General features: G+C 32.9%; 1 long non-coding RNA gene across 1 annotated transcript; it reads right to left on the reverse strand.

Moving 5' to 3' along the window:
* Positions 1-1,029: 1,029 nt before the first annotated feature.
* On the reverse strand, positions 1,030-59,665 carry LOC143195905 (uncharacterized). The gene is made up of 3 exons (XR_013005610.1): positions 59,359-59,665; positions 38,040-38,076; positions 1,030-3,590 (listed from the first exon to the last, which is right to left on the reverse strand). It is a non-coding gene; the product is annotated as an uncharacterized LOC143195905 (long non-coding RNA).
* Positions 59,666-72,089: the final 12,424 nt, after the last annotated feature.

Below are 72,089 nucleotides of genomic sequence, written 5' to 3' on the forward strand. Positions count from 1 at the left end.
AGCTTCTAATCGGAGGTCGCGAGTTCGATTCCCGCCTATGGAGAGTATTAATAAAGGTAATTAAAAATGTTTTAAATTCCCACTAAACATTTTTAAACATCCCGCCGTAACTAATTGTCATAGGGCACATGCGTAAGCGCCCTCACACGCGGATTCGAGCGTAACTTAGAACCATTTTAACATGGGACATAGGCTTCTAAGTCTCTCTATTCTATGGTTCATTTGAAGTTATATTATTTCAAATGACAATTATTCCTTCAAAATCTTTCTTCTCCGTAAACTACATATATTTCAACTAAAGTAAATATATAAAAATATCATGGTGTAGTTTTTCAAAATTAGTCATGCCAATTTGCGAAGGAGCCGATAACAACACCGCATCATCTCAAATACTGATCCGCCGAGAGGGTAAATTGTAGGAGTTGCTTTAATATCCCGAGTTATAGAATCCAATTTAACATTCCCAATTCTATTATCTCTAGAACAAAGAAACGATTTAATCTAAGTTTACAGCGCGTCAAACTACACGCTGAAGGGTAAAATTATAGGTTCCTAAAAATCCCTCCCTCGCATCAACGAGAACGAACGATCACAAAGAAAAGTTATCAATATATTGTTTTAAAGTATTCCGCGAGTTTTCGGTGACGAAATTCGTGGCTTTTACATTAATTATCAACGATGTTTTGATGGCGGCTTAACAGCTGCGTTTAAAGATAATCTCATTATATTCGGCGACGTCCCGACCTCCCCCATTCCACATAATACAATAATATCAGCGTCGCTCAGACTGGATGTTCCTTGTTCTTTGTCTTGCGCGTTATCGTCCATTCTTGTCAGCGCCGACGATGAAAAGGACAGCGGGATTAGTTGAATAAATAGGGGAAGTTCCGGGGAGTTTACAAATTTCTGTTTGTTTTCTTCGGTTCCTTTTTTCCAGGGTTTATTATTATTTGCACGCGGACGGTGGGAGAAAGTGATCTGGGAATTGGGGAATGAGGAGAAAGGTGAAGGTCACATTAAAATTATGTATATTTTTTCTTAATTTTTTTATTATATCTTCCGTTAATCTATCAAAGATTCTACGATAAGATACAGGTTTTTGAAATAATTATCCAAAAAGATATTATAATATATATATATATATATATATATATATATATATATATATATATATATATATATATATATATATATATATATATATATATATATATATATATATATATATACATCCGAGAAGACATCCGATCTTTCCCAGCCTGGTTACTGGCGTGATTGGGATCATTTTCCTTATCGGATTTTGCACTTTTGTCTAAGGATAATCACAAACGTAAATTTACGATCATGCCGCAACAGTCTCTAGAGTGTGATATCCATAATTGTTGTTGGAAAATAGTGGCAAGCAAGAAAAGAGCATGTAAAAAAATGGAGCATAATTTTTGTGACTTTTGATTAACACTCTACAATAAACTGTTTATTTTGAACTGTAAATTTTGAAGTCAGTGTATACGGTGTATAAATGGGGTTGCATAAAGGAATCTAATATTAACATGATGTACTACCTAATCTGTTTCTCTTATGGGTAGTAGTTACTAGTAGCAGTAGGTTATTACGAATCCTCTCAAGCCAACAGACAGCCTCTTTACAGTTGTAGTTGAAACCGAACTTTCTAGTATTACGTTTAAAGTAGCGGTAATTTGAGACACACTTAAACGTCGATTTCGTCTCGATTATATTGCAACAAACTTATCACCCCGTGTTATTGTATTTTTGGGACGCACAGTTCTCTTTCGGCTTTAATTTTCTTAAGTAGCTCGATTTCGTATAAGAGTACTTTTATATACCTTTATGTGAAACTCTCTGCCATTCCAAAGGAGTTCTTGGATTTTCTCAAGTTTGTCCGACTGTAACTCAGTAACAAATTGGAGAATAGTGGCTTTATGGTGATGCTCATCAACTCGATAATTAGTAATTAGAACTCGACACCAATTACAAAAAGAAACAATTATAACATGATTTAATGCTGATCATCACAGTTCATTATACACTTATCCCACTGCCACTACCACTTTTAAGATATTTGAAAAATTCCTATTAAAAAGAATAAAACTAATTATAGAGAGAAATATCAATACTGACACACCAGTTTGAGATCTTTGACCACTCGTTCATAAACTACAGAAAATGTTAGCGAAAGAATACGCTAAACTATTAATATTTTACATTAAAACCAGAATGTTTAGAGTAAAATAAGAGGAAGCCACTAGGAAGTTTATTGGAGCCAATTCTTTGCCTACTCTAAACATGTGATATACCATAAATGAAAAATATCACGATGGCTACATTTGCTGATGATACTACGATTTCTGCTATCGGAGACAATAGTGAAGAAGCCACACAAAAATACAACAGTCAAAGGAAAATATAAAGAATAAAACCCTAACCAGGAAAATAAATATTTACAAAAGTAAATCTGTACAGTTCACGTATAATTCCACCACAGAAGCACCAATAACAATAAATATCATTCCATGTAGCAAGAACGCTAAATATCTCGGAATGAAACTTCGCTGGGAGGAATATGAAGAAAAGGAAAGAACTGGAACTGGAAGAAGGGAAATGTTTTGGTTAGTTGGATGAAAACCACAATAATCAGGACATTATAAATTGCTATTATACAAGTAAGTATTAAAATCTATACGGACATATTGAATTCAATTATGGGGATATTCCCCGAAAAGTAATATAAATACATGTTTTGAAGAACAGTGTGGAATAAGGACCTGGGAAGTATTGTTAGGTGCACTACAGGACTAATTACATACACCGAGACCTTCAGATATCAACTGTAACTCAGGAAATCAAGATAACCTCAATAAGACATGAGGAGAGACAATTGTCATATCAACATGGAAGTATTACAACTCTTGGATAACACCAGCAGAAGACATTCTTAAATGGATTAGGCCATTTGACCTTGTATAGTGTATAAACATTATTACCCTAGAGACTAACATAAAATACTAGTGGGTCCTCAGATATATATATATATATATATATATATATATATATATATATATATATATATATATATATATATATATATATATATATATATATATTTGGATTAGTTAGAAATAAATGGCTTTATTATAGACTATATTACTAAGACTTTTCCTTTTTCCTTATACATTACAATAACATACTGAAAAATCCTGAAAATGTATTTAATATGGCGCCAAGATTCTCTATGTCTTCATATTATTCCAGAATTAGAATTTGAAATAAGACCGTGCCGACGTCTTATACCATTAGGAAAGTCGACTCTAAGGAGAACGGAACAGATCCCCGGTAATCTTTCATAAAGTAGACCATTATATCATCGTCCTTTTATGTTTTGTTTTCCTTATATTGTACGTGATATTATGGGTAAAGAAAACCTCGTAAATAATAGATAAATTATATCCATAAACAAACACATGTCTTTCTATATTATTATTTCAATAACTAAATTAGTTTATACATAAATGTATTTAAAATAATATCACTTACCGTAATATTGAACCACGATTAGATACGAGACAATGGACCTGAAACCAGATTACACTTATTAGATAAATTTGAGAGAATCATTAAATAAGATAAATGTTGATATAAAGAAAAACATATTTATTTATATGTATGTTATATATAATAGCACTTGAATATTATTAGTATAGTTTCATTGAATCAGTATACTTCAATTAAATACAAAATGTAGAATTAAGTGTCGTAAAACCTTGCTGCGCATATGGTGAAATCGGCAAGCTATGGTATATTATCAGCTACTAAAACCGAATTAAACTGTTACTTCAGATATCCATCGACGTCTATTGAATGAACTAAAGGACAAACTTTTGGAGGAACAACGTCGAGTAATCTTCTTACACATATTGCAAGAGCGACGGACACTGTTGCAACACAGATGACTTCTGACACACTCAGCGTATTCACCAAACATAGCACCAAAGCTTGACTGGTATATAGTTTCGAAATCCTGAAGAAGTGCAACACTGGACCGATGATTAGATTATGATTTACCCGCCAAAGCTTGGCTGGTATATAGTTTCAAAATCCTGAAGAAGTGCAAAACTGGACCGATGATTAGATTATGATTAAATATTATTAAGAATTATAATTATAATTTCTCAATAGCATCTACTATTATATGTTGAAATGTTTGTTATTTTATTATCCACTATTTTCTTACTGCAAAATTTAAATAATCTATAATTGTAGTTCATTAGGTTTAGAAGGAACAATTTTCTAGAATAAAATATTTTTAACAAAAAAATTGAACCGACTTCAAAAAATAAATAAGAAATTCATTGTAATAACTAAATAAAAATACTAAAAAACCAAAAAGATCATTGTTAACAACCCTGTTGGGAACCGAATCCGCGAACTTCGCGTATGAGCTTAACGTTGTGTTACACCGTACAAACAGTTGCCAGTAGTACTTCTACGACGTCTCATGGTATGGTTTTTGCTTGCAAGCAAAGCAAATTGAATGGCTTTTATACTGAACTACTTTCGATTTTTAGTCACATTAGTTCAGCAATAACATTATACACAAATATCTGATTATTTTAAATAAGTCCCAGGCATTTAGAAGATGGCGGAAATAATAACGATCCCAAAACCTGGAATGTCACGAAATGAAATAAAAGCCGATAGACCTATAGCACTGCTGCCAGTAGTATCTAAGGTTTTTGAAAAATTCTTGTTGAAAATAATAAAACCGATCATAGAGAGAAAAAAACTTAATGGCAACACAACAGTTTACATTTATTAACAAGCATTCAACAATTGATCAGGTCCACAGAATAACAGATGTTATTGAGAAAGCACACGAAAGTACAACAGTATACTCAGATATATTCTTAGATCTAGCACAGGCCTTCGATAAGATTTGGCATGACGGCCTTGTTCATAAACTATATAAATCGTACATTACAGCCAGAATATATAGAGTTAAACGAGAAGAAGCTTACTCTACAATAAAAGAAGCTAAAGCAGGTGTACCACCAAGAAGTGCACTGGGACGAATGCTTTATCTACTCTACACATATGATATATCACAAATGGAGAATATTATGATGGCAACATTTGCTGATGATACTGCGATTATAGCAGTCGGAGACAATAGCGAAGAAGCCACGCGAAAATTACAACAGGCAAGTAACGAAATAAATGATTGGACAAAAGGAAAATAAAAATTAACGAAAGTAAATCTGAGCATGTGCAGGCCATCTATAATCAGACTGTACAAGCACCAATAACAAGCAACAACGCTAAATATCTCGGAATGAATCTTGATGCAAAACTTCGCTGGAAGGAACATATAAAGAAGAAAATAAAAGAACTGAAATTGAAATATAAGAAAATATATTGGCTAATTGGAAGAAAATCACAATTGTCAGTACATAATAAATTGCTATTATATAAGCAAATACTGAAACCTATATGGACATACGGAGTTCAATTATGAGGATGTTCTGCAAAGAAGAACATAAACAAAATACAAATTTTTCAGAACAAAGACCTGAGAACTATTACGGGCGCACCCAAATACTACAGGATTGACTACCTACATCGAGACTTTCAGACACCCACAGTATGTCAAGAGAATTGCAAGGGCATGAGGAAAGACTTCATTCACATGAGAACATTGAAGTATTTCAACTTTTGGATACCATGAGAATAGGACACCGACTCAAAAGAATTAAACCATCTGATATTGAGGTGCATGTAATAAAAAATACATTAATGACATGTATAAACATTATTTCATCAGAGACTGAGATAGGCCGATGGGTCCTCCTAGTTATATAACTAGATTTAAATTGTCATAAAGACAAATTGTAGGTTGGTCGGAAACAACTAGTAACTATGTAACAATTAAATAATAAAAAAATAGATAAAAAAATATGTGAAAATTTCGATTTCCCGCTCTTCCACAATCGGATCCTGATTTGATTCCAATGGACCACCTCGGAAGTGCACTGTTTCGAATAAAAAAAGTATTTTGAAAATCTGTCCATAATCGACGGAGAAATTGGTGAACGTACATTAAAAATATATATACAGCCGAACATGGAACCTCCTCCTTTCTCCAAATCGGTTGAAAATCGATCCAGTCTCGGCACAAAACATCGCAGAGCAACCGTACAACGTTAAACAGCATTACCGATTGTAAGATACATTAACCAGTACACCAGTTTCATTCAGAGGTGTACAGTGTTGCATCTAGTTTACTATAAAACCACCCCGGGCATCTCCGGCTCCCCCTCGAGCTGTACGAACGGTCCCATAACTTCCTCACCGGTGTTGGTTGAAACATTCCCGCATCGGTTTCGCCATAATTTATAATTAAATGTTTTTACGGAAAGAAGCAGATCGAGGTGGTGGAGAAACGGTTTCGGCTGGCTACGAGATTAGTTAATTAGCGATGATTAACGTTACAACGTTAAGGAACGTTTCCACTACGTCGGACGTTAATAACGAAATTGCTGATTATAATACCGAGGAAAACGTTGTTCATTTGTTCAGGTTACGAGGCCCGGGAAACAGAGGGAGGATGGAGGGGTGGCATGTTTGTGTGGCGAGATGCAGAAGGGACGACGGGGTCGGTTGGCGGTCGGGGCGGATGGTCCCAGGGCGGAGGGTGATGTTTTTGATACGGGCCAGCTATTTATTAAGAAGAAAATCCGACAGCATAAATCACGGCGGAGAGCAGGCCCAGAAAACCTGTGTGCGCGCCCGCTAATTTAATACACCAAAAAGTCCTGTCACGGTCCGTGAAAAATACCAGGTATATTTTTCGTTTTAGGCATATCAGGAAAAAAGTCGTTCTCGTTGAATATTAACAACCCGGGAAATGAAAAAGTGATTCGGATAGAATACGTAATATTTGTAGGTAACTTTTTTTCGGAACTTTTAGGAAACTAACTAGTTATTAATAGATATGATATATATAAATAAAAGGAGTGTATTATACTGTGTACATTATTATTTAAGCTTTTTCCTCTTTCGAAAGAACTGAAAGTAATATAAATAAAAAATATTAACTGAGGTAATGAAAATATTAAAGAAAAATAAAAAACAAAACAAAATTAGATTATTCATCAAATATGGTATATTTTAGTATTAAAGTATGCATTTGAATATCCATATATTATTGATATATTTCTTTAGCATTTGATTTTTTCTACACCACTTATGAGCTGTAAATGTACCCTGCATTCTATTATATCTTAATGTCCTATATCTAATAGCATCTACGTACCTTGCACACTCCAAACATGTACATATGTCAGTTAAGAACTGAACTGAAAAATCCCCGGCCTATCATAGTAAAACACGTTTTTTTTTTTTGGTAAATTAGTTTTCTTTTTTCAACATAATTCCCTTCAAGGGTGATATACTGATTATAGCGACCCTCCAATTTTTCGATACCGTTTTTGTGGTACGATTTGCCCTTTGCTTCATGAGGAAGCAATTCGAAGCCCATTTCATGGATTTTTGCCATAGTTTTCGCTGACTTGTGACACGGTGCTTTGACTTGGTGAAGCAGCACTTTCTTTTATAGCAGCAATAACGCTATGTAATAGTCGCTGTTGATGGTCCTTCCTTTTCCAAGGCAGTCAATGAAAACTATTCCATGCGCATTCAAAAATACAGACGACATAACCTTGCCAGCTGACTGTTGCGTTTTTTCACGCTTTAGATGACTGTCGATTGGACATCGGAGTAAAATGATGGAGCCATGTTTCATCCATTGTCATATATCGACGCAAAAACTTGCTTTTATTACGCTTGATCATCTTCAAACACTGCTCCGAATCATCAACTCGTCGTTGTTTTTGGTCAAAAGTGAGCTCACGCGGCCCCCACTTTGCACAAAGCTTTCTCATACCTAAATATTCGTGAATGATATGATGTACACGGTCAGTTGATATCTTTAGAGTGTCCTGCTATTTCACTCAATTTCAATTTACGGTCATTCAAAATCATTTTCTGGATTTTTTAAATGTTTTGTCGGCAACAACCTCTTTTGGGCATCCACTGCGTTCACCGTCTTCGGTGCTCATTTTACCACGTCTAAACTGAGCATACCAATCCTTGATGGTTGATTTTCCTGGGGCAGTGACCGGAAACTCGGCATCAAGCCAAGTTTTTGCTTCGACTGTAATTTTTCCCTTCAAAAAGCATCATTCGAAACAACAACATTCGAACATTCCTCTTTATCCGTTTTTTTCACAATAACAAAAGTTGCTTCACTCAAAATGCTATAATTCACAAACTAATGATCCGACAGCTGTTATGTCAAAAACATATGAATTTTATTCTAGTAACGCCATCTATGTGTCAGGCCGGGGACTTTTCTATTGACTACCCGCGTAATATTCTTGAAATTCTCACACCTAGAATAAATATATTATAATTTTAATTTTAGTTACGTTTTTATCGTTTTTAGCTGTTAGCTAAATAATGAAAATAGAATATAAATAAATATATCTTAGCTCTTTTCATTAAGCTAAATTTCATTTGAAAACAGTATTTATTTATTAATCTCTTAGAATTTCAGTAATCTCCCCGTGGGCAATAAGTATTATAATATATGTAGCGACCTTGAGGCATGTCGAATTTTACATCGTGGAATGACTATCTATAAAATAGACAGAAATATAATCATCGATGTTGCATACGGGCGGGGTGCCAGCAGCGCCAACTAGAACACGATAACGAATAACTGGCAACCACGAGACGTTTATCTGGGAGATTATTGGAGGGTACTTTCGAATATTCAGTACCTGACCACCTTTGAGTTCAGACGTGCCACCATCGACTGCCCAAGCCTCGTTAACAAGTACACCTAGCTCCGATCCTTGTTATCACTAGTATTTTCCATATTTTATTTTATATCGTCAGTAAATAAGGGTCACATAATGTAACAACCTCTGTCTCATTTCATTTTACCTCCATTCCCCGAGGCATATAATATAATTTCTGTTATACTATATAACTTAACTGACATGTATAAGATCGTTTCAGTACGTGATCTGCTGTACAAACTTATAATCTAAATCTTAATCTAAATACTACTCTAACCTATTCTAAACTCTATCCTAACTTATTCTAAAGACTATTCTAACTAATTCTAAAGATTATTATATCTCATTCTATGTGTCTGTTAATCAGTTCTTATGGTAGTTTACGTTTAAACCTACGTACATTACTGTCATCCCGCACATTTAACTGTTTGGTAAGAGCATTGGGATGCACTAACAGTTTCTCTGAGTAATTTGCACTAACATTTCGAACCACACTCGTTATAGGTTCTAAGAGGATATAGCGCTGAATTAGTTTGTTGAAGATGTAATATGGGATATTGATGATAACTTGGTGGATATCTATGTTAGATTTGCTAGAAATACCCCACAGTTCAATACCATAGGTCCAAATGGGCCTAAGTATTGACTTATACAGCAAAACATTGTTATCTAAGGATAATTTAGATTTACACCCTATCAGCCAATACATTTGATTTAGTTAAAGCCCAACAGTACTTAGGGACAAGTTGTTCTACAAGGGGTGAATGTTACATGGGCAGATTTTGTCACATTTGCTCTGATACGTCATGTTTTCAACCACAATTCGACTTTGTTAAGATGAAGTTAGGGGTTTCTTGTGGCTGATTGAATTGTGTGATGATAAAACCGCTGTATTATCAGCATATGTTGCAACAGTAGTGTTTCTGAGGTCGAAAGCTCAGCTGTATACAATAAATATAACAGTGGACCAAGAACACTGCCCTGCAGAACACCTGAATATATTGGATGGAGGTCAGTGTTTCACAACAAAAGTCTGTCTGTGAAGTATGAGATTTGAGTAGTTGAAATTGCGTATGGAGTAAAAGCTCTTTCAACTTAACATGTAGTCCAGTGCACCACATGTTGTGGAAGGCTCTAGAAATGTAATCTATGTTTTTGCTCTATTGTTCCGTGTTTGTTACGGCGGCCCACTTGATGGTCTGGAATAATATGGTCTCTTCTATGATTATTTTGAGTGTTTTAATGTATAATTTTTGAAAACAGTATAAGAAAAAAATTTATAGCAGTATTTTAAAAACCTTTTTAAACACAATTTTATCAATGTTATACATAAAAAAATATTTAAACATGTAGATAATAAAACAACAGATGTGAAAGCAGTATCTCAGTACAGTATTATAAATTTATAGAAGAAATTAGGTGAACTATCCAAACTCATATCATTTAAAAAAAATATCCTTTTTATATCGATTTATTTAAATATTTTAGTTTGTTACAAACGTTGACAAATTTCATATTTGCTTATAAAACTTTTCTATAAATTAGATTTGCTAGAAGCTTACTTCACTAGGTTTATTCCGACTGTAAAATTGACAAAAAGTCTTTAAATTGGCAATATTTAATATTCGTATATACCAGGTCGGTTGATAATTATTATTACGTATACAATGTTATGATTTGATATATATGTCATTTTATTCTATAAATTATGAACTCGTTCGAACCAAGACCGTTTAAATACTTCGATTATCTACCGTAGAGCTTTCCGCGACAGAAGATAAGAAAAAAGTTCAGTTCGATCGCGAGGCAATGGAACTCAATTAGGACCGTCCGGGAAAAGAGCACAAAGGGGCAGGGGTGTGAAGGCGGGCGTGACTGGAGCAGAAGTAAACAAGCGAGGAGCGTCCGAACACGTAAGATCCAGTCGGCCAATAAAACGGGAAGTTTCCGGCCTGCGGACTCGAGAATATGTCCATGAGATATTATTCCGGGCGAGATCGGTACGTGTTGGTGGAGATGAATGGACGGTGAATTATTTGCGGAATCTCTATGGTCGAGTTTTAATTTCGAGACGGAACGGGCAAATCTAGCATCGTTCTTTTCTTTCGTAGTGTTTGTTCGGTTTATTTTCGGTTATTTTAATGTAATTAAATCGCTTTTCGAATCATCAGCCTACTATTTAAAAGAGTGATAAGACAAATATATATACAATTCATATATACATTCTAAAATTCAACATGCAGGTTTTTGAGCATTACTCAGCTACATATCGAAACCTTCATTAAAACAATCATCTCATTACATTAGAGCATTCTTTTCAAAGTCACTTTAAAGTTAAAACTCGAGCTTTGGTATGTACTTTCCAACAAAATTAACTAATTTTCAAATATATTTTCTAAATTATTCTAAGAGAATCTCCAACAATCTCCCGTGGGCATTAAGTATTATTATATGATTTCCGTTATGCAATATAACCACCCATGTAGATCACTTCAATAAGTGATCTGCTGTACAACTTATAATCTAAATCTTATTCTACATACTATTCTAACTTATTTTAAAGTCTATTCTAATTATCTATTCTGAAAAATATTCTAATTTATTCTAGATATTATTAGATCTCACTCTATGTGCCTATTAATCAGTTTGTATGGTAGTTTGCGTTTGAGCCTATGCATTTCAGTGTCATCGAGCACATTTAACTGTTTGGCAAGTACATTGGGATGCACTAATAGTCTTTCAGAGTACTTCACACTAACACCTCGAATGACACTCCTTATGGGTTCTAAGGGGATATCGCGCTGAACCAGTTTGGTGGACACGTAATATGGGGCATCATGACTCGCAACACTTTATTCTGGAAACAGGATATATATATATATATATATATATATATATATATATATATATATATATATATTAGATTTGCTGGTAATAACAAATAAAATAAATCCTTTTTTTAAACTCTACACGTTTCATAACACTCACTGGATCAGCAATCATTGCGCATTTGTTGGAAGCATTCCTTCATTTTATTTACTAGAGATCAGTTAAAAGTATCGCAGTTCAAGGCGTAAAGGTACCAAAAGTATATTGATGTAAGTTTAAAATCTTCTAGCAATGAACTACTAGAATTAGGAAACATCCATTCTTTGAAAAATACCAATGAGTTCGTTGATTCCTAACACAAGCATCACAAGTTGGTTGTAAGGCCACCAAAACGAACTGAAGTTGTTGTCAACTAAACTTATTTACTTGAATTCTAGTAGAATCTTGCAGTTCATGATGTACAGGCACCAACGAAGCTCACTTGATCGGTCGTAAATACTATAACTAAGAAACATCCATTCTTTGAAAAATACAATTAGTTCGTTGATTCCTGGTGGGGGTCACAGGTGGGTTGTAAGGCCACCAAAAATAGACTGAAGTTGTAAACTAAACTCGTTTACTTGAATTCTAGTAGAATCTTGCAGTTTATGATGTACAGCCACCAAAGAAGCTCACTTGATCGGTCGTAAACTATAGGAATCTGAAGCAGGTGTCTTCAGAGGTAATTTTATACAATCTATACCATCGAAACAGTGGCAAAAACAGCGTTATTCAGAAAGAAGATCATCAAAGGCAAGCAGGTGAACAAATATAGAGGACAATGACCACGTATATATATTTCGTGATTCCTTCAGGAAGATGTTATATAAAGCAACTGATTATGGAAAATGGTTGATCATTAAAAATGGTTGAAATAAAATAAAATATTAGACTTGTTTTAATAGCAATGCAAAAAATGCTGAATTATGCGTAAAACATCTGGCTAAAGTATTACAACCCAATTATATACAATTTACAATGAAAACACTTGTTTATCAGCACTAACAGTCTGTGATACTGTTTAACAGCTTCATTTCTAAAAATACTATTAGAATTTACGACATTTTATCGGGATTAGTAAAGGAACTGCTTGGAAAAGCAATCATCAATGCTAACATACATATTTACTGCCTGTTTGAAACTGAAGCAAGTTCCAGAATGTTTCAAGTGCCGCAAATAATTACGCTTATTATTGCTATTATTTGAGAAAATGCTATCAAAACGTGTTAAACTATTAACAAAATATTCCAATTTGGATTTAGAAATCGCCAAACAATCGACCATGTTCATAAAGTAACAGCGTTTATTGAAAGGGTAAAGGTATGGAACTATATCACTTGAGGTGATACTCGATTCCTCAGAGTCAGCAGATAACATGTCAGACAAAAAGCGGAGCAGATCAGACTTAAAATCAAAGAACTGTAATGATTTACTTCTCAATTATGTCTTATTTAGACTTATTATTACAAAAATGAGGTTGCTGGTTGAGTCAGAACTAAGTAATTCGAATAATAACCAAAACTCGAAATTAAATGAGTTTGCGAAGTTATCCAAGATTAGGTCATAGAACATGAAAGAAGGTCATAGAAGGTTAATATATTACAGCAATGTAGAAGCGATACAGTTACTGGACAACAGTGATGTTTTTGTATTAATTAAAGTGTTACACAACAATAGTAATACATTAATTTGTAAATAAATATTGTACTAAAGATACCTATAAACAATGAGTAATACAAATAATTACAATAGAGTGCAATAGAATCTATAAAATACGAAAAAAATTCCTGAACACTGTTTACAAAAACAATGCAATTTGCCTAAAAAACACGTTACAAAATAATTAAACTAACCCAAACCAAAAAACGTACAAAAAAAACATTAATTCCAAACATTAATACTACATTTTATAACGCATCGGCCACCACTCATCGCGATAATTGTTCGAAAATGATGAAAATTTAATTTTCAATTAATATTTGATTAAGATCGGCGTAAATATTAAAATGTAATATTGCGGAATTTGCAACGGCCGTGTTTATACGCGGACCAAGGGTTGGTATTATTTATTTCCCTAGTTTATTTAAAAGACGAAATTGAGGGGTGGATGTAAATTGGGTTAAATGACATTGTATATTGTTTGGTTAAAAGGTACTTCATATGACCAATATTTTAGTACGTATACGAGTTTTATTGTGGCTTTCACATAACGCGTGTATTTAGTATAATTTGTATCATAATAATTAAGTGTTATGACTTAATACATGCATTTTATTCAGTATATTTATTTTATAGATTTCTGTGACCTTTCTCCGACAATAACAATAGTTGAACGACATCGACGGCTGTTTTGCTGGTCAAATGATTTTCACGTAATTTCAAATGTAACTGATTTATTGGAACCATTTCCAATAGATTTCCCGTATTATTATTGGGGAATCGCTCGATTTTATTGTTGTGCTCGCTGTTGTTGTTTTTGATGTCCATGAACATTCTAAGCTTATACACCTCATTTCCAGTCACTCTCGAACTCAATTTTGACATATCAAGACACTGTACATTAAAAATTATCGAAATGACAGTAAAAAACCTCGCCATCCATGCCTATACAAGTTTATATTGGCTAGGACTGCACATACGCACTTGTTCTAACATAACCTGACAGTTTTCACAACTCGCGTCCTTTTCTACCACGCCTTTCGTACCACAGTATAATTAATTCATAGGCAAAATTAGCTGCAGGTAATGCCAAAATAGGTGTATAAGGTATGAATTATTAATAAAATATTATCATTTTATAACACTAATTTTGTAGATTGTTATGGAACACAGGGTATCTTAAATAATATGGAAACAGAACTTATTTGAAGATTATAATAAAGGTAACAATGAAATATGGCCATTTCTGTATAGGTTTTCTGTCTATTTGTTATTATACTTATATCTTTCTGATTTTATAGATATTTCAAAAAGAAAAAAGTTATAACGAAGCTAAAAGCTAACGAAGTATCATGCATTTTCAGCATATTGTAAATATAAGCTCTATTTAATAGAAAGTGGTTGAAATAAATTCATAACATAGTATTTAAAACTTTGTGATTTATTATATATTTTGGTTTATATAACTCCTCGGAGCAGATAAATAATGACAAAATATTACAAAAGAACAAGAAAGAAAGATTCGGCTACTTTCGGAACTATTCGTAGACGCAATCTACTCGCCGCAAGCCGAAATTCTAAAGAGTTGATGTTGCCAAATTTACAGCTATGCTATTTGCTTTAAGGATGTATTTTATTTTAAAAAAATAATATATTTAACAAGACTTTTTGACATTAACTGTTATATTTTGTTTTAAGACAAAAAATAATAATAGAGTAGATACGTTTTTTTAGTATTTAGTACAATATATAGCTTTTGCCTTTAGATTTGGCAACTCTGCATGGCATTGCAAGCCAAGCGTCCCTCAAAAATGTTATGGGCAAAAAATTAATTTTAGTCTGTCTGTATAAGTATATATATATATATATATATATATATATATATATATATATATATATATATATATATATATATTGTTAAGAATGCTATAAGACTCAATGACTATGAAGAAAGTACAAACAGTTAACATGAATCTCAGAATCTCTTTCATCATTGTATTTTGACAAGGTAATAGAGAAGTATATATTTACGTTATATCAATTATTCGTCTAGTTTATATGCATTGTAGAAGTTCAGGAAAATATTCCATACCATTAATCCTGAAAAGGTAGTTATTTGGCGTTTATCACATAGTTTTTGGCAAGTATTGTTCATTCCTTTTGCACATTGCTTTTTGCAGAACCACAGAACATTCAAATATAAAAGTAAGACCGCTTCGTTTAAAATTACATTATAACTTGCATGCTATGTATTATTATTATTATAATATTCATATTCATTCAGTAGTTATTTTTTTCGTTTTCTTTTTTAAAGTTAGTTCGTAAAGGAATTTATACATCTCCGTCTCGCTTCTAACGTTGGAAAATATAACCACATATAAAATTAACTGACCCAAGCAATTATCTCCGTCCTTTCCTCTCTCACAATTTGTATATGAAAGGATTCGTACACCTTCGTCTAACATCACGAATTGAAAAACAGTCGAACCCTGCATTTGACTGAAAATATTAATTGCTATTTTCAGTCACTATTTTTCTAACTATCGACTGTTTCGACTGTTTTGCGACTAACGATTGTTTCGGCTGTTTTCAGTCGATAGTTCCAAACACTAATCTTAACCAAAGAAGAGTCGACCGATATCCTAAAGGAAACTTCAAGGGATGTAAGGAATATCAAATCAACTAAACCGAACAACAACTAGACCAAAACGGACTAATTCACCCGCGCCCCCGGCCTCAATTTACTCATTCGCGCCTCTAAATTATAAATCTCTCCCGTTCTATTGTAGCCGGCGAAAAACTAATTTTAATTCTAAAACAGGGCGGGCGTTACCCGAAATGACATATCCCCGTGCAAGAACAAAGTGTAGACGAACCTTTTTAGTCGAGCGGGGAAGCGTAAAATCTTAAGGGCACGTTCCAGAGAAAAAGGTCGCTAATAAACTAGCAAAATGTCAGGTTAAATTTCATTTAAATACCAGGGAGGGGACCGAGGCGACGCCACCGGGGACCCGACCACCCCCCGACGAATATTTCCCTCTGTACCCTTTCGTCGCAAAGGCCAGAATACACTCAACTTTGTTGGTGAAGTAAAACAGACGTTCGGGCGACGACGGAGGTGCGGGGGGAAAGGGGGCGACAGGTCGGTCTTTCGTGCTGAAATTTTTTCACCGTTTCCTTGTTTATATAGCGTGGGGAAGGGTAGAAGGAGGGGGGACATCTCGGGATTTTTATTAACATTTTGATACCGGCTTATCCGTTTTTTTACGGGTCGCTTTTCCCCTTTTAAAAATCTGTTTGAATGTTGGCGCGTTGGAAATAGATGTTGGCGGAAAAAATCGGGATGGAGGCTGCAGAGGGGGGAAAATAACGGGATGGTCGCCGTTAACTTTTCGCCGAGGGTGAATTAATTAAATGACTTTACGCTGGAAAAGAACGTGATGACTGTGTTATAACTACACGAGAATCGTGCGAGAATTTCGTGAAATAAAGATAAAGGGGAAATGTAAAAATGTTCGATGAAAAAGCTCAAAATATATTTTTCTATATTTTGATAGGCTTGGGCGAAATTTGCCTCCCTTTACGATAAACACAAGGGCATCAGAGGCGTGATATTTGGTATGGTTAAATTTAACGGGTCAATTGAAAAGTCCACGGCCTGACATATAGATGGCGCTATTAGAATTAAGTCCATGTTTTTCAGTTAGCTCTAACCCGCAAAAGATACGTGTATAAATTTGACAGCTGTCAAATCATTACTTTGTGAATTATAGCATTTTGAGTGAAGTAACTTTTGTTATTGTGAAAAAAATGGATAAAAAGGAATTTCGTGTGTTGATAAGATATTGCTTTTTGGAGAGAAAAAATGCAGTTGAAGCAAAAGCTCGACTTGATGCCGAGTATCCGGACACTGAGCCAGGAAAATCAATCATCAAGGATTGGTATGTTAAGTTTAGACGTGGTGAAATGAGCACTGAAGACTGAACCCAGTGGACGCCTAAAAGAGGTTGTTATCGACGAAAACATTTAAAAAACCCACAAAATGATTTTGAATGACTGTAAATTGAATGAAACTCTAAACGCTAAAGATATCGACTGAACGTCTACATCACCTCATTCACGAATATTTGGGTATGAAAAAGCTCTGTGCAAAGTGGGTGCCGCGTAAGCTCACTTTTGGCAAATTTTACTAGTATTAAACTCTTGTATTGCTGCCACGTTAGTATGATTTAGTAGTCTTCTTTCGTGTTTTAAGTCAAAATCTGGGATGACTTCGCAAATCAATTTGATTTCCAGGTTATCGTGCAGTTTTTCGTTGCTTACGTAGAGACAGGCATTGGTAATTAATGGAAGAATTTTGTTTTGACAGCGTTGGATGACTAGTTGATTTTAATTTTTAATGCAACCCCACAATTGCACCCCATAGGTCCAAATTGGTTTTATGATTGTCTGATAAATCAATCTCTTTGATGTTAGATCATGTTGGGAGTATCTTCCGACTAACTAGTATAGTTGTTTTAATTTTGTTCAAATGTGTATTGCTTTTTTCTAACATTATGTTTCCAATTGAATCTACCGTTAAGATCAATCCTGAGGTATTTAGCTGATTCTGCTTGAGGAATAGGGCAACCATTGTGTGATATAATTAAATTTTTATTATTTCGTCGCAATGCAAAATTGATATGAACATATTTGGAGGTACTAAGTTGAATTTTTGCAATTTTTGGTCCATTTGTAGATTTTGTTGACTGTTACTTGTACTTTTTCTACTGCCGTACGTGCTACTTATTATTTTATCAGCTTTCTACAGGGAGAACATTTTATATCAAGTTAATTGCCTTCAGTAATTTTTTATTATTATCTACGATATGTTTAATAACTTGCAGTTTTTCATTAGCAGTTTCTTTAAGTATTTAGTCGCTAAATGAGACATACTTATCCCTCAAATTGAAAAAAAAACACTTATAACATTTTTCAGTTTTCCGGATCTCCAAATGCGTTGTAGGTTTTTGTAGACCTTCAGCCGCCTTTTTATTGATATTAAAGTAAAAAAGGTACAAATTCCCGCAAATGCGGTTTACTCGGTTTAAATTTAAATATTTTCAACGCAGTGAAAAAATATTTTGTTCACACTTCGACGAAATGACCATAGAAAAAATAAAAATTTCAAGGTATAGGCGACCTTGGGGAAATGTTTTGTTTAGTTCAATCAACGATAGCGCTGCGATCGCAAATTGTGATTGGCTAGTTTAAATTCCTGGTGCCGCCACTAACATGGAACGTGATTGGTCGATCCAATTGTGCGAAGTCAGCATTTTTTATGGGTGTCCATTTTTAATTTTGTTATTTGAAGGTTGTGGTTTTTGTTTAGATCAAGAAATCTTCATTTTACGTGGTGCATATTTTTTGTTTTACATTAATTATTATGGAGTGATAATATAAAAATTGATAACAATGCGTCAGTGTAGTAAAAGATGTAGTATACCGGGGTAAAAATCTACGGAAATTAGACATCGTTTCCCAAAGAATGATCTCACTCCTTTCCAAAAATGGGTTAATCAAGTAAATAGTAGTAAGTTACCTGGATAAACCACAATGCAAATATATCAACGTCATGGTGTCTGTCCCGGATATTTTAGTGAAAAATTTAGAATTACCCTTCCTCCAGGAACAGATATTAGGGTAAATGCATATCCAACATTGTTTTTATCAGGTACATATAAAATTATCTATCTACTACATGTTTGTTTATAAATTGTTTGTTTACAGAAAATTAAAACCTACTTATGAAGATATTAATGGTTATAAAATTCAATTAACCTACCAAGTTGTTCGTATGCTGTCAGTGTGATGTCTCTACATAAAGAAGTCTTACAAGAAGGTAACAATAAAGATAACTGAATAATTAGTAGTAATAAATATTACTTTTAATTGTAAAATATCCCTAAAATATTTGTAATACTTTAACTTTTTAGAACAATCGGTGTTCAATAATTTTATAGTAGAGCTATTGTATATTTAAATTTGATTACCTTGTTAAGAAAATATATTTGTTACGGTGCCATCAATTAAAAATTGAATTGCTACTTTTAGGGGATTTATTACCTTAAAGAAATCTATTGTGTCTAAATTTACAAATAACTACATTTGTTTAACAAATCTCAACCAAGATTGATTAAAGAATTTTGTTGGATCTATTAGAGGTCATGAAGGTAGAAACAGCATCTTTCACCTAGTATGTTCAAGTAATCTTTAAAAGGGCTCATCATCACTTCAATTTTTTCACATCATTCTCCCGGAGAAAATTGTGAAGAAGATAAACATGTTAGATAACTTATATTCTTTTTTAACGGGAGATCTAGTACCGTTTGAGGTTGTTAAATCACCAGTTGAGTCTATATTTTCAGTTCCAGAGAACTTTGCTCTGACGAAAACAAGAGTCTAATATTGTGTTTTAGTCTTATTTCAGGCTATTTAACAAAACTTCTGAAAAAGAGACAACATGCAATATTTGTCTACATTCTACATTAAGTAGTTCCACAGATTAAATACTCTAAAATCTAAATATCTTTAAAAAACACATACATTTTTAGTGTTTTAACTGTCCAATCCATAGTGATTTCCAAGACCAAATTTTAAAAGTTATTATGAGATGTGCCTGTTGAAGTTAATGCAATATCAAGAGGGAATGATTTAAAGTTTACCTTGAATATATCAAGATAAGTTAGAACTCTAATAGATCCCATAAAATTGATGGCACTAAACAAATATGGGAAGGCATTATAGAAGAATTATAGATATTTTAATTTTGCCTAGAATAGAGTTCATAATTGTTTTTTTGTTGCTTTTTGTTTATATATATTTATATTATTTACACTTATGTATATTTGTGCGGGACTTTATTTTAATAAATTAATTTTAAAAATTAAATTTGGATTTTTATTCAAATACTATTATGGAATAAAATTGACGTCACAAAATAGTCAGGCGACATGGCAGACCAATCAAAGCAAAGTATTTTCCTTACAGGTTTCTACATAACTATTTTAAACTAACCAATCAAATTCACGTTGTCAGTGCCGTCAATGCTTGAACTAAGCAACATTTTGCCCCACTACTTACCATTGGAGTTGCACACCCCTGGAAATGACACATACTAGAAGTGAAACCTGTCAATGAGGCTTCAACATGAAGTTGGTTACAAATGTTCTCGATGCCATTTAATACGAAGAAACACCATCTGTAGTAAATACTTTAAAATTAAGTCCAAAAAAAAATCACTTTAGTGAGAAAAGTGAAACAGAAATATAGTTTATCGCCTTCAATATTATGTAGTTTTTTTTCACAAGCCTATAAGATACAACTGAGTTTATATCTTCATTAATTTAAATACCGTGATTATATGGTCGTTTAAAAATGTGTGGTAAATATAATTATCTTTTTTCTGAGGTTATGATGCTGATTTTTCATGTTGAGATATTGGAATCAGCAAATTAAAAAACAAAAAATAATATATTACAAAAGTTTTAGATCATTTCTTTTCCATGTGAGACTATATTCATTTTCAGTCTTTTTTTTTCTCACGGCGTTTCGTGGGAAGGCACGTATATTATTATTAAAGAAGTTAAAATTACGTTTTCATAATGTAAGTCCCTAACGGCCCCGTACCATAATATCTAGCGGGAGCGTTGCAACTTCGCCAACATTAAACAAATAAGTTAATTAACTCATTTCCGACACTTTTGCAGCGGAAACGGAGTGCGGAAGTTGATAATTAGGGAATTACGAGCGGTGGACCTTGATTAGTAGTTAAATTCCGACTGGAGCACCGTTTAAATTCAGGAAAACACTGGGATGTACTCGATATTTTTTCTGGTTCGATTTATCTGCGATCAAAATGCTACGATTCACTAGGATTTCGAGTAAAACGTAGCGATCGAATATTGAATATATTCTCATGTTTGTTATGAGAATTGGTAATTTAGTAATTTTAATCCATTGATAACACGACTGTACGAAAAAATTTTCGTTCTTTGTCCTAAAGATTATTTTATGATTTTCCCCTTAGTTATGAACAAAAACGAAAAGAAAATAACTTTTTTTTTTGGTAAAAAGTTTGCTTTTGTAATAGTCATAGTAATAATACTCAAATTTGATTTTTTTAAAAATAAATTTTAATTATTTTTAATACATTTAAAAATACCACGCGATCAGAGTGGGGTTTAAACGTTCACACAGCGCTAATAGATGGCACTAGAGTGATAAACAATGATCAGGTGTTATGAACAAATCTAGAGTACCTTAAAATGTCGTTGCGAAAGTATAAATATGATGCTGATGCATTTTGTTGTGGGCAATTTATTAAACTTCAAGACGTAAAATACAAATTAAATACATTTCACGTTATCTGTGAAGCCTACGAAACATATTTTAACTGTCCTGTTCGGAATCAAGACAAGACATGGGCTCCACATGTTGTTTGTAATAGTTGTAAAAGATGTTTGGAAGGTAATCAGCAAATTTTAATTAAATAGTGAATTAAATAATAGACATATTAAATTATATTTCTATATTTTAGGTTGTTGTTCTTTTAGTTGAGGTTGGTGTCAGAGTTTAATTTAGTGTTGACCCGTGTAATTTTTTTATTAATCACATCTTACATTAGATATCCTTAATACAATACAAGTTCGTGTAGTTTGGTTCGATTCAATCTTCTGATTTCCTGCGTATTGTCATTAGTTGTATTGCTACCACGGTGCGAAATCTTGGACATCTTCGTAAATCCATTTGACCTCCAGGTCATTGGGTAATTTTTCGTTGGTTACGTAGCGATAAGCATTAGTAATTAATCGAAGAACTTTGTTTTAGCTGCGTTGGATTACCGTTTTAGTACAACCTTGTATTTGCACCCGCTAAATCAATCTCTTTGATTATTGTTTCACCATCAAGATGGAAGCTGAGGTATTTAGCTGAATCTACTTAAGGTATTCAGCATCATCCAGTGATATAATTAGGTCGATATCATTTTAACTTTATTAAGCTACATTTTCCAGTCTTTAGTCTATTTTTAGATATTGTTGACAACCGCTTGTATTTTTTCTAAAACCTTAGATAGAGATATATATTTTTCCACAATAACTGTGTCATTGCGAATACTCCGAATACTGTTTCTCTTGTTGTTGGGATATCAGCAGTATAGAGCAAATACAGGACTGGTCACTGGAGAATTAAAGACGAAATAAGACCAAGTGTTGGGAATGTCTCTTCATGCGAGACTCTATAAATGTCTTCGCCATAGTAATTTGCTCATCTATGTAGGAATGTATGGCTGTCGATGCGATTGTTTGTCCGAACACTTACTACTACTTTGTGAAAGGAATTCGCACTGGAACTGTAAACACTGAGAGAAAACAACACAGATGTTTCTTTTTCTTATTCCAGGATGACCAGCTAGAACCAAATGGTCTTTTGCTGATGTCGCTTCGGGTTCCGGATAGTGAGTGTTTTGCGGGCGACAGAGACCCTGGGTTACGACTGGGATTGTCGTAGTTGGTTTGCTACTGAGGTTTGTGGATGGGTAGGGATTTAATCAAGGTGTTGTGGTATTCTAAGGCGCCTATGTAGAACCTCACACTGAGCATGAAATTCTTCATAAACGGGATACCTGATTCGAGTTGAGTGTTGACGTTCCTCATAAACCACGAGGCATTGAGTAACGCGCGAACTTTTAGGATTGAAAAACTTGGAGTATTTCAAGTTGTCTCTCAGAGACGTACCTGTACCACACTTGTGCTCCGTAGAGGCAGACTGGACAAACTAGCATTTTGTACAGAGTCGCTTTCTGGGGGATTGGAAGTTTACTTTTTCTGCAGAGGAGTGGAGATAATAGGCTGTATACGCCATTGCCCTTGCAAATAGCATGCTGTATTTGAACTGACGGTAGAATCTGCGGTCGAACTGGAGACCGAGGTATGCCGGATTTTTATAGCCGGGAACCGCATGGTACCAATCCACCAGCGTTGCCAACCTTTGACATTGATGCAGATGAATGTGTGGTGTCCTAAAGGTTTGTGGCGGTCGCTACATATTCTATATTAATTATTTTAACGAAAATGTATTTGTCACTACATAGTATAAAACAAAGTCGCCTTTTCTGTCCCTATATCCCTATGTGCGCTTAAATCTTTAAAACTACGCAACGGATTTTGATGCGGTTTTTTTCAATAGATAGAGTGATTCAAGAGGAAGGTTTATATGTATAATACATGCATAATATACTAAGGCAACATTGCTAATTTTAGAGGTTTCTAACGTGATGTCGTAAATTAACCTATTTTTTAGGCTTATTTAACAATTAGCAAAAACGCTGCCTAACCCTACGAGTTAGATCAAATTAATGTACTACAGTATTGTACACCATAAAAAGGTCTACAAAAAAGTCCGCGATGGTATATGTTTATCTTTTAGGGATAACCCACATTAACCATTTTTATTGTTTACTTTTTACGTGAGAAAATGGCTTATTTACGAAGCTATTTTAAGCAATACGGCATTAATCCTTATCGAATTAAGTACCTTAAATACAGTGTGCAATTAATATAGATCAATATGGTTCCTTACAGCATGTAAATTAAACAAATATTTTCGGAGATATTACAAATTTAAAATTTGCGTTTAAAAATGTGTAATGTAATAAAATTTGTATGAATTTAGATATTCCAAAGATAGCAGGAAATCTTCATAGTAAGTATAGGGGAAGAGGAATTGTTTTACTCCAAATTTAATGCGTGCAGGCCAAGGGCAGTAATGAATGAACCAAAAATACTGGATCGATTTTAATCATGTTTTCATTGAGTGACATAGGCATATATATTTTATGCCCGTGCAAAGTCGGAGCGGGCCGCTATGTTTTTATATACAACGTTCATATTTTTTCTGTAGTGTATTTAATTTAGTATCAGCATTGCACCCGTGCGAAGCCGGGGCGGGTCGCTAGTTATCAATAAAGAATAATATACAATACTTAATTAAACGAAATAATTTAAAAATTTTAAAACGAACAAATTTAATTAAAATGTTTTCCATTGGTAACGATGCATTATGAGTATACATTTTTGTAAAAATAATTTGAAGCGTCAATAATCCCGGAGTATGAAACTTAATCATAATCATTGTCATAATCAACAATAGACTTAGTTAGATCTAATTAATTAAAATGTAGTTTTAATATACGTATTTTATCAATGAAAGTTCCCAAAACAAATATATTTATAGAACACTTCAAAGGTTATTAATTAATTTTTTGGTCTGATCATCACGGTTATCTACTGATGAAAATTATCTATCAAAGGTGAAGTGCTAATACGATTTAATATTTCCTATTAATACGTTTTCTCTTACACCGTCATCATAGTTCCTTAAATAACGATGAATATATGAAGCACTACTGAAACATATATTTAGTTAAATTATGTATATGATAATGACTATTTACTATATGGATGAGTCGATGACAATATGCACCATATCAGGTGTACCGGAAAGTTATTACCGGTTTTTATAACAGATGTCGTTTAGGCTTAAGTATAGTACGTTTTGATTTCATTTATCAATCATTTTTCAAGTCATTTTATTCCACTGACAATAAAGCTTCAAAGCTATACATGTTATATTTCACGAAAGTAACACCGTCCTAGATTTATATTTCTTTGAAAACGTTAAGTTAACCCAAACACAAAACCAGTTGGCAGAAGCGTTAAATGTGGCCCAAGAAACGATTAGCGACCAATAACAAGCAATAGGGATATCCAAAAGATTGGAAGATGGGTACCACAGCAATCGACAAAAGGAAAATCGAAAAATCGTCTGTGAAATGATATGATCGGAAGACATTTCTGCAGCGAATATTGATGAGTGATGAAAAGTGGGTTCATTTTCATATTAGAAAAGTCATTATCAATTGGTGAAAGACCGCAAATCGATTGCAAGGCCAAATCGTTTTGAACGCAAGACAATGCTTTATGTCTGCTTGGACCAGAGTGGCGTGGTGTATTACGAACTGTTGAAACCTGGTGAAACATTTAATAGTGATCACCACCAACAACATAGGACCAATTTGAACCACGCATTATTCCAAAAAGTCTTTAATAAGTCTGAAGATACGGTAAAGATTTTTAAAGCACGACAACACGCCGTTTCATAAAGCAAAACTGGACATAGAAGCGTTGAACACATCTGAATGGGATATATTATCGCAGCCGCCGTACTTCAGGCCTCTCACCGTCCGGCTATCAGAACAGCACTTCGCCAATTTTGATGAAGTAAGAAAGTAGCTCGACCAATGGTTTTGCTCAAAGGACAAAGAGTTTTTTAAGATGGCATCGATAAATTACTTGAAAGGTGGACAAGGTATATAGAATCAAATGGCGAATACTTTGAATAAATAATTTCCATTTTCTTGAAAATTGTGTAGTTGTTTCGAAAACCCGGTTATTACTTTCCGGTAAGTTAAACCAACACTAGGAATATCTATTGTTAACAACTCCATGATCAAAAACTGGCTTTGAAAGGTCATCGAATACAACGGCATAAAATTCACATAATGGGAATATATTTTCTACTTAATTAAAATTTCAATACTTCTTTCAATAATAGCAAACTAATTTCGTTTCATCAGTTATTAGTGTAAACTATTACTAAGCTTCATAGCAGTAAAATTATGGTCCGTTAGGATAAACTCTCGCTACTAACAAAAACTAATATAAATAGAAAACTATCTTTGTTTGCCTTTTCAAGGTTTGTAAAAAAATAATATTTTATCTGGAACACCATTTCTCTTCTTATTGCGTCCATACACTCATGCCATATAAGATAAATTGACATCGAACAAAACATAAGTGGCTAATATCGACGTTAACGCGCAACATTTAGTGCAACTCATTCGTGAAATGAGTTGCTGGCGAAGAATTACGTCCCGTAACATTACTTCATGTCACCGTTCAGATCTCATGCAGCTATGTAGGTCAAAAAATATAATTACTTAATGGAAAAGTTTCGGAACATCCTAGTTACGATCCAGACATGCCTCATTCCAATCAAGTCGAACGATGTAAAATTGATTACGTGAAGTCTAGTAATAATTTATTTAATCCCTTTATTTTTTGCAATCACTTGTATTCTCTTGTTATCTTTGCTACTCGTTATATCTCTTCGATAAATATAATTACTCATTATTTCAATTATTATTTAGTGCACAAATTAATCAATAAAAATGCGCAGTTGCAAACATCAGTTGAATGATAAAAAATTAGCATATGCTAAAATTCCGTATATGTAATATAATCTTTAAACAATTTTGTCTTTATATCTTTTTTATACTTCTTTTGTTCAAGTTTTAAAAGTTTAAATAAAAATCCCTATCAAACCCGCTATAATTAATAGACATTGTATTTATTTATAAGATAAATACATACAATCGGATGCGGCAAAAAAAGAAAGATCGTGGCTAACGATAAAAAAACAATGATATCCCATATACAAATCAATTAGTAACTTTATTTTGTTAATGTTACCAAATCTAGAAAAAGGTTATTTCTTTGTTTTATTATAATGTCTTTTTTTTGCTTTTTTATTAATCTCTTACAACTTCAATAATCTGCCCATGGGCAATAAGTATTAATAAAAGATTTCCGTTATAAAATATAACTATCATGACATGTAGAAGATCGCTTCAGTAAGTGATCTGCTGTACAACTTATAATCTAAATCTTGTTCTAGATAATATTCTAAAGCCTAACCTAACTTATTCTAAAGACTATTCTAACTTATACTAAAGATTATTATGTCTCATTATATGTGTCCATTAATTAGTTTGTATGGTAGTTTGCGTTTGAGCCTACGCACTTCACTGTCATCGCGCACATTTAAGTGTTTGGCGAGTGCATTAAGATTAGTTAATAGTCTTTCAAATAAATTAATCTTTTCATTAAATTTCTTTTATATTGGTTTTTTTCTGTTTAAATATTGTCAGGCTGGCTCGGTTGGCGCAGTGGTAAAGGCGACAAAACGGTCCAACTACTGTTGCGATAGTCTCTGGTTCGAACCATATCGGGACATGGTTGTAAATTTATGTTTGTGATTGTCCCAGGTAAGAGTACAAAATCCAACAAGGAAAATAATCCCAGTCATGTCAGCAACCATGCTAAGTTGGTCACTGACCAGTCGGTAGGCTTAATGCCGAGGACCGTGATTCGTAGCCCACGTAAAACTAGTTGGTAAAAAGTACTTTAAAATATATAAAAAAATTGTTCCAGATAATATTCTATAGTCTAACCAAACTTATTCTAAAGACTATACTGACTTATACTAAAGATTATTATGTCTCACTATATCTGTCCATTAATTAGTTTGTATGGTAGTTTGCGTTTGAGCCTACGCACTTCACTGTCATCGCGCACATTTTAGTGTTTGGCGAATGCATTAAGATTAATTAATAATCTTTCAAATCAATTAATCTTTTCATTAAATTTCTTTTATATTGGTTTTTCTTTTCTGTTTAAATATTGTCAAGCTGGCTCGGTTAGCGCAGTGGTAAAGGCGACAAAACGGTCCAACTACTGTTGCGATAGTCTCTGGTTCGAACCATATCGGGACATGGTTGTAAATTTATGTTTGTGATTGTCCCAGGTAAGAGTAAAAAATCCAACAAGGAAAATAATCCCAGTCATGTCAGCAACCATGCTAAGTTGGTCACTGACCAGTCAGTAGGCTTAATGCCGAGGACTGTGATTCGTAGCCCACGTTAAAAATATATAAAAAAGGTATTTCAGAATAAAGTCCCGATAAACATTGTGGAAACATATTGTAGGAACAATAAAGACTACAACTACGTATACCGAGACTTTCAGATTCCAACTGTCATAACTATATGACATTAGAATAGAAGATTAAAGGTTTTAAAAAATTCAGAGATATCCAACAACATGGAGGAAGACTCCAATTCCATGTTACTACCAAAGTGCTGCAGCCCCTGCAATACTAAGCTAGCACGCAGGCTCAACAAAAACAAACGGATTGATATTGTTTAGTGAAAATGTGCCGAATATTAACACTGAAAAGTACTACTAGCTTATCAGAAACCAATTAAGGACCAATCGATCTTCCTAGATAAATAGTTTTAAGTCACTCTAGTGGTAGATTCAAAATCACCTCACAATTTTCTATTAGACAAATAAACCTAATACTGTTTCGACTATTCACAAATAACATGCCTGGCTAATAAAAATTTGAAATATGACCCTTATTTGCATTATAACTATTGTCATATAAATTTGTGACATCAAAACGTCGCAATGTTGTCGCATCAACCCTTACCTTTAGTTCATTTTGACTTTGATATATAACAAAATTCCAATCTAAATAAAATAAATAAACAAAAATGTTATCAAATATGATTTATTTAAACATTATAGTACATCTAAAAACTACAGTTAATTATACAGCCACAATAGTTTATAAGTTAGATTTATAACCTCTTATCACTATCACTATTTTGTATACGTCTGACAACTGCGCGATTTTGACAATAATCAGACAGCATTGTGTCTGTTTTTAACTATAATAAAATGAGAAGGAAAATATCGTGATTCTAAAACGAATTTACAATTGCGGCAATAATATATTAAACATCTTGATGACGCATGTACAAAAAAAACTTTGAATAGACTACATATATCAAATCATAACATTGCATACTTAATAATAATTATTATCAACAGACATTAATACTGAATTTATTGATATGATATCGATATTTGTATGGCAAACGTGATATCCGTTAGCCAAACAGAAAGTTTTCGCGCATAATATACTAATAAACATAACTTTCATTTTATTGACACTCCGACTGATAACCTAAACAAATCCGGTACTTCCCCGCAATCGGGCCGCCTTCGAGGTGACAAAGTCATCTGCACAATGGAGGCTGAATAGAGGGATTTATCGGGGTCAAGAGGGCGGCACAGCCTACTAGATCGGCCGAAGGCTACATAAAATTATCGGCTATCGATTTTTCAGCCGCCATAAAAATTCAAGTGTCGCTTTTCCCGCCATGAAAAGGGTCCGAAAGCCGTTCCCCTCGCCGCGCCGGCCCCGTCACTTCAGCCTCCCCATCATATTGTATCAGTCTCGAAAGTGTATGAATTTTTTTGCCACTCAGAAAGATTTCTTATTGGGTAGTTTCTCGGCAATATACGACGAACATTGGATAAAGTTTTCGAGAAAATACATTTAATATTATATATTTTCTTTATAAGGTTATCAACTAATTTTTATATATATATTTTAAAGTCTCTTTTTACAAACGAAGGCATATCTGGACTGGACTTACTATTTAACGTGCCACTCGTATTTTACACTCTTATCTAGGACAATCACAAACAAAAATGTACAACCATGCCCCAACATGATTCGAACCTGCGACAATCGCATCAGTAGGTGGACCGTCCTATCGCCTTTACTACTGCGCCAACCAGGCCGGCCTAAAATAATATTATAAATTTAAATAATTTTTATTGTTATTAATCTATCGAAATAGCGGGGTGTCAGCAGTGACGTCCAGTAAACGAAAACGAAGGTCTGACAACACTGAGACGTCGATCTGCGATATTATTGAAAAGTACTTTAGATTAGTGTTGGGAACAATCGACTGAAATCGACTATCGACTGTTCAGTAATTGACTACTTTTTACTATCGACTACTTCAGACGCTATTTTCGGGCGGACTGATTTTATTACTATTTGCTATCGACTGTTTCAGTCGTTTACTTTTAGTTACTATTTTCGGTTCTACTAGTTCATTCGACTGATTTTTAACGTACTGGCCTTCCGTCCTAATCGCGACCTTGAAAGTAATGAGCCGAATTTATGCTTATATAGATTTATATGTAATATATGTGCTTTTATGTTTTTTTTTGTAGTTTGCTAATGAATAACTATATATTGTAAATTAATATAGCAGCATTTTGGAACGCTAGTTTTCGAGGGCATAAACATTAAATTGTAAATGATAAATAGTAAGATACTTTTGATTGGCATAGTAGGTAATACTTTGGACTGGTATAATAGGTATTACTTTTTTGATAAACTTTCACGATTTTTGTCCAAGCCTTTTGTTTGTCGAAACTTTTTTCCTAAAATCTTGAAAACTAAAATTAGGTTACAAAGGTTTCGGAAATTGCATAGATCCAAAAGATTTGAAGATTTTTTTACAGTAGCAGTTGTTAAATTTCTTTTAAAAATATTAACCTTAAGGAGGTGAATAAAGTATATTAAATATTTGTAGTAAATACATTTTCTGATAGGAAAACTCTACTTTAATATTTAACAATTTATTTTGTTGGCTATTAAGAAGAACACCACAGTTTTTATTTGTTAGCGAATGGACTATCTTAACAGAATGTGTTCAACTTTTAAAGCCCATTGAAATAATGACCACCGAGTTACCTGGTGAAAGATATCTCAACGATGTCTTCAATTATACGGTTAATAAGAGGACTGCGACATTCCATCAAATCCAGGATTTTAACAAGTGAATTGGGAAAAATGACAAAATTGTCTATTAGATGTCATCAATAAAAGACAGGCAATTTTAGAAATGAATACGATATGCGGGAAATCCACATTTTTATATCCTAGATTTAAAAAACAGGATTTGGTATTGCAAATAATGCTGAGGCAATACAAAAAGTTATTACAAAAGGGGTATCTTCCATTCTAACTTCAAAAAATACAAATATATTTCCACAACTCGAAATTACAGCTTTAGATTTCATTCTGGGCAACAGCAATTATTACTATGGCAATATTACTATACGAATCAAATTAAATCAATTTCAGAATTGCAGTTCTAGATATTTTACTGTTATTATATCACAAGTAACAAAGGGCTTGAAAAGAGGATTTGATAAGTTATTTTAACTGTCGCCTGATATAAATAGAATTACTAGCCTACGCTAGTTACAAAATGTGTTAGTTGCCAGAAAGCATCAGCAATAGATGAGAGGCAAGGAATTCAAAATCTGACAATTCATGCCTTAGAGGTAAATTAGAAAATACATGAAATAACGTATGGCAGTAACAAGAGTACCAGTGCTTTTAAAGAACATGATGATTTAATCGCTTTTGTGAACAAGGACACAGTGTTCAACTACATACATCGAAAATAGAGTTAGTCAGCTCCCTAACTGATAAAATCAAAAAGCGTATCATACTTGAACGCTACCCTAATATAAAAAATGTGTTCGTACAGTATAATACAAGTTTATGCTCATCAGGATCTGCAGAAATATTATTTCCTTTAGCACGTTTTATTAGATGGATAACTAATACCAATTGACTACTTTGAAGTCGGTGCCGAACCCAAACAGTTATATTAGTTTTGTTTCGTTTTGTTGGTAATTTAATTAATTGTATATGTCACAAAATTATATTATTAACTTTTATATTGTTCGGACTCGGCACCAACTTCAAAGTGATTAACTGGTAATAATTAAAGTAATATTATATAGAGATAAATAGGTTTAGGTAGGTATTAAGCTAAATTGTGTGTATATAGTAGAATATAAAATACGTGTAGTAGATAGGTGAAATAAAGTTTTCGCTTACTTTTGTTTAATTATTACAACGATTATTAAGTACATATTTTATTTTAAAATGTTTTTTTTGTGTTAAAAACCCAAGTTTGATATTTTTTAAAATTTTTAGTGAGTTTGTTAAAAATATTTTATTTTTCCCTTTTTAGTATCAGATATTTACTCAATAACGCATTTATTTTATGTAATATTACAATGGGTAGGCCAAGTAAAGGTGCGGGCTATGAGGAAAAATAGGAATAAAGAAACAATGATAGAAAATAAGGAGCGCTTCAGGCCCTGGGGTCCGCTGCCTAACCAAGGTGAGCCGCAACCTCCGTTAGGGAGCTAAACGCTTTAATCATTACATAATAGAAACAGTTGCCTAGAATATTTCTACGAGGTATGCTTTGGTTAGTGCTTGAAAAGCAAACTGAATGGATTTTGCACTGAACGTCTTCCGATTTTCCGTCACAATAGATCAGCAATAACATTATACCCAAATATCTGATTATTTTCGATAAAAAATATGTGAAAAATTTATATTTGCCTTTGAAATTTGAACGTTTCCCTCGATTTCCTCCCTACCCACAACAGATCATGATTTGGTTCCACCTCGGAAGTGCACTCTTTCGAATAAAAAAGGAGTTTTAAATATCGGCCGATAATTGATGAACATACACGAATCGACGAGAAATACATACGAGAAATCGACGAACATACATACCGGGTAATTTTAGAGGTTATAAGCTCCATTATCCTCCTAAACGACAGCACTCAAAAATATTAGTAACTTAAACCGTAATTCGTTAGAAATCCAACGGCAAAAAAACACTCCGAAGCCCCCCTTTTCGAACGAGGGTAACAAGCAAATAACGATCAAACCCGATGTAGTGAGCATCGTTCTTGCAGAAAAACCCTACAGGATACGCGGCAAAAACTAGAAGCGGTCACTTTAGGGTCAAGGGCTTTATGTATAGACCTAATCAGGCCATATTGTTCCGGTTACAATGCCGAAAAGCCTTCGTCGGCCATTCGGTCGAGTGTTTAGCCGGCGAAAGAATGGCGGAAGTGAACCTATCAAACAAAAAAGACTTGTTCCTAGCCGGGAATCGGTGGCCCCGTTTTCGTCTAAACGACTCGGGGATTTCCCATCGAAAGGGCTTCGCGCGCCGCTTGGATTAGGCCTGACGTGTTTTCGAAGAATGACTGTCAAATAAAATGATAGCCGCGGTCAGGAGGGGACAGTTTGACCCTGTGCTTTATTCCCAAAGGATTTGGAGGATTTCGCTGATGAATAGAGAACTAATGAACGTACTACTGATCCCGGTGATGTTTTGGTTAACATGTCGTGTTCCCTACAGGATGGATTAGCTGTTTGTAAACAAATCTATCCGAGGCGATATGATCGTATTTTATTTCGCGCCTGTCTTGAAGAGATTATATTTAACCATTTAGGATAAATTTTAGCTAAAAATAAATAACTACGGGATGTCTTTGGATGTTCAATAAGGAAATCAAACGATAATATCAAAAATATTAAGTGACTGAAAATATTTTGATTATTTATTCATTCAAGAGGCATTTAACAGGTTAATTGAAAACTCCCCGGCGTACCATAGTAAAACACATTTGTTTGGCAAAATTAGTTTTTTTTTTATTCAACATAATTCCCTTCAAGAGTGATACACTGATTATAGCAACCCTCTTTTCGATACCATTTTTGTGGTACGATTTGTCCTTTGCTTCAAAATAGACCTCAGTTTCGGAGATCACCTCTTCATTCGACGAATATTACTTCCCAGCGAGCCTTCTTGTGAGATCTGAGAACAGGAAATAGTCGTTGGGGGCCAGATCTGAAGAATATGGTAGATGAGGAAACAATTCGAAGCCCAATTCATGGATTTTTCCATCGTTTTCACTGACTTGTGACAAGGTGCATTATCTTGCTGAAGCAGCACTTTCTTTTTCTTCAAATGCGGCTGTTTTTCGGAGATTTCGTCCTTCAGACGGTCCAATAACGCTATGTAATATTCGCTGTTGATGATAGGTAGTCAATGAAAATTATTCCATGAGCACCCCAAAATACAAACGCCATAACCTTGCCAGCCGACTGTTACGTTTTCCCACGCCTTGGAGCGGGTCCATCGTGTGCAGTCCACTCGGTAACAACCTCTTTTGGTCGTCCACTGCGTTCACCATCTTCAGTACTCATTTCACCACATCTAAACTTAGCATACCTATCATTCACGGTTGATTTTCCTGAGGCAGTGTCCGGAAATTCGGCATCAAGCCAAGTTTTTGCTTCAACTGTATTTTTTCTCTTCAAAATGCAATATTTTATTAAGACACGAAATCTCTTTTTATCTATTTTTTTTTTCAGAATAATAAAAGTTGCTTCACTCAAAATGCTATAATTCACAAACTAATGATCCGACAGCTGTCAAATGTGAGTCTATGTGTCAGGCTGGGAACTTTTCAATTGACCTGTTATTGAGAAAAATTGGTTCAATATGTATTAATCAAAATATTTTCCATTATTTTATAAGACTTTGTCCCACTTTTCAGCACCTCTTCAGAATTTCGAAATCGTGTGCCAGGAAAGTCGAAAAGGGCTATGGCTGGGTACTGCGTGAATACTAAATTCGCAATCGAGCAGCAATAGTGTATCCTTCACAACTTTTGCAAGATGTCGGCCCGAGTTGCCACGTGAGAGGATGACTTTACATTTATTAGCCGGTGTTGCTGATATTTTTGCAACAATAAACTCAAAATAAGAAAATTCAACTTATTCTTTTGGCAGCGGCAGTCTACTACAGTAAGAGCAGTTTTTAGTTTTATCAGCTCTTAATGCAGATGGAAAACAATCCGTGTAGTGGTCATTTTCGATAATTTTAGTTCTTTTTCATGTCTCGAAAATGCACGAAAAGAGTTTATTCATCAACTGCTAAGTTGTCTGACTAATTGAAAGTTGTAATTGATTAAAACTTTAAAAATAGCAAGCAGCATATAGCATGTTGAAACAATTCGTATCTTATGTTAATCCAGTAATTTTAGCGATGTTTTTTTTTAACCGTATAAACTGCTCATTATATTGAGGAAATATATTAGGAATTATTGACAAATTACATTTTATTAGAAATATAAAAAATTAATTAATACAAAAAAAATTAACGTTAACACTTTTTTGATCAATTTCAAATCACAAACTCATATTGGAGCCTACTTCACACGAGAGTGGTGTTCTTGATTCAATATCAAGGTATTAGAGCAAAAAAACATCCATAGTAATGAAATGATCGAAAAAATCATTTTTAAAGACCTACGAGTATATTTGTTTGTTCCATGGTCAAATTGTACTTCTAAATTTAATTATGAAATTCTGGTTGTGTTCTTATGAAATAATAAAATGGCGATCATGTTTTAGTTCAACTGTTGACGAATTAAGTTTCACAAAAGTTATTCACCATACTAGCAAGGCGTTAATGTTACATGTGCAAAAAGGCAATTCAAGTTTTAAAAATAATTTTAAATGAGCGTTTAATAATTATACGGAGAAATGTTTGGCCTTAACAATGAACACAGTAAAACCTCACATTCGATAATTTTAGTTCCATGGGAAATCTCTAAAAAGATATGAAAAAATGCTGTTTACCAAGGAGTACAGGCAAACATATTTTCAGTGTTCAAACACTGCAAGTTTTTAAATAAGTCAACGCTAGGATCTTATAAATTGATAATTTTATCACATAAAATCTTTCAAATTTATTCGTTTTCTTGTATTGTTCTTGGTATTAAGAATGAAATAAAAATTAGTATACTACACATCACTATAAGAAAGAAAATCGGTTAAAATAGTTCATAGAATGTATCCATAGAGTTGTAGCGACCTTGAGGCATGTCGAATTTTACATCGTGGAATAACGGTCTGCAAAATACCCAGAAATATAATCCCAGATGTTGAACACGGCCAGCAGCGCTAACTAGAACCCGATAACGAATAACCGGCAACCCCGAGACGTTTATCTGGATGTTATTGAAGGGTATTTCCTGTCATTCAGTGCTCAACCAACGTTCGGTTTAGACGTGTCACCATCGACTGCCCAAGCCTCGTCTCCAGGTAACACCGCTGCCTTCCGCTTTGCTGCTGCTAACCTGCTTTGTTTCATTTTGTTATACGATTACATTTACCCTAAAGAGTATAAAACAAAATTAAAAAATTTAGTGATAAAGAGGGAGAACATTCGATTATCAATTTAAAAAAAAAGAGTAACCTATGCATACCGTATTTTAAAAAAGCGCGTTCATGAGTTCAAATCCCATTTTGAGAACAAATAAGTCGTGGTGACCACATCGGGGTTAGTAGTCAGTCAACAGAATAGGGGTAGGAAATCGGGTGAAATATTTTTTTTCATATTTTAGTATCATTTATACCAACTAGGGTATACTTAAATTACGGTCCTTGGCAATAAATCTACCAACTGGTAAGTAACAAACTTATATATCGTCTCAGAAGACATCCGGTCTTACCCAGTCTGGTTAGTGGCGTAACAAAGGTACTCTTCTTTGTAAGATTGTCGCCTTACCCATTGTGCCATAATTAATCCAATTTTCGTTGCACAAAACAATGATATTAACCAATATGCAATTTGACAATAACCGAACAACTCAAACTGTAAGATACTGTTTTAATTTCTTTGGTTAATTGAAAAGCAAAGCTCATTTCCTCAATATTAAAAAAAAATTAAATAATTAAACCTTTTGTTAGAGCCAATAATTTAATTAAAACCAATTCTTTGTAGACATTGACATAGAATAGTAGAGAAGTTATATATACATGTATCAATTCCAAGGAATAACATGATTTGATAATTTTTGTACAACAAAATACATTTAAGAAATGTGGATGAATTCCCTAATTTATTCAACACAATATTGTCGACAAAGTAGCATACGTTGTATCCATATAAATACGACTAAATAAACAGATAAATGGAACCAAAGGAAGAAAACACCAGATAACTAACATAAAATTGTCTGACTTAACACGTCATTTCGCAAGATTGGACACCGGTCAGTGACATAATCTTCAAGTATTACCAATTTTCTATCGATATCACATATTTTTTTATTTTCCTCTGTTCGAGTTTTGATCCTAATTTTCAGGAGAAAAATACAGAAATGCTGTATTTGATGTCCATGACGAAAAAACGTTTGCGAATTACGTAGCATTATATAAATTAAAAGAATAATTTGGTAACATAGGGACGATTATAACGTTGCTCCTTCCATATACCATACAATGCGGTCGAAAAAGGTGTAGCGACACATGAAGACACATTCAGGCATGTCGAATACTACATTGTGGAATAACGGTCTACAAAATACCCAGAAATATAATCCCAGATGTTGAACACGGGCGGGGTGCTAGCAGCGCCAATTTGTACACGATAACGAATATCGGACAACCACGAGACAATTATCGGTGAGATTATTGAAGGATACTTTCATTCATTCAGTGACTAACACTCGTTCAGTTCAGAGGTGCCACCATCGGCTGCCCAAACCTTTGCTACAGGTAACACCGCCGCCAGCCTTTTTTTATGTATTTGTGTTTTCCACATTTTTATATAACTTCGATAAATATAACGGTCACACCATGAAAACAGCCACTGTTTCATTTCGTTTTACCTCTATTGACTGAGCCATATGTACATACCCTAAACACCTTTTCCCAGACAAAAGCTTATGTTAGCCGAGAAATGAAGAAAAGTAGATAACGCGATGTGCAATATACGTAAATTTCTATCATTATTAACAGGAATTGTTGAAAGTAACCAATAAAACGTTACAAAGCATTAAAAACATCATCAATCCATCATAGAAATCCTTAATTATTAAGTTCCATGCTTAATTACTTGATTAACAATAACAATATTTATTAATATATAGTATCAGCAGTATTAAAATTAGATAAAGCTAAGTAGAGAAAGTAAATAGTACTTACCAATTTTACTTCATACTGTGTGGAATCCAGTTTAGTCCTGTAAAGAAAAAAATCACTTTAACAAAATATGTTTGTATTAAAATTCCATAGTTTCAGAACCGTTACAAGAAAAAATCGTTTTGCAACAATTCGCACTCGATCTCAACTCACACTACCAAAGATTACCCCTTCTGTTCAACGCAATATTTATTATTTTTTGCGAAATATTTCAAAATAAATAAACGCTATAGACGAACAAAGTATCAAGACGTTCATTACGTGATGCCGTTGGGTTTATACAGATAAATTTCACGTGGACATAAATAGGTTTGATAAAATTTCTATAAAAAAATCTACGCAATAAAGACACATGTTGCTGTATCGGATAGCAGTATAACTTGAATTATTAATAAATGATAAACGTTCTCATTCATTAAAATATTCGTTTTATTTTGGCTATAGTATCGTGACTAATTGCTAATGAATTTACAAATTATTCCTAAGATAAAATAGTTTTGTTGCAATAAATATTATTGTAAAATTTTTAGCTATAAATAAAAAAGTCCTTTAGAACTAATTTATAAATCCAATACAAGAAACACATATGCTTTGAAGTTGGTTTTGCTTCTTGATGTCTATTGGAGTACGGTTAGAAGTTTGTAGTTTAAGTATAAGTTTCATAACTTACTAGAAATATATAGTATAGACAAATAGGAAGGATTGCAATCATCAATTCATGAAGATTTATGTCATGTAAAATCGGTTTACAAGACGGATATCTATTTCAAAGAACCATTTATATGAACATCACATAGAATATATGGTTTATGATTCGTTCTTGATATAATGCTGGCTGCATCAACATTAGCTGCTAACCAAACAAATAATTGCTACTTGTTTACCATTACTATTCAATGTATTTGTATTATTATGTATTTCAAGTTTCCTTTCCTTTGAATTCTGTCCGAATTATTTGATTTCCTTAAGAAAATGAGTTTTAATTTTAAGTCTAATTTGTACATAACTTCATTTTATGATGACTTCTCCCAATGATCAAAATACCTCTATGCTTCAGTCGAAACGTATTAACTATCGTTAATAATATTCAACAGTAATACTATTAGCAAAACGTATTTTGCTTTGATTGGATTATACTTTATCCAACCAATCTTCATCTTGTAACAAATTCTATTTGCAAAACGCATTTTAAATATTTTTGGTGATATTCTCCGCCCTTGGGCATGGTTATGAGAAAAACGTACTCATATTTGTAATATAGTATAATGTAGTAAATGTGAGTAAAATTAATTTGAAAATAATATAGTTCACATTTGAAATTTTACCATTTTTATCTAATAAACAACTAAAGCTGATAGGTAAAAATGTATTAAAAAGCTTAGTTTAAGAAGAAAAACATCAATTTCCATCAAAATAACGAACCTGTTAATACACCTGACCACAAACATCGCCATAATCAATGAACTAAAGTACGAATTGTTTCAACGTCCGGTTTATTCGCCAGATATCTCTAACTTCTGGCTCCACTCACACTAAAAAAAATATTTTGTTGAAAGCGATTTTTCCTATCTTCAAAACTTATTGAACCACCCAGTATTGTTATTTACCGCTCTGACATATTCATTGTCACGAGAATGCAGAAATATATCTCGAACTGAAGCGCCCGATGATATTACACCGACTTTTTATTCGACTACTCCAATTAAGAAGATCGATAAATTGCAATAAGGGCAACATATCCGTGATAGGGGCGTTGCTCAGCCCGAGATAGTGATTAAACCTGCAGATTGCCGCTTGTGGTCGTTTTTGCCGTTCGGGAAATTTATCGAGCGAAGTTTCTCCATTTCCCACAAGGAAACTATAATTTTCCGTTAGTCGGAATTGTTTCGCTTGATCATTTTCGATATCGACGACCAAAATACCAATTGAATTTTCGTATTATACCATATGTATTTTATATATCAACTCGTAATAAATTCACGTTTCCTTGAAAGAATCAGAAAGCATAATTAAAAATACTGGTCATAGTTTATCAACTCCTATAATAGGCAGCCATATAATCAGCATTTCTGACCGGCGATTGATATATTGGCATATCATAAGCTCGAAAATATATTTATCAATTATAAGATGTCTTCCTTTCTTGCCTACGTTGGAGACAATAAACAATGTTTGCAGAGTGTGTATGCTAATCACTGCCACACATCTATCAACCACTGCAATCAAACTCAAAATATATCAAACACTACATTTAACCACTGATGCCAACTATCAATTATTTTACAAAGAGGTGTTGTCAAGTATGAGTGGTTGTAAATTCTTTGTTTTCATTACCCTCAGTGCTTCTACAACCGACCCAGTGCTTGTTAAATTTCCTTCTCTCAAACATCACATGGCAGTGCAGAAAATAAAAAAAAACATTGCAATATAGATTAGAGGTTTAGGTTAGGATTAGGTTTAAAACCCTGAAATCTATATTAGCGATGTCTGACTAGCGTAGGTCTGGCTGTATACTTGATATCTAAAATACTTTAAATGTTTTACATTTTACTTCATTCAACCGCTAAAATTTCAATAGCATATAGTAATAGTCAACTGCTTATGACAAAAAATTAATCTTGTTTCTGAATATGCTTGGCTAAAATAACAATAATGAGGTTTTGAGCATTTATTGAGAAAAAATGGTAAAATAGAACTGTTTATCATATTTATATCGCGATACCGTGTCGAAATAATGATGAGAGTTTGACAATGATTTATCATCGATCCATCTCAGTATTTTGAAACGGGTGCCAGCGAAACCAGGCTGCATTGATCTAAATCCGATGGCGCTATATCGGCTATGTGCTCCAAACGTGGCGGAAATTCCCATTCGAGCTTAAACAGTGTATCACTCACAACTCTTACAACCAATCCTTGTGGCCGAGAATTGTCATGCAAGAGGATAACGTTACGTCTGCTACTTGCTATTGCAGGTATTTTTAACATACATCGCTCAATTTATCGTCAGTAGACATAACAGTTTTAACAGCTTGTAAAGCACTACACCTTGCTCATCTCACCACATGCCGTGCAAGACTTTATGGCCATGAATATTCCGCTTCGGTGTCAATGTGGATGGCCTAATTCTTCTCTGGACTAACTCTTGACATTCTGCGCCTGGGATCGGAGTAGCAAAACCGATTTTCATCATTTCAATAAGCCACAGAAAATTTTTCTTTTGTCTGGCAAGCAATGAAATCTCAACAGCAAAACTACTTATCGTGGTAAGTATTTTATTTCCTTTCGGATATTTCCACTTGTACATGTCTGCAAACCTTTGATTCAAGAAGTGCTAACCTGCCTGAAAGTTATTTGAGAGCTTGTGATGGGTTTTCGTCCAATAAGCCTTGCAATACATTGTCTGCGATTTTTCCCCACCATACCATTTAATGAAACCAAACCTGACAATTGAAGTGTGATGAAGCAACCTCAATATAAACTTTGGAAAATATTTATTGAGCTTCAGATTCAACAAACGTAATGAATGTTGAAAATGCAATTTTATGTGTTAATCATAATTAATGTGGGTATACATTTAATAACTTGTAAAAATTTTCATCCGGTCGGTAGGTCGGAATGTGTGGCTGTCGATGCGATTGTATGTCCGAACACTCACTACTATGTTTAAAAAGAATTTGTATGAGAACTAAAAACACTGGTTGAAGAAATACTTGTTTATTGCGACATTAAACGATACATGTGGTTGACGGGAGAATTGACAGGATATTAGGTTAGGTAAAGGAAGTACAGTAGCGCTGTGGAAGTGGTACTGTTACAAGGGGGTGGAGAAAATAAAAGAGAGCGAGATGTCGTCGTGGTGGTCTTCTATAGCCGGGGACCACATGGTACCAATCCACCGGCCTTGCCAACCTTTCAACTTGCTATAGGTGAATGCGTGGTAGCCTAAAGGATCGTAGCGGTCGCTACAAACTGAATAATACTAAATGGAATACTGTTATTTTATTATGTAGCGAAATGTATCATAGAATTCGCATTTTATATTACGACAGCACCTAATATTAAGAAAACATTTCTCCATATATGATCGGTACTATAAATAAAAAATTGTCGTTTATTAATACAAATTATTTCAATAACCACATACCATTTAACCATGAAACCAAACGTATTCATACCACTATAATATAATAAAACCGAAACGAAAAACCGTCCAATAACTCAATATATATAAACGCATACGAGACATTTCCATATTAACAATTCCTGTCCAGTTAATTGCCTAAAGAATGGTAAGCGAGCGGACGCTGATTAAAGTTTATCCTAAATTTCAATAAAAATCAGGACGAACCCTAACACAATAAACCGCATCCGCCTCAAAACACGAAACTCGCTCAATTTGTGGGAGAGGGGAGGGCGAGAAAGGTCCAGGGGACAGATAGAAGATAATTATGCGTACGAAAACCGACGCCTAATATATTTTCCAATCAAAATTTGGTTTAAATTTGGATAATGTTTCGTAGGATATGCAGTGCTGTACAAATATATACACTCTCATAACATTTTTCAATAATTTCAATATATATATATATATATATGTTCCTAGCTCTATTTTAATTTCTTTCAAAAATACAAATATGATAATATAATTTTGGGACATATATAAAAAATTACATTAACAACAAAAGAAATCTAAATTAATATAACACTTCAGTAGTGAGTTGGTAGTAATTAAAATAATTAGTGTTGGGAACTATCGACTGTAGTAATTGGCTGCTCTTTACTATCGACTGTTTCAGTTGCTACTTTTGGTTCGACTGATTTTACTACATTTACCAGTGCCTGTTTCAGTCGTTTTTTTCGGTCCGATTAATTTTGTTACTATTTACTATCGACTGTTTCAGTCGTATATTTTTAATTACTATTTTTGGTTCTACTAGTTTCATTCGACTGATTTTTAACATCCTAGCCGCGACCTTGACAAAAATGTACCCATTTTATGCTTACATAGATTGATTTGTAATATATATAGCTTTATGATTTTGTTGGTAGTTTGCTTCTAAATAATAATATATTGTATATTAATATTATAGTATCTTGTTACTATATTTTAAATTTAAGATTGCTAATGTAATAAGGTAAAGAGATTAAAATTGTGAATGATAAATTTTAAAATACTTTTGACTGCTTTTATGGCAATAATAGGTAATATTTGGATGACTCTCTCGACTTTTTAAAAAAAATTCCGTTCAATAATAAATAAAGCATTTATATTATTTCATTCAAATCATTTTTAATTATTTTATGGGTTATTTTTTTTTCTATGATTAGGTATATGTTTAATTTTTATATAGTACTAGCGACCCGCCCCGGCTTCGCACGGGTGCAATGCTGATACTAAGTTAAATACACTACAGAAAAAATATGAACGTTGTATATAAAAACATAGCGGCCCGCTCCGACTTTGCACGGGCATAAAATATATATGCCTATGTCACTCAATGGAAACATGATTAAAATCGATCCAGTATTTTTGGTTCATTCATTACTGCCCTTGGCCTGCACGCATTAAATTTGGAGTAAAACAATTCCTCTTCCCCTATACTTACTATGAAGATTTCCTGCTATCTTTGGAATATCTAAATTCATACAATTTTTATTACATTACACATTTTTAAACACAAATTTTAAATTTGTAATATCTCCGAAAATATTTGTTTAATTTACATGCTGTAAGGAACCATATTGATCTATATTAATTGCACACTGTATTTAAGGTACTTAATTCGATAAGGATTAATGCCGTATTGCTTAAAATAGCTTCGTAAAGAAGCCATTTTCTCACGTAAAAAGTAAACAATAAAAATGGTTAATGTGGGTTATCCCTAAAAGATAAACATATACCATCGGGGACTTTTTTGTAGACCTTTTTATGGTGTACAATACTGTACTACATTAATTTGATCTAACTCGTAGGGTTAGGCAGCGTTTTTGCTAATTGCTAAATAAGCCTAAAAAAATAGGTTAATTTACGACATCACGTTAGAAACCTCTAAAATTAGCAATGTTGCCTTAGTATATTATGCATGTATTATACATATAAACCTTCCTCTTGAATCACTCTATCTATTGAAAAAAACCGCATCAAAATCCGTTGCGTAGTTTTAAAGATTTAAGTGCACATAGGGATATAGGGACAGAAAAGGCGACTTTGTTTTATACTATGTAGTGATTTAAGGTTATTGTACATTTTTTGTTTTTAGGTTTTGCTTAGGTTCTATTCTGTATATTTAATATAGTATATTATTTAAAAATAGTAATTAACACCTTAAAGTGTGTCAAATTCATTCAATTTAGTTCGTGAAGGAATTTATACATCTCCGTCTTGCTTATACTATCGTTGGAAAATATAAGCATATATAAAATTAACTGCCTCAAGCAATTATCTTCGTCCCTTCCGCTCTCACAATTTATACAGGAAAGGATTCGTACATCTTCGTCTGGCATTACGAATTGAAAAAAAATAGTCGAACCGTGCATTTGACTTAAATAGTAATTACTATTTTCGGTCGCTAGTTTTTTTCACTAAAGACTGTTTCGACTGTTTTCAGTCGATAGTTCCCAGCGCTAAAAATAATATTGTAAATAGATAAATAGGTTTAGGTAGGTATTAAGCTAAATTGTGTGTATATAGTAGAACATAAAATAGGTGTAGTAAACAGGTAAAATCAGGTTTCCGTTTATTTTTATTTAGTTATTACAATGATTATTACGTACATATTTTATTTTAAAATGATTTTTTTGTGTCAAAAATCTAAGTTTGATTATTTTTTAACTTTTAGTGAGTTCGTTATTTATTTTTTGAAGTCAGTTAAATTTTTTGTTAAAAATAATTTTCTTCATGTACAGCATTTATTCCAATTTTAACTAATATATTTTAATTTAACAATCTTTCTTATTTTTTGGCAGAATATAAATTCATTTTAATATGAAATAAATATATCTCATTTGAAGTTACTTCAGATAATTTTTATTACATAGCATGTCTATTAGAAAGAAAATATATATGACATACTTTAATAATGATCCATACATTGGTTCACCCAAAGAAATAATATTAAATCTTTTAATAATATGACTAATAAAAATTTATTGTTGGAAATTCTGAGAAATACTGACTGTTTATTCGAAGTATAACGTAGCAGTACTTTAACAATTGCATTATTTAGAAAGTAAAGACAAAACAATCCCTTGAAACTTACATAAACACATTACACAACATTATACTTCATCTTTATTTACTTTTGGATACATTTATAAAGATAATATGTGATAAATATTGAGGTATAGTTAAAATATAAACCAAATTTGTATAAATATATATAAAACCAGCGTGATGGTTTCGGCGGTTGGCATTTATTTATATTTGCAATGCAATCCAATATTATAGTTAATTAGACGTTATCAACTCATCAATTTTTTAAAATTTTATTGGAAATACATCATCAAGAGCGTAAAAGGACAATACGTTCATTCCTCAACATTCGCATCCTTATCAATTAATTATGCCATAGAGTCTGATAATGAATCCGTCAACATATCCTAGATAAATATACTATTAGGGCCCTTACGCCGTTATCTCCTAAACTGCTGAGATAAAGCATAGTGTCATTGTCAAGAAATAAGGTTTCCTTCTCCTAGATCCCGATAATTTTCGTTTCTGCAATGATAGTATATTTTATTGCATCGGAATGAAAAATATTATCAGCACAATTAACAAAGAATATGAAGCCCTTGCTAGTTAATAAATCGAATTTGTTTTTCATTGTACATGATTACGTTAAAAGTTATGTATTAAGTTTAAAGATCTCAGTTAAGAATAAACATACAGATAAACAAGAAAACCAAAAAAAATCTATTATTTTATTGACTTTATTCAATTCGTATTGAAATCCAATAATAAATTAATAAATATATAAACCGTATATTTTTTTGAAATGTCTGTCTTATGTAATATCTGCTTGTATGATCACTTGCTTTTTCTTTCAATGATTAAATGTATTAATTCTTTTATATTTATACTAAAACTATTACTTCTATAACTATATATATATATATATATATATATATATATATATATATATATATATATATATATATATATATATATATATATTCTACTTTACACTTCCAGGATATTAAGATGGTGTCAGTTACTAACTAATGAGGAAACTCCTGAACAAACAATGTCTCTCTCCTAACTCAATGAACGAGGTGTCTGCTTATCAAGATTATGCAGTCGAACTTGGGACGAAGGCAAACAACACCAGCTATTTCGAGGGATTTTCGGTCGTTCAAGATGCGTGTTATAAAGCGAACTTTGAACACTCGCAGCTCGCCAGAACTGCCCTAAGAAGGCAACTTTGCTAAAGACGAAAACTTTTATTCTATATTGTAGCTTGCACAAGACAAATTTCATAGAGAAGAAACGTTTGCTCACACTTATGACCATAGAATATAGAAATAAGAAATATTTTAATAAAAATTATATTTATTCATTTCTCACTTACTTACAAGAAATCTCCGAAGATCACAAATAAACAACAAAAATCATCCAAAAAATATACCATACATAAAAATTTAACTGAAAAATCCATTTATTCTAATAAGCTTGTTCCATAACAAGTTACTAACAACTTGTTAACAGTTTCCATACGTTAATAATCACGAATTGCCGATGAAACCAAATAAAATCATTTTCAAAGTCATGTTTGAATCTGCTAAAAAATCCTAGAGAACTAAATCGTTGTAGTGCCTACATTAACCCCAATGAAAGTTTGGTGAGACTGAAAAGAAAATGCTTATTATTAGTTGGTCTAGGACTTTGGCGCGTCCGCGTTTGATGTTTTAGGTCATAGGTCATAAGCTAAAATAGGCTTTATTCTGACTGATAAACCAATCTCTTTGATTTTAAGTCAAGCTGAGAGTATCTTCCGACTAAATTGTAGGGTTGCTTGACTTTCAGTCCAATCTGCTCTGCTTCTTGTCTATAGGAGTGGTCCCAAGACACTATCCTGTGAAACTCCAGCCGAAATAGGCTTAAGTGTTGAGAATGCCCTTTCATGTGACACTCTACATTTTCTTATTTCTATTTCTCATTCGCTATTTTTGTGGATTAATCCCAAATGTCATACTCGATCAAAAGGTTGTTAGACATCCAGGAATATTGTATGGCACTATTTCTTTTCTTCGAATGTCTTTTCAACAACCACTTTTATTCTATGCACTTGTCGATTGTCGATTGGTGATTCCGAAATACAAACTGGAAAATCTCATATTTCTATAAATGGTTTAATACGTTTTAACAGCACCTTGTCCGGTTTTTAAGCATAATTATAAGAGCAACCTTATTCCTGGACCCTTTTTAGGAATGAGTCTATATTTAAATAAATTAAATTGAAACCATCACGTCAAGCAAAAAGCAAGCTAGAACTGTTGTGGTTACTCGAAAAATACTCACAACTTAAGACGAAAGAGATAGGTTTATCAGCTATTTGTAAAGCCTACTTAGATTTACGGTGTGTAAACATGAGAATGAACAAACCGACTAGTAATCCAACGCTGCTAAAACTAAGTTCCTCGATTAATTACCAACGCTTTGACCACACATAAAAAGTATCTTTGAAGTTATCCGAAGTTTCTCAAAGAAGGTTAATAAATCACAGCAATCTGGAAGCAATACATGTGCTTGACAATGCGCAGGAAATCAGAAGATTGAAGCGAACCAAATCACACGAACTTGTATAGTGCATAAGGGTTACCCTTGACTTTAGCTGAAGTAATATAATGTAATTTTCATTTGAAAAATATGATATGCTCGCATATCCATGCAATTATAACAAAACAATATTAATAAATGAATTTGTAAATTCAGATTGTATTAAGCGTATCTAAGACGTAAAAAAAACATGCGCATAACTATTTTCATCTTCCTTAAACATATGTTATACATTTAAATATTAAAGAAATCGCCAGAGTAAGAGAAAAAAATAAAAAATAAGCAAGATATCCAGCACCAGCAGCAGATTTGTACACCATCCTGCCTTTTTACTAAAACAAATAAGCAAATAATGTTCGAATTTACTAATGAGTTCTAACAGCCGCATTATAGATTGCTTCTCTAAAACTTCTGGCATCCTCTAGGCACCGTACAACATCTGTAAAAAACGTCGAACGAATATTAAGCAACACAATAGCGTCAAACACCAAAACGCCACTACCAATTCCAACAAGTGTTTACACAACACGTACAGTGGCAGATCTGGGATCTTCATTTGGTTTTTGTAACGGTTTAACGACTTAAATAAATTCCATCTCGGCCTGTGTGACAGTCTACATGTGGCGACTAGATTCAGATCGATGTCGTCCGTCTCGCTCGCACCTTCGCGCCGCCCTCTATCTCCGACACGCGGACGACGCAACCACGGCTCTTAATGATCCAGGAGAGGATTCTCGTAACGAGGGGACCCGGCCATTTTCGGGAAGAGCCATGCTTTTTCGCCGCTCCAATTCTCAGGGCGTTTTTAACTTTCTTCTCGTCGTCGTTGTTTATGATTATGGTGTCGTCTTTTTTATCAGGTTTATTTATGTTATTGTTGAAGTATTTAGGGCGTTTGAGTGTGTTTTAAGGTTTAACGTAATTTATTTCATTACAAGAGAAGGGAATTAGAAATTAGAAAAAGGTTTGGCAACGTAAAAGCGAAGAAGTTGTTTATTGGTTTCAGAAAATACGTGACAAAAAACTAGTCTATCCAAAGAAGTTTTATATATACATCATCTAAATTTGTGACGTCAGAACGTCGCAATGTTGCCGTATCAACTTTAGGTTTTAGTTCGGTTTGGCTTTGACGTATAACAAAATTCTAGTTGAAATAAAATAACTAAACAAAAATACTATTATCAAATATAATTTATTTTAACATTATAGTAAATCTAATGCATATAATAAGTAAATTGAAAAGTCCCCGGCCTACCATAGTAAAACACATTTTTCAAAATTAGTTTTTTTATACAACATAATTTCCTTCAAGGGTTATTATAGCGACCCTCCAACTTTTCGATATTATTTTTGCAGTGCGATTTGTCCTTTGCTTCAAAATAGTCTAACAAAGTCATATTTCGAAAACAGACTTAAGTAACTATAATTGTATTTATTTCTATATTTGAACAATACTGTGGGTGTTACTATATGTGTTATTTACATAAACAAAAACTGTAATATAAACAAGTGTTTTCTTAGAATTTCAATCGTCTGGTTCCAAAAAAATCTGAAAATATTTTATATTTATTGTTTAAAAAACATATTGCATAATTATTATTAAAATAATTGATGATTCATGTGGTATGATGGTTAATATTCCATAACCTAGTCTCGTAACTGTAAGTATATTATTAAATAATGTTTGTACATTTACTCTATCAATCTAAATTCTGGGCTTTCTAGTTATTTAATATTAATATACATTTAATAAATATGTTATATACAATTTTGTTCCATAAACAATTGCTTAAATAGTCAACAAAACCCAAAACAATTTTAGAATTCAATGTAGAATAGGATTTTAGTGCTGGTACATGTGATTTGTCTTGTTCGTTAATAAATATCTATATGTTGATCACATAATAAATATATTGAGTTGATTTTCTAGATCTAGTATAGATTTGGTCCTACGTGAAATATGCAGATTAATATTGGCACAGAAATCTACAAGTATACATTTTCACCAAGTGACTACTTGTACATCTTTGCTCTGCACGCGTTGCTTGCTCTGCAACAATTACGGTACCCATGGCTTGTCGGTGATTACTCCTACAACAGCAAAAAAGTACTTTATGTATGCATCTTTCAGTGAATTTATGACGCTTTTCCACGTTTACTGGTTGTATAACATCAACAAATGTAACAAAAACATCCTGAATCGATTTTGTGAAATTGTCTCTGCATTTTCACACGTTCCGAAGCACAATAATAGCACAAAAATAACGTCGTCAACTGACAACCGTTGTGAGAGCGAAGTACTATCATCATGTACGAATCCCAAAACTAAAACCAATTTTGACAGCCGGATTGATGATCAGAGTTCAAAGCATCAAATAACTGCAACAATCGTTCTCATTTGCTTTATTCATAAATGCTGTTGATTCAATGCTCTAAAGATAAAGCTAGAATATTAAAAAGTAGCTATTATAGTCTATCCTAAGTAGCAGTGAACGCACGTCATCAAGATGTATAATGTACTGCAGTTTATAAATTCGTTCTAATACCAGATAGCATTTTCGTTCTCATTTTATTCCAGTTAAAAAAGATACAATGCTGTCTGATATGATCAGAACGCAATTCTTTAACACGTTACTGATAAGAGGTTATAAACCAATAAACGTTGTTTTGGTTTAGGCCAGAAACAGAACAGAACATGCTTGAAAAAAGATACACAGCAGATCAGATGCCTGAATAATATGGTTACATAATGTAATGTCTTCTTCCTTATCACTACATATACAATTAAATGAGTTTTGACATGTGGCAAAGAATTAGTATAGTAAATATACAGGCAAGAACTGAACGAGAGAGTTCAGAATATATATAAGCATTTGGTTAAAATTTTCGGGGAGAATATGAATACTAACTGTTTTGAAGATATGGAAAATGCATTAGGGAGAATGCAGTGATTATATCTAATTTTATCAAGAAAAATGTACACAGGTGGTAACAGAAGAAACTAAGAAGAAATACAGAGATATGGGAATAATTTTCCAGAAATCCCAACAAGCAAGGAAACAAGAACTAAACATTAAAAGGTAAATACGTTCTCTAATGAAATCAAAATACATTACTTGGATATAAAATTATTAGGTGGTTAAGAAACATAGTTCAATGTAAATATAATAAAACAACTATAACCTATAAACTCTTGTGACTGTTTAATTAACTGTAGTTTAAGTCCTTCGATAATATATGCATTAGCTGTTGTGCTATAATATTAAAACAAAATATATGTTATAACATTTTTGGTTTATTGTTTTATTTACATTAGAATGTTGTTATATATCGCGGCTAAAATAAACTAAATCTGCAATAAAAGGTCAACGTTAAAAGCGGCAATATTGCACCGTTTTGACATTATTAACTGAGATGACGTAATTTCACTGCTACCTTGGACAGATTATAGTTCTCGATTGACCATGGAATGGTTGCCCAACTAAGAAATTCTCACCGATAGCATTTCTTAAAAAGAAGAACTGACTTGAATTAAATCATTAGTTCACTATCAATTCTCGTAAAGTTCGGGCCCGATGCAAAAGCCGAGCAACAAGCTAAACATTTTCCTCGGCGGTCCAATGAGTAGAGGAAGCATGTAATGATGATATATCCACCTACGTCATAAACCTACCGTATATCCGTCGCGAAGAATGAGAGCGAACGGCCAAAAAAAATACCCCGCACACAGAGCAAACATAAAGGGACCACCCCAAAATATCATCATTCTTTCGGAGACCCCCTTTTATACGAGCAACCCCAGAACGAAATTTGCGCCATTGTGTTCCATCCATATTGAATACAGACACGTAAACGAACTTTACTTATTCATTGGATAACGCTGACAATAAATCACACCGTATTTACCTATGAGTAGAAAACGAGAGCCTTACTTTCTTCCTCTCTCTTTTTTTGTTGTACTATCGTCGTCAGATAATATAGCTTTATACGGATATTATATATTTTGCATGTATGAAAAATACCTTTTTTTATTAACAATATGACTTTATTTCTATAAAAACATGAATAAATACCCAAATATGTTCTTCAGAAGTTATATAATCTTGTTTTTTATCAAGTAAATTATCTCAAATTTATAAAATAAAACAATCTCTTGGTCCCATCAGATACAAAGCTTTAAAAGGGTAAATATTTCTCCAATAATAACACAATACAAATATATATCTTCTACTTTTTATATATTTTTAAGTAATTTCAATAGCTTTCAAACTTTTAAAGATAGTGGATTTATCAGAATTTAATAATTCTCACAAAATCTTCTTTTATTTTGCATATTTCCTGTGTTTGCTAATTTCCATTTTGAACGTTTTGTGTCCTTCATCGTATGTCAAGCCCCGAAAGTAATCTCTACAACTATTTTCAGAGAAGACACTTCCCTATAAACTTCCGTATGAATAGTTTTTGGTTTTATAAATACTTTTCGGAGTAGACTTCAGACAAATACAATAATTCATTTTTAACCTATTTTATAATTTCTAAGTTCAAGTTAATTCAAGATTTTACCTTAAAACATGAAATATATACCAACTATAACAAAATAACTAGTGTTGGGAACAATCGACTGAAATCGACTATCGACTGTTAAGTAATTGACTACTTTACTATCGACTGTTTCATTTTTGGTTCGACTGATTTTACTACTTTTTACCAGTGACTGTTTTCAGTCCGACTGATTTTGTTACAACTTACTATCGACTGTTTCAGTCGTGTACTTTTAGTTACTATTTATGGTTTTACTAGTTTCATTCAACTAATTTCTAACATTCCGGCTCAGTCGTCCTAGCTGTGACCTTGAAAAAATGTACCCAATTTATGTTTACATAGATTTTAATGTACTATATATAGTTTTATGATTTTTTGGTAGTTTGCTTCTAAATAACAAAACATTGTATATTAATAAAGCAGCATTTTGGAACGATATTTTTCAAGATTGTTTCAAGTCTAAAAATTTGAATGATAATTAGTAAAATACTTTTTTAACTATTTTCATGGCAATAATAAGTAATATTTTGATTATTTTCTCGATTCTTGTTAATACATATTTCCGATCAATAATAAATAAAGCATTTACTTTATTTAGAAACGCTCTAGTAGTTATTGTGCGATCATTTTTAGTTATGTCATGAATGAGTATATTCTATGATAGGTATATGTTTAATTTTTATTTAATATTTATGGTTATTGTACATTTTTAGTTTTTAGGTTTTGTTTTAGCTCTACTGTATTGTCTATATTTATTATAGTATATTATTTGAAAACAGCAATTAACATATTTAAATACGATAAAATATTCGTGGGGTATTATTCCATTCCATAAAAATATTCAATTCCTTTTTACAGATCTACAAAATATTCAAATATAAAAGAATTCTACTTGGTTTGAAATGAAATTATTAATTTTATGATATTGGATTCAGTAATTATTTTTCCTATTCTTTTTAAAGTTAGTACGTGAAGAAATATATACATCTCCGTCTCGCTTATACTACCGTTAGATAAAATAAGCACATATAAAATTAACTGCTCCAAGCAGTTATCTCCGTCCTTTCCTCTCTCCCAATTTATACAGGAAAGGGTTCGTACACCCTCGACTGACATCAACCGGTCGAACTGCGCATTTATCTGAAAATAGTCATAACTATTTTCAGTCGCTAGTTTTTTGTTTCGACTGTCTTGCGACTATCGACTGTTTCGACTATTTTCAGTCGATAGTTAGAAAATCAGAAGATTGAAGCGAGCCAAACTATACAAATTTTTATAGTGTGTAAGTGTAACGATGTAACCCATTCTTGTTTTGCTTATGTGTTGAGGTAAGTGCAACAAAAGCAATGAAGTAATTCGTAAAATAAAATTATACTAAGAATATCTAATATAAGATGTAAAAATTAAAAAAAATGATTAGAAACTAAACATTGCATTCCAAAAGTTTCCATTAACATTTAATTATTGAAAACATGAAAGCAAAATATAAGCTTTTTAGGGCAATAAATTGTTTCAATATAAAGAAAATTAATGATATGAAAAAAATAATATGAATGATGAAACTTTCGAAATCCAATTCCATGCCGCCCGTTTCTGACGTAATCAATTTTATATCGAAACCGCACTAGTAAAATTGTCCTGGTTGGGAAATAAGCTTCATTTGTGTAAAGCAAAGACAACTGCAGCAGAAATTAATGAGATTGTTAAAAAGTTCCGAATGGAAGACGAAACAACTCCACCGAAGCTGGCCGGCCGGCTCTCCCATCGACTACGTTGTTTCAAAAAAGCGCATTAGTAGATACTCGAAATGCTTGAAGGTCATAAATAATGAACCGAAGGCTGAATTGTTTTCAATGGCTCCATAATTTAGAGATGCTTTCGTGTAATATTTGATTAGTAAATCATGTATGAAACAATTTAATTTTATACCGGTTTCGAATAGTTAAAACAAAACAATTCAACGTTACATTTCGGACTTTCTCCAGCTCTGTATTGTATAATTTGTCTTTTATGTCTCTATCTCTGTTGGCCTTTTGTGCCAATTCTGAAAGCTACCCAATTTTAGTCATAAAGCGGCGAATAAAACAAACTAATAATGAACTGTGAAAATAAAACTATATTTCAATATATAAATTCCAATAATGTTTCATTAGTATTCATAATATAAAGAACAAATTAAAGGCAAATATTTAGATTTGAGTCCTATATATGCAGGTGTACCACAAGGTCTTGGACCAACATTGTACTAATTCTGTGCCAGTGATAACAATAAATGTGAAATATCAACGATGACTATATTTGGTCATGATATTGCATTAGACGCTAGAAGTAACGATGTTGAGAACTGTAAATATAGTAACAAAGGCTATCAACGACAACCAGATAACACAAATAAATGTGTAGTATTCGTGTTAGGCACAATCGCTTAAAATCATTTATAAAATAAGATGGTGACGGTGGTAAAATCAGATTCAATTAGTATGTCAAGGAAGTACAGGAAGACAGATATCGGTAGAAATGTCTATTAGCCCAACGTTTACAACAGTTTGAGCTTAACGAATCACCAGCATAGTATAATAGAAATTAAATATTAAATACAAGATTAGTCTGGTGATTTAGTGCGAGCTAATTCAAACCGATTTTCAGGATTTTCTAAATAATTTTCTCGGTAATTTCAAACCTCAAAAATGTATTTATATTTTATATTTGGGTTTACTTACAAGTACATTTATCCGACGTTTTAACGAAAAAATTAGCCTATTTTGTGTTCTGAAAGATATCTCATTTCAGAATATGAATAACATCTTATCTTTCAGAAAGCCTTATGTATAGTTCGTTTCCTACATACCAATGAGAATGTAAAAACACATTCGAATGGTATCGTAAAACTTAAGCTAAGTTTAGAATATACTTATATATTAAACAGAATCGTGTAGTTTTGTTGAATTGACAATTAACGTTAGAATTTTGTTTTGGGCGCGTTAGGTTACCAGTTGGTTTAATATTTTAGTGCAACCCCATATTTGCACCCCATAGGTTCAAATTGGCTTTATGAATGACTGAAACCAATCTTTTTGTTTTTAGGCCAAGTTGAGAGTATCTTCCGTATATCCAGTACAGTTGCTTTACTTTTTAATGAGTCTAATCTGTTTTGTCTAAACTTTTTGCCTAAAATGATGTAAATTAACATAAAATCGAGGTGTATTTCGACGTATTTAGCTGATTTTACTTGATGAATCGGGCATCTGTAAGTGATACAATTAGGTTTATATCATTTCGCCGCAACGCAATATTAAACTAATAATGAACTGTGAAAATAAAAATATATTTCAATAAATAAATTCCAATAATTTTTCATTAGTATTCATAATATAAAGAACAAATTACAGGCAAATATTTAGATTTGAGTCCTATATATGCAGGTGTACCACAAGGTCTTGGACCAACATTGTACTAATTCTGTGCCAGTGATAACATTAAATGTGAAATATTAACGTTGACTATATTTGGTCATGATATTGCATTAGACGCTAGAAGTAACGATGTTGAGAACTGTAAATATAGTACAAACGCTATCAACGACAACCACATAACACAAATAAATGTGCAGTATTCGTGTTAGGCACAATCGCTTAAATCATTTATAAAATAAGATGGTGACGGTGGTAAAATCAGCTTCAATTAGTATGTCAAGGAAGTACAGGAAGACAGATATCGGTATAAATGTCTATTAGCCCAACGTTTACAACAGTTTGAGCTTAAAGAACCACCAGCATAGTGTAATAGAAATCAAATATTAAATACAATGTTAGTCTGGTGATTTTGTGATTTAACACCAATAGAGCACTAGAAGATAAAATGTGCTAGAGTTTTTTTTGCGAAGTTACATCAAATATTGTTAAATGAATGTTTGAACTCATTCGAATTGCAACAGTATCTCCTTCACAACTTTTGCAAAATATGACCAAGCGAACTCATGAAAGCGGATGACTTCACACCTGTTAATCGTTATTGAAGATATTTTTCTACAATAACAGTTTCAATGAGTAGCACCTAATATAATACGTCACACCTTGATAACCCTACTATATGTACAGAAATATATCATGACCTTGATTATTCCGTTTTCGTGTCAATCTGGATGGCTCTCTAGAGTTAATCCAAGACCTTGCGTTTGAAATTATCACCGTAGATCCAATTTTGATCGCGGAGCACAATATGCCACAAAAAACTCGACTTTTTCAGCTGTCTATGAGTTTTTTGAGAACTTGAACTGAATTTTCGTCCATTAACTCTTGCCAATTCATTGCCATCGAACTGTTTTGATCCTCCAGGCTGATCTATGTCATTAACATCACTGCTTTTGAACCATAGAAGCCAGGAATTAGGATTAGGACAAAGTATAATCACTCTAAGTTTCCAAAGTTTTAGAGAGATTTCCGCGGCAGATTGCTTATAAGCGAACAACCAAAATAACGAATGTCGAATATGAAATTGGAACGTTCTATAATTAGTGTCGGTAATCAATTACTCAATAACACTAAATATAAAACACTGATATATAAAATAACTTTACCAATGCCTATCTCTACGTAACCAACGAAGAACTGCACGATGACCTGGAAATCAAATGGATTTGCGAAGTTATCCAAGATTTCGCCTTGAAACACGAAAGAAGATTACTAAATCATACTATCGTGGAAGCAATATAACTGCTGGACGGCGCGCAGGATGCCAGGAGATTGAAGCGAACCAAATCATACGAACTTATATAAAGTGTATACCTTTAGTGAATTAATCCAAGTACAAATGAAAAGTAGTAATAAATTAATGTAAAATAAAGAATGTAATAAGCGTATCTGATAAAGATGTTATAAAAAATATATAAAATAAATAATTTTCTATAGAGAACTATCAAAACCATCGAATTTAACTGTTGACATTTATATTTCGCATATTCACCAATAGATATCGCTTATCAAAATAAATACAGAAAACTAACACTATACTATTTATATAAGATACATTTTTCAAACCAAATATGAAAAAAATCGTTGTTAAACATTATATAATTCTATATTTTACCGAATTTAGTAATATTATAACTTAAAAGATGGCATAGCACGATATTTTTAACTATAACAACTAACTTTTTACTCTTCATTTATAGCGGGTCAGGATTTTTAAAGGTCAGGATTATAAATTCATTTGCGATATCCGATAAATGACCAATATTTCATATATATATGTATATTTTTAATGGTATTAATCATTCTGCGAAATATAGAGACAATTTTTATAATTTAAGTTTTTATATTAAGGTTTGGGTAAAATTTTGTGGAATAATGCAACTATAGAAAAATGTTTTACAAATACAACTTTCTGACGGCCACTCTTATAATAAGTCTCACAGATACTGATGTGTTTATTCCTGCTTGTCTATTGGTACTAGTACAACAAAACAATCGGTTCTAATAAGTATATGTAGTAATATAAACTAATGTTTAGCGGGACCATATGGCACCAACCAGAACAAATGAATAGTGGATGTATTTGGGGAAATATTTGAGGGAACATCATCTCCCGGTTTTTGTGTTTTCTGCTTGAATAAGTATTGCTCTTATTACAATCGTGATTTCATATGCATTAAAGAAAAAAGGGGTTTCTCATCAACTGAATCAAAATCTTATACAACGAAGGTTTTCAACAACGCTCTACGACAAAAAGGTTCATAAATTTAACAGCAAGATGAAAACTCCGTTGAAATGATGCCTCATTAGATTACAAATATTCGTGTGAAGTATGCGAGAAAATAAACTATATATATTTTAAAGATTCCATTGAAATTATGCATGGTAAAATAATATAATAAATAAATTCTAATTATACAGAATCAGAAAAGTATTTAGTGCTATAAACTTGACGGGTGCACATTATTTTCAGTTTCATTAAGTTCCTCCAGTGTTTCTTGAAAGTTATGTCGACATTTATCAGAAAATGTTTTTAATTTTTCAAAAAATATTAAATATTGCCATATACAAGCACCCATAGAGAAAAGGGGTTTCTCAATGAGTCAAAATCTTACACAACCAAGGTTTTCAACAAAGCTCTACGACAAAAAGGTTCATAAATTTAACAGCAAGATGAAAACTCCGTTGAAATGGTGTCTTATTGGATTACAAATATTCATGTGTGAAGTATGTGAGAAAAAGCGCTATATACTAAAGGTTCCATTGAAATTATGCATGGTAAAAAATGAACGATAAAGACAGAACTTCAACTACAAATAAATTCCAATTATATAGAATTATAAAAGTATTTTAGTGTTATAAACTTGATGTGTGCCCATTATTTTTAGTTTCATTAAGTTCCTCCAGTGTTTTTTGAAAGTTAGTCGACAGTTATCAGAAAATGTTTTTAATCTTTGGAAAAATATTAAATGTTGCCATGTAAAAGCACCCATATGTATCTTAAATTGCTTCATAGTTCACTAAAATCACTTTAAATGATAAACGTCAAAAGTCAAAATATTATTGCCTCATAATATTAAATATTGATCTGTAATGATATATATTTCCTTTAAGATGTGTATAATTAGATAATAATTCTAGTCCATTATGTAATTTCGAATTGGTAAATTTATTATACCAAGTGATTTGAAGGCATTATTGATTAGTATATCATGATGCTTTAATATATTCAAAATATAATTCAAGCGCGTTATATCAAACTATATAGAGCTAAAGTGGAATTAATGAGACAACTAAAGTTTAAGCACCGCATATTGTCGATATTAAAAACCGTCCAAACAAAATGAGTCGTATCCGCTACATCGAAGCCCAGGCCACTTCGAAAGAAGCATTAACAGATGCTAGACATTCTCGGAGGTTATAAATCATGAGACGGAGCCAGAACAGGTCCTGATCCATCAATAATTCGCAGGTTCTGGATCGACAGCGTCGAACTATCGTACACGCGTGCTTGATTGAATTTAAAACTTACCGTCTCGAATTTCCCGTGTGTCCGTTTCTGTCTAGCACATCACATACGTTAAAACCGCACCTTGTCTGGCTTCCCGTCGAGAAAATCTGGTATCACTGGAAAACTACCAACACTTCGAACGTAAACGGTGGAAATTTCCAAGGAGAGGATCGAACCGATGTTTTCCCGGTCCCATTTATCCGGTCAATCGTGGACCGTCTTGATGGCGTGACGACAACTGGAGAGAGGACACACGATGGGGAAATGAGTCTCGACGCCAAATTGAAAAACAGACGCCACGCAAAACGACCGTTCGAACGCGAATGGCAACGAATCCGAATCGTCTGCGACTTCCTGTCGGAGAGAGACGACGCGAGAAACAGAGAAGGACGCCGAAGTCTGAGGCTGGGATATCTGGACCAGGGCCACAGGGACGGACCGACAATTTTTTTCGTTATTGTCTCGATATAACCTCAATAGACATTATTTTTTATTAATTATATCTTACATTAGATATACTTAGTACAATCTAATTTACAAATTAATTTATTACTACTGTTCTGTTGTACTTACGTTAATACACAAGCAAAGCGATTACGGGATCAATACATCAATATATATTTCCTAAATTAAAATAAAACTAAATTACTTTCTATGTTTTTCTATGTTTCTAAGTTTTTATTTAAAACATGTCCAACACGTTAGCAGCTATTTTAGTACGAGCTAATTCAAACTGATTTTCGGGATTTTCTAAATAATTTTCTCTGTAATTTCAAACCTCAAAAGTGTACTTATATTATATATTTGGGTTTACTTACAAGTTCATTTATCCGACGTTTTAACGAAAAAATTAGCCTATTTTGCGTTCTGAAAGATATCTCAATTCAGAATATGAATAACATCTTATCTTTCAGAAAGCTTTATATATAGTATCGTAAGCTTTCGAATAGTATCGTAAAACTTAAGCTAAGTTTAGAATATACTTATACATTAAACAAAATCGTGTAGTTTTGTTGAATTGACAATTAACGTTAGAATTTTGTTTTGGGCGCGTTAGGTTACCAATTGGTTTAATATTTTAGTGCAACCCCATATTTGCACCCCATAGGTTCAAATTGGCTTTATGATTGACTGAAACCAATCTTTTTGATTTTAGGCCAACTTGATAATATTTTCCGTCTATATAGTACAATTGTTTGACTTTTTAATGACTCTAATCTGTTCAGCTTGTTGTCTAATATGATGTTTATAATTTTTTGCTTGATGAATGGGGCATCCGTCAAGTGATATAATTAGGTTTATGTCATTTCGCCGCAACGCAATATTAACATTGACCGATTTGGAGCTGTTAAGCTGTATTGTCCAGTCTCTAATGCTTTTGTAGATCTTGTTGACCGCTACATGTACTTTTTCTAGAAGCTTAGACAGAGATACATCTTTTGCCATGATAACTGTGTCGTTGGCAAATGTTTCAAGTACTCTTTATTTTGCTGTTAGGCAGTATAGAGTAGATACAAAAGTCAACTGTTACTCTGTGCACTTGGTCGATTGTCGAGTGGTAATTTCGTAATCCAAACTGTAAATCTGGTATTTCTATAAATGTTTTAATTTGTTTTAACTGCAGATTCTCAAACAATTTTAATATCGCAGCAAATTTCTCAGATAGCAGCGAAATAGGCCAGTACGATCCAACTTATTCCACTTCAATAGACATTAAGAATAATTTTGAAAACTACTTTAATTCTACCTGTTTACTTCACTCGAAGTAAAGGAAATTTGTGTGCAAATTTGTACTTCAAAATTCTGTGGTAATTTCACTTTCCCTCGATTTTGCATCGACAACACTCGACTCATTTTAACAACAGGATTACAAAAGGGTTACTTTTCTAGAGCTGACATATATATTGATGACACGCGTATGGTTGATTTCCTTGAACTTTTAGCCGTAGAAAAATATAGACAGTGTCGTAACAAAATACTTTGTAATATTTATTAAATTTTAATTTTAGCTACAAAAATTTGAAAATATAATAGAGAAAATTAATAGTTAGTTATTTCTACAGATTAAATATTAGGTAATTCCTAACAAAATATATAATGGCCTCTTTTTACAGTTATTAGAACATATTTTCATGTCTCTCAAACAGAATATTTCATTTTAAACAGCTGTTAAGATAATTGACACGATACTTGACATATTTAGCTCAAGATAATGAAGATTAATTGAATAATGGGTTTATCTTTTTATGTATTAGATTGTGAGATGGCTCAAATCATTATGATTCTTAAACCTGGGAAAAAATCAGAAGACGTCTCCTCTTATCGTCCTATAAACCTGTTACCTGTCATCTCAAAACTTTTCGAAAAACTATACATTAAGAGATTAAAATTAGTCGCAGAGGAGAGAAATATTATTCCAGACCATAAGTTTCGCTTTCGTAATTAACACGGAACAACAGAACAAATACATAGAGTAGTCAACTATATTAACAAAAACCTAAACGATAAAAAATATTGCTCCGCTGCATTTCTTGATATTTCTTAGGCCTTCGATAAGGTGTGGCACACTGGACTGCACGTTAAATTGAAAAAACTTTTGCCCCCTACTCACTTTCAATTGCTGAAATCGTATCTTTCAGACAGACATTTTATTGTCAAACAGGGGGACGAATACACTGACCTACAGCCCATAGATTCGGATGTTCCACAGGGCCGTGCTTTTGGTCCATTGTTATATCTTATCTATCGTATACAGCTGACCTACCGACCTCAAGAAACACTATTGTTGCAACATATGCTGACGATACAGCGGTTTTATCATCACACGAGGATCAAATATCAGCCACCAACTTCCAAAAAACCTCCATCTTCATCTTAACAAAGTCGAATTGTGGTTGAAAACGTGGCGCAAATGAGGCAAAATCTACTCATGTGACATTCACCCTTTGCAGGAGAACATGTCTCTCAGTAAAATTGAATAATCATGAACATCCGCAAGCAGACGGTGTTAAATATCTGGGAATTGATTTTGATTGACATCTGACTTGGGAAAAAACATATAGTGATAAAACGCAAACAGCTTGGGCTTAAACTATACCAAATATATTTGATGTTGGGGCGTAAATCTAAATTATCATTAGATAACAAGATTTTGCAGTATAAGTCAATACTTAAGCCCATTTGGACCTATGGTATTGAACTGTGGAGTACTACTAGCAAATCTAACATAGCTGTCCTCCAGAGATTCCAGAATAAAGTGTTGCGAGTCATCGTTGATGTCCCATATTACCTGTCCATCAAACTGATTCAACGCGATATCCACATAGAACCCATAACGAGTGTGATTCGAATTGCTAGTGTGAAGTACTCTGAAAGACTATTAGTGCATCCTAATGCACTCACCAAACAGTTAAATATGCGCGATGACAGTGAAGTACGTAGGCTCAAACGCAAACTACCATACGAACTGATTAATAGACACAATTTTCTAGAATAAATTAGAATAATCATTAGAATAAGTTAGGATAGACTTTAAAATAAGTTAGAATAGTATCTAGAATAAGATTTATATTACAAGTTATACAGCAGATTACTTACTGAAGTGATCTTCTACATGCCAGGATGGTTATATTATATAACGGAAATCAGACAATAATACTTATTGCGCACGGGCAGATTCTTGACGTTCCAAGAGATTAATAAAAAAAAAGATTGTGAGAGAAGTTTAGAGCGCTGTTCTTCAAAGTTGTTCAAAATCTTTGGAATCTTTAAGAAGAAAATATTGATTTATGAAGTATTTCTATTTGTATTGATAATAATAATATTTTAGACCATTTGGGTTATGTAAATGTTTTTTAAAAAATTAAGATATCTTTAAATAGATTGTCGAGAAATATACGAAATAATTTGGATTTCTTTTATTCTTAAATATTTTGGTTAATCAGATTAAATAACCAACAATTATGCAGTTTGACCTAGCAAGATGTTATTAAGACAGCAACATCTCTAACATAACTATATATATTTTGTTTTTTCCTTCTTTTGGAGATATATTTTGAAACTTCTGAATGAAATTTTAATAAAAAATATAGATAAACAAATTACCTTAAAAAGATTTAATAGTACTATTAATTATGGTAATATATATGGAAAATCGTAATATTTATGCGAAATTATTGATAATATATTTTATATACTGGTTCTGACAGAAGAATAGCAACAGTTGTTTCAAAAGCAGTGGGTTCTTCTAGATGATCCCAACTGCCGTTCGGTAAACCTTGGGCAGTTTCCGCCTGAATTATCGACGTTTCCATTTACAGACGATCGTGAGGCAAAATCCAATGAACTATGGTAGCCATTGGATGGCTTGGTTAGCCATTAGTTTATCCTAGCACTAGTAGGAGGTTCTCCTCTAATAATGTTTATATATTGATAAATATTGCTTTATTTTCACATTTTTGGAAATTATTTTTAAATAAAATATGCCTATAAAAGGTTCCTCATATTAAATTTATCTCAAGGTCAAGTATCTGTACGGGCTAGTCGGAAGATACTCTCAACTTGGTCCTATGGTGTTGCACTAAAATACTAAACCAACTAATAATCCAACGAACCCAAAACAAAGTTCTCCGATTAATTGCCAATGCTCATCACTACGTAACCAAAAAGGAGCTGCACGATGACCTCGAAATCAAATGAATGTACAAAGTGATCCAATATTTCGGTTTGGAATGGAAGCAATACAGCTACGGGACAACACGCAGGAAACTAGAAGGTTGAATCGAACGAAACCACATGAACTTGTTTAGTCAATAAGTGTATTCTTAAGTTTAGTAGTACTTTAGTTTTATTTTAATTTGTGTAATACATACTGATATATTAATCCCGTACTCACCGTGCTTGTGTCTTAGTGTAAAATTATAATAAACATATCTAGGATGAATTTACAAGAACTGACAACATCGTGTGGCAGTCGTTTCAGGAATTCGACTAATGTGTTTCGACATCGAAAATGTTTAGCTGCAGTACTACGACCTACAAGTTTAAATTGCAATGATCAGATGGAATAAGGTAAAGTACCCAAATACTGACGATTGTAAAAATAAAAGCACAATGTGTCCAACCACTGAAAGTAATAGCCGGCTTGGTTGATGCGTTGGTAAAGGCGACAGGACGGTCCTTTGTGACGGACATTTGTGATTTTCCCTAGGCAAGAGTGCAAAATCCGATCATGATCAAGGAACAATGATCCTTGTCACGCCAGTAACCAGGCTGTGTAAGACCGGATGTCTTCTGAGATGATTTCAAAGTTGGCTATTCGCCAGATGGTAGGCTTAATGCTGATGATCGTAGTTCGAAGCCCACGTTAAACTGTAGGTCAAGTCCAGGTAAAATCTCGTTGGTAAAAAGGAGAGTTTAAAATATTTAAAAAAACTAAAGGTAATAAAAATAATTCTGGAATCTGGGTTCTCTAAAATATATAATATAAAATATATATAGCAATAAATAATAGTATTTTTAGACAAAATTGTAAATACATACTGAAAAAACCGGTATATTATTTGAAAGTTTCTCAATTTACAACCAGTAAGTCTATTATTATTTCATACTTTTTAAATTAAAATAGCTAAGAACCAATTGATGTAATGCTATTCGAAGTGAACAAGTAGTTTAGAAAAAGTATCGGAGGTAGTTGTACGAGAAAGATCCGAACTCGTTGTACGTGAAAATGGCAGGAATGACCCTCGCACGACCGATATAAACAAGACCGTTTCCTGCCGTCGATCGGGACCCTTGAAGACGACAATCGTCGAAACTTTCGATTCTAAACTTTCGGTTTTAGATGGGAGGCAACTTGGCAAATTAGATTACCGTCTTCCTATGCGATTCGATACAGTATGGATAAAAAAAGGGCGTCGGATCGGACTCGTGAATTCCATTTAAAATGTTTACTACGAACGACAGACGAAAAGTTATGTCCTTCTGTTTATTGATCTACTTCTTCGTCTCTATTTGTACGTATAAAAATTGATGGGATACGCCGAACAGCTTGTTTAGCTTATGTTATCTATATCTCAGGGGATATAGCATATAATAAAATGTATTTGAAAACAAAGCTCTTCTAATTACTTATTATATCTATATATTAATCGGCTTAACAAAAATTTTGCCTCCCTTTTTGAAGAAAAAATATTGGAAGAATTTTTAGACCTAATATTTCTGTGTAATCATATATATAATTCTGATGTCACAGTGTTCGTTCCCATACCCCTCCGAAACGGCTTGACCGATTCTTACGAATTTTTTTATGCAAATTCAGTAGGTCTGAGAATCAGCTAATATCTATTTTTCAAACCACTGAAAAAAAAGTGATAAGGGGTGTCCACCTCAATTTTTTATCTTTTTTTACCACATCCTTACACACTTCCAATAAGTTAGTTATTTTTTTTCTTCGCTAGAAATTATCTAGAAATTATTTGGATGGCAAAGCAACGTTTGCCGGGTCAGCTAGTATTATATAAATACATTATAACAATACCTCGCAATACCTTGATTTGGAACCTTTGTTGGAATGTCTATTTCTATTTCCTTTTACGCTTAGTTCTTGTGCCCTTCAGTACAATGTTTTCTTGTAAAAAAATTGGATGTCACTGTATTTCTCCTTAATTTGTTCTGTTACTACCTGTTGCCATCTTTCTTGATAAAACTAGATTTAATCACTGCATTCTCCTGACTCTTCTATTTCTATTACCTTAGAGTTGAACATCATGGGTTCACACTGGTTTCAACACTTGTTGGTAAAGGAAAAGCTTATTATATACCGACAGAACTGTACATTTTTTGTACTTTAGCTTCAGTTCTTCATATCGTTTCTTAACATGTGGCTTGCACCTGAGTTTAACTTCAAGGGTGACCAAGATATGCTGGTTATATATACTGCCTTGTTCTATCTATCTTATTTTTCAAACCACTGAAAAAAAAGTGATAAGGGGTGTCCACCCCAATTTTTTATATTTTTTTTTACCACATCCTTACACACTTCCAATAAGTTAGTTATTTTTTTTCTTCGTTAGAAATTATCTAGAAATTATTTGGAAGGCAAGACAACGTTTGTCTGGTCAGCTAGTATTATATAAATACATTATAACAATACCTCGCAATACCTTGATTTGGAACCTTTGTTGGAATGTCTATTTCTAATGCCTTTTACGCTTAGTTCTTGTGCCCTTCAGTACAATGTTTTCTTGTAAAAAAATTAGTTATCACTCTATTTCTTTTTAATTTGTTCTGTTACTACCTGTTACCATCTTTCTTGATAAAACTAGATTTAATCACTGCATTCTCCTGACTCTTCTATTTCTATTACCTTAGAGTTGAACACCGTAGGTCCACATTGGTTTCAAAACTTTTTGGTAAAGGAAAAGCTTATTATATACTGACAGAACAGTACATTTTTTGTACTTTAGCTTCAGTTTTTCATATTGTTTCTTAACATGTGGCTTCCACCTGAGTTTAACTTCAAGGGTCACGAAGATATGCTGTTCTTGATTCTTTTGTTGGAGTAATCAATATGCACTGATATATTTTGAGTCATTTTAAAGCGCCATTATTTTGTCTAGCATTGTATTTCGGCAGTAGCTGTTTGTAATACTGAGTAAACCGAAAAGTTACAAATAGTTATTGAGCTTAATCTAAAAATAAATATTATTAAATTCAAACAAGCGCTCCAAAGCTAATCTTCACGAGTTCAATGAAGAAATTCGCAACAACAGTTTGTATCGGTGTCCCAAATCATCACCCACTATTTTAGATAAACTAATTTTTTACATTATTGCGCTGCATGATACTTACAATATCCCACATATATAACAACTGGCAATTGTTTATACGTTATGTATTACGATACGAGCCGTGACTGTTTCATTTTTCGCGTTAATCGAAATGACATTTCAAACTTGACCTTCGTGGTAAAAACTGCGAAGGACCAGATAACTGTGATTGTTGCCGCAATGCACCACCGGATCGTAACAAAGAAAGAGCATCGGATAGTTGCAGGTCAAACCTGACGCTGCATGACGTAGTTTAATAATGAACATCACTCTTTGTGACCAGTAGTCCAACTGGTGAAGATTTTTAATTTAAACGTATTGATGAAACCTTTTCAAATCGTATCAGTAGGTTATCGAGAAATGTGTAACGCATCGATTCGATGGCTTAATTGTAAGAATCATCAAGTAGTTTGCATTCTCTTATCTCGAAGGCCCTATCTGATGCAGCTGCTCTATATATCGAATAATATACCGAAATACCCATTCATTGCACAATACTAACAGTGAACAAAGGGAGACAATGTAATCAAAATAGATTTTGTTTAAAAATTTATTAATATATATGTCAACATTTAAAGTCTGATTATTGCTTTCTTATTTAAAATGTATGTTCTAGATTGTTGAATTATTGAAAAAAAGGTGCTTCCAAGCTTCCAGGTGATTGGATATAAGCGCATACCACATATATTATAACCGGTAATTCAGTATCTGTTAAATTTTTGTTAATATTGTGCTTAAAATCTAAAACCAACATTTCAGACCCAAACTTAATTAGTTTTTTTATGTAAATAGTATGTAAATGTAATGTTTTTTTTGAGTCCTTAACCTCTGGTAAAGTAAGTCCACTGTTCAAGTAGTTATAGTACATATATAATCTCATTTGGTGTTCTTTCGCAAACCGTTTAATTTCTTCGCTGGTCGTTGGTACTATTGATATTTGTGGATGTCGATTTTTCACTGAATCGATACTTTAATAATTTTGAGTTAACGAACGGAAATATAACAAAAACATATTAAAATAGTTTAAATTAGTTTCTGATAATATTGAATGCTTACCGATGATAAAATAAAATCAAAATATATATCGATATAATATATTATTATTTTTCTAAACTGCTGAAAATACTATAAAGTGGTGGACAAACAAATTGGTGCCTTATAAGATCGCTGTGACTTGTTGTTGCTTGGCCCTTGTAAAAACTCTGACCTTTTGCTGGACTCTAGCGCCTAGAAGTTCTGCCTTATGTTATCAAGATCTCTGATTAAGATTTAGCTCAATCTACACCTTTTTCTTTGAAATAGGAATCATGGTATATTCCACTATTCACAGTCTCTTTCTGTCAATATTCCAATTAAAATCTGAATTTAATCTGAATAGTTGGTAATAAATCACATTCTTCTTGATTGCAGTCCATAAAAATTATAGGTATTTTTTAAGACCCTATATAATCACAATGTTTTTATAATCACACAGGTTTTATTAGAAGATTATATCGGGTATTATTTTTCAAAATTTTAACATTATTTACAATATATTTGACGTTTGAATTCGTTCAAAAGCCACTTCATTTTAAAATATATTTGTAAATATGAAAGTGTTGTTTATTCTGGCTATCAATAATCGGTAAATGAAAAAGGAAAAGTCTGGTGAAAACGATTGATGAGATTAATTGAGATCTACATTAATCGATTCCATGTTGTTCTCAAAAGACATTACATTATTACATTATGTTTCTTATCGTAAAACAAGTTTTTCTTTGGATAGTCAGTTACAATGTCTCATAATTTTTCCATACGGCTTAAACTCACAATTTCTTACCCTACCAATTAAAAGTTTTTAGGTTTCAATTTTAACTATTATAAGACCAATTCGCACTATTGATGAGAATATCTCAGTTAAAAAAGTATTTCAAAGCTTTTCATTTTGCGTAAAACCTATAGAGTCGGCAAATACTTTGCTTTGTAATATTTGACTCTACATAAATTAATTTAAAAATGCCAAACAATTTGTTGACTTACTGAATTCTTATTTAGATTGCTAATCCTATAATATACAACTAAATATGTTGCTAACGTTGAAATATTTAAAAAACTGATAAGTAAGAAGTTTAATAAGTTTTTTTTTGTTTATACCCTTTCTGAAAGTATATCATTCTTTCTGTTATACTGGTTAGATCGTTTAAGATCCTTCTTAGTCGTCGCACATCGCATGTCCCTCATTCCACATCCACTGTACTTTTCTAATATTTCCATTTACCTTGTTAAATTTATTTGGCCTTTTCTCTTTTTCTTTTTTCATTCCCATTTGCCATGTCGTTGTCTTTCATCGGCCTCGTCACCACACTCCACTCTTCTCATCATTACCTGTTTTTTTAATCTCTCTCCTATCCCTCTCTTGTTTCTTTCCAGCCCATCTGTTCGACATTCTATGTCCACGTATCTCCAAATACAATTAATTTTTACCTTTCTGTCTCTCTTCATTGGCCTTATTTCTTATTTTTTATAGAATTTATTTCTGTTCTTTAGATGTACCCTCTTTAATATATATACTTTATTTCAATTTAACTAGTTTGTTTTTATTACTGCTAATAATTTGTATCTTTTTGATATTTTCAATCTCAATTAGACAGATCCTAATATAATTAACAATTCTATTTCTGGCGTTTTTATCAGTACTTCTATACCCAATAAATACTTGTTTGGCACAAAACTAGACTTATTTGGTAAAGTATAAATTATTTTATTTACCCCTTGAACTAATAATGACTGTTTTTTTTGACAACTAATTGTTGAATTGAAGTGTTGAAAGTGTCCCAGAAGACCTAACCGCTCTCATCAAATCCTATCTATCGGACAGATCTTTCCAGGTCAAGATCAGGAAATCACTTTCCAGTCATAAACAAATCGATGCTGGCATACCTCAAGGTTTCCCGCTGGCCCCAGCCTTATTTAACCTTTTTATTTCAGATCTGTCGAGAAAAGAGCACATTGACGTCGCGTTTTACGCTGACGACACTGCTTTCTTCACGGCCGCCAGGTTCGAAGTTACAATTCATGAACGTTCACAGAAGCAGCTCGATTATGCGGTCAAGTGATTCAAATTCTGGAGACCCCCTAAAAACCGAAGGACAGTACGTATACATTTTTTTTCGAAGAGGCTATGAAGTTTTAACATCCAGGGTAACAAGAACGGTTTCTTTGTGTCTGTAAAACCCAAGCCCGTCATCTTTAACGTCATATCGATCGGTTGATTTTAAACGATATAGGGCAGGGGAGTTTAAAAACTATTTAAACCGGTAAACACCCCTCTGACAATCGATACATTAAACTTCCATTTGGAAAGCGTGTTACGTGTAGTTCCGAAAATCATAATTAATCATTTACGCGTAATCCTATTGATCCCAGCAAGACAGTTTTCGTTTTCGCCCGGCGAAGGAATCTAACGCCCTCTTTCCCCCCATCGGTGAAGACCCCACAATGGATCCTACGTTGACGAGACAACAATTCGTTGCGTAATTTATGGAAAGTTGTAAATTGTTGCGAACGAAAACCTCCAGGAAAATAGGAGTACGATAATGTATATTGATATATGTCGCTTATGTTGATCTGCCAGGCTTACGGGGTATTTTAAAAGGTTGAAAAATGGACCATTTATTTCAATATAAGTAGAGCGTTCTTTTGTTGCTCGTTTCGTGAAATCAGTATAGTGATTGACTGTCATATTTAAAAATGACTTTTAACGTTTATTTTTTTCTGTATTTGATTTATTCCTTCAGTTTTGTCCTTCAATCATTGTCCTTTTAAAAATGTACACTTTTTACTATCGGTGATGTATGTAAGAATCAACATAAATAATTGCTAATAACCTAACTTAACATTTAAATACAATTGTTTTCACATTTTTCTTCATAATAGCTTGAAAAATAATATACAGCAGACACTGCGCCTCCTTTACCATTACTATAAATAATCTCGAAAGTTTCTGGGATCTCATACAAAGAGGCTTAATAATATAGCAGAATAATCTAGAACATCAATTTGGTTTTCTTAATAAGTATGAGATTATAGTACAAGTGGATAGACTTGGAATCTACTACATACTCCATATTAAATATGGAAAAAGAAAGCCAAGATATATTGTTTGGCCATAATCTTGGACGTATCTCGGGATTTTTGACAAAATATAGCACAAAGGGCTGTAAGTTAAATTAAAGAAACTCTTCTTTATTCTCATTTTCAGTTACTACAAGGCGATGAACTCACTGAATTTCACGCAATATATTGGGGAGTTCCAATATACAGTGCAGTGCAGGGCATATCCGATCTTATATACAGCCCATCTATGTACTATGGTAACTTATGCAGACCACACAGCCATCTTAGCATCTCACGAAAATCCAATAACACCATCAAAGGATGCCCAAACACGTCTTAATGAAATAGAACTGTGAATTGCATTCACACTCTGCATAGAAGAACATGTCCACCAGTAAAAATCAATAATTGTTAGCTTCCTTTAACCAAGGTTGCTAACTATTTTGATATGCATCTAGACTGACGTCTAATTATACGAAATCAAGATAGGTAAGTTTGGTTTTAATAAAAAGTTTATTTGGTCTTTACATATTTTTCTCGTTATATCGGCTAAATGATGACCGCGATTCGTTATGCAACTTTCGTCTTTTTTAAGGCATTTTTCATGATGACGCTGAATTTCTTCAATTTCACCACGAATATTGTCTTTAAGATGTTGAATTGTCTGGGGCTTATTCACATAAACTTTTGATTTTAAAAAACTCCATAAGAAAATGTCCGTGGTGCTGTTAAATCCGGAGATTTGGCTGGCTTCGTGATCATTTAATAATTGAATTGTTGAACGTGCTGTGTACGCTGTGGCCCCATCTTGCTGAAACTACATGTCCT

Source organism: Rhynchophorus ferrugineus, unplaced genomic scaffold (assembly GCF_030347505.1).
Source record: "Rhynchophorus ferrugineus isolate W39M unplaced genomic scaffold, kcgeb_rfMv2 rfM4, whole genome shotgun sequence".
Lineage (NCBI taxonomy): Eukaryota > Metazoa > Arthropoda > Insecta > Coleoptera > Curculionidae > Rhynchophorus > Rhynchophorus ferrugineus.